General features: G+C 37.2%; 1 protein-coding gene across 1 annotated transcript; it reads right to left on the bottom strand.

The window, feature by feature from the left end:
• Nucleotides 1–15,794: 15,794 nt before the first annotated feature.
• On the bottom strand, nt 15,795–69,213 carry IFT57 (intraflagellar transport 57). Its single transcript, XM_072812240.1, has 11 exons — nt 68,935–69,213; nt 66,120–66,282; nt 65,209–65,327; nt 62,878–62,968; nt 58,508–58,576; nt 41,726–41,848; nt 21,404–21,475; nt 20,349–20,480; nt 18,942–19,004; nt 17,003–17,069; nt 15,795–15,989 (listed from the first exon to the last, which is right to left on the bottom strand). Exons 1-11 carry the CDS (start codon nt 69,144–69,146, stop codon nt 15,811–15,813), a joined length of 1,290 nt encoding a protein of 429 aa, XP_072668341.1. The 5' UTR covers nt 69,147–69,213; the 3' UTR covers nt 15,795–15,810.
• Nucleotides 69,214–72,089: the final 2,876 nt, after the last annotated feature.

Here is a 72,089-nt window from a genome sequence, read left to right as displayed (position 1 = left end):
AATTGTGAGATAATCAAATGGTTGTTTTAACCATAACATTTTGGGGTGGTTTACCACACAGTGATAGATGACAAAATATTTGGGCTCCCTAGAAACAAACTGTGAGACAAGGAAGTGTTCCCAGGAAACAAATGGCAGTGGCCTGGGCAAGTGGGGCAGTAAAGGGAAGATAACCAAGAAAGGATGTGATACCAAGCAAAGGCCCATGGAGGAAAAGTATGACCTAATCCTGCAAGGAGCTCTGGAGACCATGTAATTCGTAACTCAGTATTGTCTCCACCAAGGGCATAGATACTGGTGTGCCAAAACTCTCTCACCCTTTGGTCACTGACTAAGAGATCCCTCAGGGGTATGTAAACTGTCAGTCACTTCTGGCTCTTGAGGGGAGTAGGTTAGGGGGTGTTAGCAGCCTGCGGGGTGCGGGTTAGGAGATGTTAGCAGCCTGAGGGCAGCCCTCCAACAGGCATACCCAGTGCTGGCCTTTGGGAGTGAAGATGCACACAGAAGCAGTGTGTGTGGAGTGGTACAAGTAGGGGGACCAGTTTGTCTCAGTTTGCTAGGGACTGTCTGCATTTAAAGTGGAAAGGCCCACATCTTAGGGACCCCCTCAATCCTAGGCAAACCTAAATAGTTGGTGACTCTAGAAAGGGATTACAGGATCCGTGGGTTAGAGCCTGATGCTTCTACTCTAGTAGATGCGTGAATATCCCCAAGTTGGGGTAAGTGGGGTACACAGGGCCCTCCAGAAGCATCTTTGCTAGGGGCTAGGGATGCTGGAGGTCAACTAGCTGCTGAGGACCCTTTTAGTGTTAAGAGCCTGTGACCTGTAACAGGTATAAATGGTTTCAAACACTGTGAAGGGGCTGAGGATGATCAGAATGGGGACCATCTCCTAGTTTGGTAGTGAAAGGCGTGAGTGAGACGAGGGGCAGAAAGTGCATTGGTATGACTAGGAGCTGGGCTGGAATGTGAAACTCAACACAGAGCACACCGACACAGCATCTTCTACGGTTCTAAAGGGAATGAGAGGCAGACTGAAGACTAGGAGTTAGAGGAAGGCTGCAGACAGGCAGAGATGAATTTACTGTTAGCTGGGATTTAAAAAAAAAAAAAGATTTTTTGTCCAGAATCATCATTTTTTTAGATGTTTTCTAAAGCAAAGGAGTTGATGGATAAAAATAAAGGTGAAGGGTAGTCGTGGGAATGGTGAGGCTGGTGACTCTTGTGGCGGAAGAAATGAGTCCCAGTCACCTCAATTATAAGAAGAGAAGCTGATGCATGTAATAGAGTTGAAAAAAGGAGGTTATTAGCAAGAATGAGAAGTCTTCAATGAGAGAAGGCAAGATAATGGGGGAGACTTCATTAAGTCTTATAGATTAATGAATGGTTTGAGGACAATAAACATAAATATGTTCATTTAATCTCAGAATATTAGATAAAAGGGATGTTTTGAAACCAAGAAAGAAATGCCTATAGGATAAACAAAGGGAATGATATTTTATTTAAATTCCACAAGTAAATGTATGGAAGAGGCTTACAAGAGGGGGTATTACTTAGCCTATATTGATAAAGAGGTTTGAGACAGGTTTAGGATAGTTTAGTGAGTGCAAATTCACCTCTGATCAATAGGGAAAGGTGCGTAAGATTTTCCTGCTTATTATTTCATTTTTACTTTATTTTGATTTAATATTTAGAAAATAGAAAAGACCATATGGTGAAAACTTGCTCTCTTGCACCTGTTCCATATCTGCCCAGTCCCTGCCTCTCCCAACAGACATGGGTTTCTTATGTGTCTTTAAACATATTTTGTAAAGTGCACATAAAAGCAAATAAGTTCGTTGAAGGCAAGGACTTTGGTCTGTTTTTTTCACTGACATACAGATATATGTCACGCCTAGAAAAGTACCTGGAATACCAGAGGTGTTCCCTAAATGATCAAATATATTCACTTTCACAATTTCTAAACAAATGGTGGTAGTGGCATCGTATACTCACTTGTATGCATCTTGCTTTATTTATTTGATACTATGTCCTCAAGATTTTTCCATATCAGTACATAAGGACCTCTTTCATCCTGTTTTTTTAGAGCCAAGATCTGTTCCATTGTATGGATATACCATAATTTATTCGACCAGTCTCTTATTAATGGCCACTTAGTTTGTTTCCAAGTTTTTGTTATTAAAACATCATGGCAACAGATAATCTTGTGTGATTTTAACATTTGTAGGATAAGCTACCCAGAAGTGTAACACCAGTTTTTAAGAAGTCATGTTCTCCCCAAAATGTCTCAGATATTGGTGATAAAATTCTCAATCAAATAGAGCACTGATCTACCTGGCATGACATTTCTTGTGTTCTTTTCAGTGTCATTGGAGTTGCTAATACCAGGTGTTGTTAGCCTGCTTTTTTGAAAAAAACAAACACAGATTTGCAGAAAGAGAAACAGTGAGCAGTGTCAGGAGCAGTGAAATTGACACATGGATGCTCAAGATCGAAAGATCATAGGGGGATCAAATCTAAAATCCCCCAAATCCCACACAAATCTTGTGTGGCCACTGCTTGGGTCTCTAAGCTGGCTGTCTCCACTGCAGGTATAGGCTTTAATTGCAATTGTCTGATAATACACATCTTTGTGGCTTCAGTATTTTTCTAGGGATATTTGAGAACCCAGGCCAATACATAATGGCTTCTTGCCAATCTTGCTTCATCATTGCCTTTCGTTTTCCTCATAGCCTTGGGGCTTTGATTTTATTATTTTGGTCAGACTGTGACACTGGGGACATCGGGCTGAAATGACAGCTGCCCACTTGCTTTATCTCAGTGTTGCTTCTTACAGGGGAATCGGACATGGATGAGAGTGCTGTAAGAAAACAGTTTCTGAATCCTTAACCCAAGCACACGTGGCTATGCTTCTTTTCACTGCCATATTTCCATCTGAGACGTGAAGATAATGATACATGCCCCGCACCCTGTGAGGATGTGGTGGAGAATATTAATGAGATAAGCTTCAGAGTGCAGTTTGAGCTCTTCAGGCCTGAGGTCCTTGATAAAAATTGGGTTATAGAATTAGGGAGATAAAGGAGCACAGTCCAACCATGACCATTTTTCATTATAGAGTACCTTGACAACGGCTGTGCCTCTGACTCCAGTACAATACCTAGGAACTGTCAGTACAGTGCATATGTATTTTTAATATTTTCCCTTATCTTCTCATGTCCTAACTGCCAGGGACTGTGGGTAGTTTATTCAATCAGCAGATATGTGTTAAATATCCACTGGATTCTGATGGAGGGAGGCGTCAGTCTCAGGAAGAACTCTGGGCTGTGGGCCAGGAGGGCTGCTTTGCTCAGACCCCACCCCATCCACCTGGATGCTGTGAGCAGCCCACCTCACCTGAGCCTCTGCTACCTTTTCATTAGACCAGAGTGATGATCTCTGCCCTGTGCCTCTCTGTGTATGAACGGGAATATTCAGTGAGAATAGAAGTACAAGTGTGTTCAGTAGAATAAGGCCCATTAAAGATGAATATTAATCTCCATACTGGGTACTTCCTCAAGTTGGAAAGAAAACTGAGATGTCAGGAAACAAAGATGACATACTCTAAGCCAGGGCTTCCCACCCACAACTGAGCTATAAAACAGGAACACATCTACATTTTCTAGTGTGATATGTCAAAATCATATATGTCTATATATGTATAAAATCTGTACATAGGATATTTGTAAAATATGCATATACAGATTATAAAATATAGAGATATCATTGCTTGAGTGACAACAACAAAAAGAATCTTCCTTTCAGTTAGTTCACACTGAACTGGCCAATGAGGGGAGTTGGTTTTCTGTCTCCTGAAAAAACTAGGAAATGTCGAAAGGCGCAATGCCAAACTCAGAGCCCTGCCAGCATGCATTCCAGTCCTGGCAACAGTCCTGTGGCCTTGGGATGGCCTTAGGAGCCTGGTACAGATTCTATTCCAAGAGCTCTAAGGGCTCAGTGAGAGGAAAAATAGATGTTGATGTTGTTTTTCTTTCCTGAAAGTGGATGGCTAACCAGGGGCTGGCGACTCTGGTGGATGTGGTGGTGATTAGAGCCTAGAGGCACCAAAAATGTATTGCTTCCACTTCTGGGCTGGGTGGGGGGTGGAGGCAAGGGGTGGGGGTGCAGGGGCGGGTATGGGCAATGCAGACGAGAGGGGCAGGCAAAGTAAGAATTCTGATAATCCAGTAGTGTTATATCTCACATTCAGAACTACCTCATTTCAGGAACACAGTTGGGACTGGTGAGGACTGAGGTACTATAGAGAACATTACTCCACTTGATTGTCATAGGTACCAATTCAGGCTTCGAGTTGGGACATCTTCTAATCTTCAGTTAAAGTCTGCAGTTGATCATTATGCGAAATTCTCATTTTTGAATGTTGGTGTGTGTACAGACAAGCTCAGACATACATCCACGGATAATTATGTGAGAGGAACTGGAGTGGTCTCCATGGGGATCCTTGGACCTCCTGGTGTTGGAGAGGAGAGAATAGTGCCAGCGAAGAGGAGCAGATGTGATTAGAAACTAGCCCTGGGGCAACATTATGATGTTCTCTCCTTCTGGAGCTCAGCCTGGCCACCAAGGAGGGGCTCAAGAGGCTTCTGGGCCACAGTGTAAACATCTGTCTCCTTCCTAGGGACTGGTGGCAAAGGAAGGCCACTTTAGCACTGTTTTGGATTCCCCATTTGGTTCATCAAAGTTCATGGGTCCTCCAGGCCATAAGGGAGTTAACAGGGGGATCACGGAACTGTTCTCTGAAAGCCATGTGAGTTTCTCAGATCAATTACAGGAGCCATATTACAAGAAAGGTGGACCCATGAAGTGGAACTAATGGTGACCCCTATAATCATAAACCTAGCTACTTCACATAAGGGGAAAAGGTAACAGGCTGATGATTTCCGTCTTTGCATGTGTAAAATGGCAGTGCTGAGATCCAATAGCTAAGCAACAGACTTCCTATAAGTGAAGATTCTTCCTGTAGGACTGAGTCACCTTCCTATAAGGTGATTCTGAGGAACTTATTTGCTCCAGAATTGGAAGGATAGGGATGAATAATACCAAATAATTCGTGGTATTGCCTCTTTGGACTCCCTGGAATTTCCCAAACACTAACAGGCAAGAAAGTGTCTGCCAGGGCACAGGCTACAACTATGAATTTGGAGAGAGCACTTCTGTTCAGCTATTTCAGTTTTCTCACCCATAAAAGGATATGGCCAAACAACACTTCTCCCATACTCTGCAAAAGCCAATTTGGAAACCAAAGGCTTAATTCTTTTCTTTTCTTTCACCGTTAAGCCTATATGTAGAAATCAACCACATCTAATGTAATCACACCTGCTTCTATTTTGATGATAAGATCAAAGGATTCATAAGCTAAAGAATATAGGCCCAGGGAAGGAAGGAGGTGGGCCAGACGTGGTGAGTATGAGCACACGCTGAGCACCTAATAGATGCAATTGCGAACATTATCCTATTTAATACTCAGAACCTCCCCGGAGGGAGGCCATATTACCCATCCTTTTATGATGAAGTGAGTTTTCTTCTTGAAGGTTTGTTCCAATTACAAATAAGTGTATAAAATAAAAATCATACACAGGAAATGAAGGAGAAAGACAAAAAGGCAAACATTAGAAACTACATTCTCTTCTCTTGCCTTTAATTTATCTGACTAATCCTTAGTTTCCTTCCTCTGGCCAGTTCTTACAGGTAAGCATTTCTAATCCTTGGTCCTTTCCCCAGCCTCAGCTTCTGCAAGCTCCTACCCACTCCAGACATAGAATAGTGTAGTTGCCAACCACAGCTGCCAAACCTCCTTGCTTTTCTCCACTGATACCTCTCTAGAAAGTCATGACTGGCATCCTCTCTCCTTCCTCTCCTCAACTCCCTCTGCACATTTTGTGTGGCGAGAATTTCTAAGTTTGCCACTAGTTAGGTGATTTGGGTCAATATTCTCTTCAAGGTATTGTGATAATATAATACATATGCCATTTATTGAGCTTGTGACACAGTAACTGCTCAATAAATGGTAATTATGATTTAAAAATTACGCTATAACCAACTTGATTTACTCTTGTCCTTCCGTGTCATACCATATATCTTTATATTTCTCAGATTGAAGGTTTATGGTATAATGAGTTCAAATCCTGAGGCCACTATTATGTGGTTTTGGGCCTTTTACTTTGCTTCTCTGGACCTCAGTTTCATATCTGCAAAAGGGAAATAATACCTCCCCTACTGAGGTGCAAAATAAAACATGGTATTATATTGATGCTTAGCACAGTGCTTGGCATAACATAGTGATTATAACGATCATTATTATCTGTGCCTTTTGCTCATGTTAGTCCCTCTTTCTGGAATGCTGCCTCTCCTCTTTCCATTTTGCAAAATTCTGAAAGACCTGCCTGGAACATCCTTTCCTCCCAGTGGATTCATGTCTCCTCAGCTGTGTTCTACTGTATCTGAGTCCGCTATTATATTTTATTGTATTATGTCTGATTTACCACCTCTCCTTCTTGACTCCTTATCTTGGCATTCACAATCTTCCATTTGATCTTCTGTTTTATCCTCCCAGTTTACCTCAATTTCTTCCTCTCCACCATCTGATCCCTTAATGCCTCTCTCCACTCCAATGACTTCGTATCTTTCCCTCTGCCTGGAGTGGCCATTCCTGTTTTTCTTTGCTACCAGAATCTTACTCATCCATCAAGGACCGACTCTAGGAATTCTTTTCTATTTCCTCTGAGTCAGAATAACTTGTTCACCCAACTCATTACTCTTCAGTTTATTTCTCTATTATGAAACCATTATAATGTTTTAATTAAGGCACATGTCTTTGCTGTTAGACTCTGAGCTCTTGAAGGGAGAGATTATATCTGATTATTTATTTCCTTCAGCACCTACTACTGTGCTCAAAATATAGTAGTTATCCATTACATTTTTGCTGTATTTGTACTACATAAGTGTACTAAATGGCGTCTGCCTAAACCAAGAGGTCAGAAATATGAATGAAGATGGTACTTCTAAATCAGCAGCAACTTCTATAAAGCTCGTGGATTGCTGGATGGTTTCCAAGAGTCAAATGAACAGGGAGTTTAAAATCTGTCACAATCTCTATCTGAAATAAAATATCCAGTCATGAGCATGAGTATAGGCTAACATTTAATGACTAACGAAGCCCAGGAAGCGTAAGAGAAATTGGGTCATATTCAAGGGAAATATGTCAGAAAAAGTAAGAAAAATGTAATAAACTCTGGCTACGGTTTTTAGTCCCTGTGTATTATATAGACTCATTATTGAAATTTATGGTTGTGGAAAACTGGCCAGTTTCAGTTTCAGCATGGTTGAGTCAGGGACATTTCCTGTTATCAATAGGAAGCTGCTATACAATTAAATGGATCAATGATGCAGTGAACTGAATTAGTTGTTTTTTTTATAGCAAGTAATTGGACTAGTTGTGCATTCTACATTTTTTCAGTTGTACAAGCATGATGATCTTTGAATCTATCGTGAGGGAAGATGCTTGGGCTGCTTTAGCCTATTGATTTGAGAGGCAGTAAAAGGAACTGGGTTTAGTTAGAAAGGCAGTAAAGTTACATCAATAAAATGGTACAGGGGATGCACATTTGACACACTGAGTGGCTTTATGGAGACTTAATGATTTTTTAGAACAATTTGCAAATCTGATCTAATTCAATTAGTACTATAATAATCTACCTTAAAATATGGTGAAACATTCTGTTATATATTTGCTGCATTTGGTTCTGCTCTACAGAACATAATAATACTTCTTATCAGTGGTGTGCTGGTTAACTGACTTTTTGTTTTGTTTTTGTTTTCTTAAAGCCCTAATTTTTAGTGTTTTCCTATTTCCATGGTATAAATACTCCCATTATGTGCCAGCTTAAAGCGACCAACAGTTTAACAAGTGCTCTCAAAGTTTCTAAATATCTGACAATCAACTCTTAGGAACTGGTACACCATTGCAAATTATTTAAATAGTGTAGGAGAGCCTGCTAAAGATTTTAAATCATGCAATTTTAGAATGAGAAGAATTCAGAATATTCTAGTCCTACTCCTAACTTTCCAGAAAAAGAAATATTGACACTGAGGATAAGTGATGCCCTAAACGTCATGCAGAAACTTACTAGCAGACTTGGAATCACAACCACAGGCCAAACTTTAAGAAACACTAGTTGAGATCTTTTTAAAGAGCTCTTCTGATCAAGGTGCTTTATCTGTTTGGTGGTAGGCAGGGATTCTAGAGTGGTAACTTCCCAAAGTGATTCTTTGATTAGCTGCATCAGGGTCATCTGAGCAGCTTTTTGGTATTTCTGACTTCTCAGTCACACCCAAGAACTATCAAGTAAGAATTGAGGGGTTAGAGGGCTGGGAAATTGTCATGTTATTGTTAAAGTCACCTATTTGATTTTGATGTCCAAGCAGAGGTAGGAACTTCAGATGTTGCTAGCCTGGAGAATGTTTTTCAGGGTAAGAAAATGGTAACTAGTTGAGAACTGCTGACCCACAGAGAAGGGGCTATGCACAGGAGCTTTAAGCCTATGCCATAGCATCTCAAGTGGGGGATGGGAAAGAAAGGTGATGGGTTCTAGGGCACTGCCTGATGGTGAGCTGGAAAGTGTCCTTGTAGTACTTAGCAGTACAAGGACAAAGTATGGAGGGGTCCACACTTTGTGGAGGGGTCCATGCTTTGTGGAGGGGTCCACGCTTTGTGGAGGGATGAAATAAGGCACTGATGATCAATCAGCGAATCACAAGCTTGAATTTTGCATGTCTGTATCAAATACACACAATTATGTAAATCTAACACTTGAGAACTGTTATTTAGGACACATTTAGATGAGCATGGTTCTTGTCTTCCTCTATTTTAAAAAAGTCTTGTCAAAAAAAAAAGACTAGTGAATGAAAACTTGTTTTCACTCTTTAAAATGCTATTTCTCCTTCTAAAATATAAAGTTTTAGGATTTATGCCTGTGTTGTTAGGCACACTAAGTTTTGGAAAAGGTAAAGCTATGACAGTGGTTGCTATTTGACCACAAAATAGGGCAGTGCATTCTAACTACTATAATTACATTATTATTAAAGACTGCCTTAAAGGAAAAATAAAAAGCCTTTTTGGCAGGCATAGAAGAAAGAGTTTTAAGAAGAGAAGCATTTGGCCATGTCATCCTAGGTTCTCTACAAAGTCTCCCAAATCCTCAAAGTCTACGGACAAAGAGCATTGCATGCATGTTAATTATCCATGCAGGAGAGTTATGAACCAGAGTGACACATGTCTCCTCATCTTCCTCCACAGATCCCTGGTTCTAATAAAAGGTTGAAAATAATCTCAAATTTGTACACTGATTTTCACATGTGCATTCCTAAACCTAAATCTATATTCTCTGAGTGTGGTCTTGGATGGAAGGAATCTGTGATTACATATTTGTAAAAAAAAAAAAAAAAAAAAAAATAAGGAACTATATTCACTATTTGCAGATTCACAATGGAGAGATGAGAAATCCTCAAAAAAATGAATCTTGAACTCATGGTTTTGCTGACCTAGATAAGCTAGAGGGCAGTAGAAAAAAAACCTCCTTTAGAATTGTTAGAAATTTTGTTCCTATTTGGTCAATGAATCGATGATTATAAGAATAGAAGATGTGTTCAGTGGGTCATATAATTTTATTGAGGAGGTCATATTATTTGAACAAGTTGATTTCCTGTTTGATTCAGAGGGAGGATGACTTCTATTTAGAGCATATAATTTCCAAGAACCATCATTTCTTAAACTTTGTATTTTGAGATAATTTCAGTGTTACAGAATAATTAGTAAAAAATATAATGGAAAAGGGTTAATATCCAAAATATATAAAGAACTTAAATAATTCAATACCAAAAAAAAGCCCTAAAAGTGGGCAGAGGACCTGATTAGATATTTTTCCAGAGAAGACATACAGATGACCAACAGATACATGAAAAGATGTTCAACATCACTAATCACCAAAGAAATGAAAATGAGATACCACCTTCAACCTGTCAGAATGGCTAAAATAAAAAACATATGAAATAACAAGTATTAGTGAGGATACGGAGAAAAAAAGAACACTTGTGCACTGTTGGTGAGAATGTAAATTGGTACAGCCACTGTGCAGAACAGTACAGAGGTTCCTCAAAAAGTAAAAAAAATTGAATTACCACATGATCCAGTAATTCTAGCACTGGGTATTTTCCCAAAGAATACAAAGACATTAATTTAAAAAGATTGTGCACGTTTATGTTTATTGCAGCAGTATTTATAATAGGCAAGATATGGAAGCAATCCAAGTATCCACAGATAGATGACTGGACAAAGAAGATGTGATATATATATATATATATATATATATATATATATATATATGTATATAACTTTGGAATATTACTCAGCCATAAAAATGAATGAGATCTTGTTGTTTGCAGCAATATGGATGGACCTAGAGGGTATCATGCTAAATGAAATAAGTCAGGTAGGAAAGACAAATACCTAGGATTTCACTCATATGTGGAATTTGAGAAACAACAAAAAACCAAGCACAGAAAATAGGAGACAAACTAAAGAACATACTCTCAAATATAGAGAACAAACTGGTATTTGCCAGTGGAGAGGCAGAGAGAAGGGCTGGGTGAAATACATAAACGGGATTAAGAGTACACTTATTTTGATTAGCACTGAGTAATGTATAGAACCACTGAATCATTATATTGTATACCTATAACTAATGTAACACTATATGTTAATTATACTGCAATAAAAAAAGCTGCACCTCCTTAAAAAAATACAATGGATTTCTACATGACCTTCCTTCAGATTTCCAAAATATTAACAATTCACCAAATTTTATTATCATTATTCTCTTTACATATATGTAAATATACAAACACATACACATTCACATATTTCTCCCCCAAATCATTTGAGAGCAAGTTACTGATAGGATACTCCTCCAAATACTCATGTGTATTGGTAAAAACAAGGATATTCCTCTATATAACTATAGTATAAATAGTTTAAAAATTAACATTAATACTATTATTCAGTCTACAGAATTTATTCAAATTTTACCTGTCTCAATAATGTCCTTTTCTAACAACAACAAAAAGTCTTTCTTGCTCCAGGATCCAAACTGGAATCACTTGTTGCATGTGATTGTCTCCTTAGTCTCTAATTTGGAGGAGTTCCTCACTGTTTCTTGTTTTTCATGCTCTTACCATTTTTGCAGAATATAGGCCATTTTGTACAATGCCCCTCTACTGGATTCGTCTGATGTTTCCTCATGATAGATTCAAATTATGCACTTTCAGAAGGAACCCCATAGATGTTTGCCTTCTCAGGAGACACATGATGTCTATTTGTTCCATTACTAGTGACGTTAACTCTTGATCATTTAAAGTGTCTGCCAGGTTTTTCTTCTGTAATCATTTTTTTCTCTTCATGGAATAGTTTACTTAGTTTGAGACGATGTAAATATTCAGATTTTCATTAAATTTTCACCTAGTGGTTTTAGCATTTGTCAACCTAAATAAAGAAGTAAACTGAGGCAAACTTGAATTACTGGAAATTGAGTTTATTCAGAGGAATAAATCTTGGTCTTCTATAAATCAGGCATTTATGAAAAATCAGTCTCTCAGTTCTCAAATTCTGTTCTGAGAGCTACATGGATGGGAGTCCCCATTTCATAGCCTCCGGTTCCATTTTGGATTGAAATCCTTTCATATATCTTTTGATGACTCTTGCCCCAAACAATTACTACTATGGTTAATTGCCAGATGGCAATTTCTAAATGCAATATTCTTTTTACATTAGCTGTCATTCTATTGTAAGGAAGACCTCTCTCTTCGTCCATTGATTCACTTATTTTGTCAACATTAAAAATAAAATACTAAGTTATTTTTACTAGCAAGATGAGTTTATTTAGAAATAGCAGAGGAATTGCAATATGGGACAGGCAAGCTATTGTGAACCATAGTCAAGTCTGAAGAGACAAAAGGAAAGTTAGCTTTTACTAGGTTTTAGGAGGAAATTGGGGAGGGTTGTTTTTTATAGAAGTTCACGGGAGAAGAGCAAGAGTTGAAGGTTGTGGCAGTTTCTCATTGGCTGCGAGTGATGGTTAGTGCTTTGTTGCTGGGGCAAGAAGGGAATCTTCCTTTTTTTTCTTAAAAGCAGAAAATGAAATTCCTATGTGAAAAATGTCTTTCCTTGTCAAGATAATTCTTATCTTCCTTCTCTCTGCTGGTTATGCAGGCTGCAACAAGTGGTTTGTGCATGAGAGCTCCCCCTCAGGGCTTTCTGACTCCATTTTTTTTTTTTTTTAATTTATTTATGATAGTCACAGAGAGAGAGAGAGAGAGAGAGAGGCAGAGACAAGAGACATAGGCAGAGGGAGAAGCAGGCTCCAGGCACCGGGAGCCCGACGTGGGATTCGATCCCGGGTCTCCAGGATCGCGCCCTGGGCCAAAGGCAGGCGCCAAACTGCTGCGCCACCCAGGGATCCCTGACTCCATTTTTTAAAGTGAGGGTTCCTTCATTAATTTTAACAATTTCTACCTGTATGGACTCATGGTTTCTTGTTTTATTCTGTAGGTTATAATTCATTACTATCATTATTTATTTTAATGTTCAATTGTTCCAGATTGGCTGGTTGGGACGTCCCTCAGTCTGTGTCCTTTAACGAGTTTCCCATCATTCTTTGAGTACTTCTTCGCTTTCTGGCGGAACAAGATATTCCGGCTCATATTGTGCTTTCCCTGTCCCAGCCCAGGAATCATTCTCCTAAGAAACCTGTTTTTTTGTTTTTAAGTAGAAGATTTAAAAACCAAGATCTGAGTGTGAGGCATTCTCACTGTCCCTGAGGTGTCACTGCTCTAGGCCCTCTTAGAGGACAGAAATAGTAAATACGTGCACATATGTATGCATGTATTTCTATATGTTTATTTCTATTAATCTGAATATATTGAAGAACCGTGTGCCCATACTGATGCTTCCAATTCCAAAGCAATACCACAGGGGGAAAAACATAATTTACAATTACTGTCTCGAAACTGTGTCAAAACTCGAACTTGAAGTCATTAAGTCCGCCATGCTGAAGAATAGGAACTATGAGACATTCTGGAACTGGGTAATGCCAGTCATCCAAACATCCTCTTAGAAACTCATGCTCTGTGTGCTAGGTACTTGGCTAGAAATATGGAGATGAAAAAAACTTTTTCCCTATTCTCAAGCAGCTTAGTCTATGAAAGAGGGTAGAAGAAAATAGATAATTACAATGCAATATATTCTGTATTAGAGGTATTCAGTGTTCTGTGGAAACAGAGAAGAGGGGTACCAAGCCCAAACTGAGTAAATTGATTACTTCGGAGAAGAAAATAAAAATAGGTTGCCCATACTACTCTCTAGAAGAGTTGTTAGATTAGTGCATGTTTCCACAAAGTAAAGAGTGTACTTTGCTTCTGAGCAAAAGTACATTTTATGGAAAGCTCTGATTTATTTAGAAGGATTCTCTGCATTGATGGAATTCATCAAAAAACTGTGCGGCCGGGATCCCTGGGTGGCGCAGCGGTTTAGCGCCTGTCTTTGGCCCAGGGCGTGATCCTGGAGACCCAGGATCGAATCCCACATCCGGCTCCTGGTGCATGGAGCCTGCTTCTCCCTCTGCCTGTGTCTTTGCCTCTCTCTCTCTTTCTCTGTGACTATCATAAATAAATGAAAATTAAAAAAAAATTAAAAAAAAAAAAAAACTGTGCGGCCATGACAACACCTATGCAAGTAAGTTCCAAGAGAATCAGTGTTCGCTTGTGGGACCCAAGTTTGGGTTTCCCTCTTCTAGGCCCCAATCAATGGACATAAAATAAAGGAAAGAAAATATTGGATTTTTTTCAAACTATTATCCCAAACTAAATGAAATGACTTGTTTGCCATTGCATTTATTGTCATCCTCTTGAGCCACAGAATAGTTTATGCATACTGATTTTATCTGAGCTTAAACTCAAGAAGAGTATAAAGGAGGGAAAAAATTTGTGTGTGTGTGTGTGTGTGTGTGTGTGTGTGTCATCTACAAAGGAAAGACTAAGGCAAAAAATTGGGGGGAGAAAATATTAGGATAAAATTTGAGAAAGGGATTTTATTATTTTTGTTGTCCTATGTATATATAGTATTCTCATAAAAAGCTACTACTAGGGATCCCTGGGTGGTGCAGCGGTTTGGCGCCTGCCTTTGGCCCAGGGCGTGATCCTGGAGACCCGGGATCGAATCCCATGTTGGGCTCCCGGTGCATGGAGCCTGCTTCTCCCTCTGCCTGTGTCTCTACCTCTCTCTCTCTCTCTCTGTGACTATCATAAATAAATAAAAATAAAAAAAAAAATAAAAAAAAAAGCTACTACTAGATTTCTTTTTCTTCTTCTTTTTAAAGATTTTACTTGAGAGAGAGCAACGAGTGCATGAGTGGGAGGAGGGGCAGAGGCAGTGGTAGAAGCAGACTCTCCATTGAGCAGGGAACTCGACTTGGGGCTCGATCCCAGAGTTCTGAGCTGAAGGCAGATGCTTAACTGGCTGAGCCACCTAGGCACCCCTTTTTTCTTCTTTTTAAAGCATAAATGTGGGCTATCTTCTGGTTTGTGCTCTCCTTACCAGTCTCCCCCAGTGTTTAAGTCTGGTCACTCTAATATTGCTTATTTCACCAGTTTAAAGTCCCAGACTAGGGGATCCTTGGGTGGCTCAGTGGTTCAACGCCTGCCTTTGGCCCAGAGTGTAATCCTGGAGTCCCGGGATCGAGTCCCGTCCGGCTCCCAGCATGGAGCCGCCTGCTTCTCCCTCTGCCTGTGTCTCTGCCTCTGTGTGTGTGTGTGTGTGTCTATCATGAATAAATAAATAAAATCTTTAAAAAAAAAAAAAGTCCCAGACTAGAAGGTTGTTCAGTAAGATGTGTAAGTAAAGATTATCAGCACTGGGAAGCTGATCTTCACTTGTCTTGCTGTCTCCTGTTGTGCTGCAAAATGATTCTTCAGTACAGCCGATACAACAGAAAAAAATAGAACTGAGACATGTATGTGCCTTTTTTGTCACTACAGAGTCAAACATGACTGAAATGTTTGTTTGTTTGTTTATTTATTTATTTATTTATTTATTTATTTATTTGGTGGCCTTAGAGAAAAAAATAAAATTTTAGTCATGAAATACAATAGTTAATAAACTTCAAATGTTAGTAAAGACACTAGAGTTTTTCATATTTTTTCTAAAGAAATATAATTCTAGGTAATAAAGCTGAGGCAAGGGTAATTCGGATTCTTAAAAGGATCCTCATCCCTCATTAGCTGCCTCTGGGCACAGAAGCACTTGAGATCACTGCAGAGGTGGACCAAACTGAAGGAGCCAGGCTGGTGCAAAGGTCCATGTGGTGACAGCAACAGCAGCCCCTACAGACAGCATGGGTCATGAACACTGACTTACACAAGAACAATAAGAAAAATATGCCACCAGGTGGGGGTTTTAACATCTGTAATGATAGGTGAAAGCTTCTTTGAAAGTGAGAATTTTTAATTACTTTATTAAATATTATATTCAATTTAAAGGCTTTAACTATCCATAATCACCATGATACAATATGTATGCATATATATGTAAAAAAATACCCACTGAACATGCTTTAGGAGGTATAATTGTGTTTTGAAATCTATGTGACATGAAATACACTTTGATATAAAAAAACAACTAATCAAAAGCATGAAAATCAGTATGTTTTAATAAGAGCCTACTGAAGATTCTGGAATGATTGTTGCATGCATGTCCCTAGTCATGTTGGACTTCTCCTTGAGTTTTGATTGGAGTAATGTGTGTTCCACAACACCAATTCTGATGTCCATCTGAACGGTTTCTTGCTTCAGCTTTGTTAAGCTCTGTTTAATCTTTACCAAGGGAGCTGCAGAATGAAAATAAGATGCAATAAAAATGTTCATTTGGAGTATCAGTGTATTACAGAATTGCATGACATTTTCCTCACTTTGTCTTAAGCCAAAAATAGGGTTAAAAACACAGCCAACAACACACTGACATTCACACAATTTTGCTGTGGTATTTTAAACACCTGAGATTTTTAGGATGGGAAATGATGCAGAGTTTGATGTACTGAGGTTGAATTTCTTTCCTTTTCTCAGGGAAGAGCTGCTAGCTAAAGGGATATTTAAGGATGTCTTTAATAACTTTTGTGGGCTAGAATATTTGTCTGAAGGAAGGGGACATGATGGGAAAAAAAGGAAGAAAAAATTACCTGCAAGATATAGATAATGGGCTCATTTAAACATACTGCAAAACCTCTATATGTTCCCTTTTGAAGGAGCATTCAGTATGTATCATCAGAACTCTGGAAAATCTTTCTAGAACACAGAAGGGCCTTAGGCAATCACCCAAGGCCATGTCAAAGTAAGTAGCTCACAACGGACCATGAATACTAGAGGGTTATTAATTCTTCTCTATTTGACCCCTCTGCCCAGTCAGGTCCACTGCAGGGAGAGGAAAAAAACAAAGGTCGTCCCATCGCTGCCTTCGTGCCATTGGGGCACACACTTAGTGCTCTTCTGCACATAAAATGGAATAATGAAGCTCATTTGATGAAAACAGAAAATATCATTTTTTAAAAATTTGAATAACAAAGTATATATTTAAGTATTTCCTACTCTATCTCTGAATCAATGCAGTCCAAATCAAAAAATCCTAAATAAGGGTAAAAAAAAAAAAAAAAAAAGTAGGACTCGTCTCAGCTGATTGATAAGGAAAATAGTACATGGATTATCAGACATCATTTTGCACCACTTTCCTACCTCTCCTCAAATTCATTTTAAAAAGCAGATTCCTTGTTTATAATAGCACTTTGTTAAATAGATTTCTTAAGAAATACTCTCACTAGTTTTCCCCTTAGGATGGGTGTGTACTCACCACCATCAGTCATGCTGCTGCCTTTTTCTTCCATTTCTTGCTTTACCTTTTCTAGTTCTTCTGTCACCTTTAATTGAAAAAAAATTTTTTTTCATGAGCTCTAGATTTTAATAAGCTTTCAAAATTATTGAATGGTATATTAAAAAAATATAGATCTAATACATCCATAAAGGGACATAAACATATTAGGAGTGTTCTGGACATAATTTGAATAATAAAAGAGACAGAGAGACAAAGCTTTTTATCTTCTGAGAGTGCTCCTAACATTAAACTTCACCAAATGATGTTTTCAGGTTGTCACATGACAATAAAAACTGATCTAAGTTGTTGTTTTAGGCATCAGACATGCAAACCTTGTAGTTATCTCCTAGCATCTACCATGCCAATCCTTTTTTTTTTTTTTTCTTTTTAGAGAGAAAAAGAGAGCAGGGAGGTGGGGTGGGATAGAGAGGGGCAGAGGGAGAGTGAGAGAATCTCCACGCCTGACTTGGAGCTCTGTCTCACAACCTTAAGATCATGACCTGAGCTGAAATCAAGTCAGACACTCAATGGACTGAGCCATCCAGGCATCCCAACCTTGCCAGTCTTTAATAATGAGTTATTAATTAAAACAGTATATACATTCTGAGAAGATTTTGGATTTCTAAGGCTTAGTAGGTATCTTTCTTAATATTATAGTTTTATAAGAGAAGATGCCATCTTTTCCTGTATAGGATGCTAAAAATAACGTTTATACCATATGGCTGTATATAAAAATATTCCAACTGCTCTATCCAAACCGTGAACTCCAAGAGGCATATTGTGCTGTCATATTGGCTCTTAGCTGTATTCTACGTCATATTCAAAATTATACTACTATAGCCTCTATTAGTAAAATTCCAACCTAGAATATTAGCTTTAAAAGTTTTTTTAAAAAATTATATGACCTAGAACTAAGCCATAATTATTGTAACTTACTAGGCTTTATTTTTATCATACTGGTGAGTAAAAACTTCCTTGGGAATAAAGTGCTCATCCAAGTAAAGCAAATTAATTTTTTTTTAGGCACCTGCAATGTTACAACTGGGGATAACTACCTCCTCCAAAAGAACTAAATGGGTCCCTGGACTCCCTTCAAGTGTTAATTTACCTAACGTAAGTGAGCACTTTACTTCTACATAATGTTCTATTTGCCTAGAAGCACCACAGGATTAGAGTCTAAATATTTCTAAAGTTACACTTTTAGTATTCTAAAATAACTATTTATGCCTCAAATAATCTCTATAAAAGAAGCTTAATTCTATTATATTGAAAATGTCTGTGACAATTACACTGGATTATAACCAAAGACACTCTTGTACATTAGCTATTGACCTTGTAAGAATTTTTTTTCTCCCGGCCCTTCAGTAAAAAATTGGAATATATATTAGATTGTACCCCCTTGTGTGATGATGAAAATCAATGCAACAATATATGCAAATATTTCAGAAGTTCTCAGAAGGATAGCCACTTCCAGTTTGTAGACAGAAATACTTAGGATCACATACATCAGCAGCAATCACTAAAAACAGATCTTATATCTTACAGACTAACATTAAAATTAATTATAAGACATTTAAGCCAGTGCTTTACCTACTCTTCTATGTATTAATCATGACTACTCTGCTTTTAAAAAGATTAAGGAAGGTTATAAATGTGCTAATATTATCAACAGGTTCTATGTTGAATTTAATAAAACAACTTCAGGCATTTTATGGGAATAAGAAGTATATAAATACATAATTGATTCATTGATAAGAAAACTAGGGATTTTCTCCTAAAGAAAAGGACTCAGAGCCACGGGAAGCAGTTGCTGAAATAAAGAGCGCCCGGTTGGAGCAGTATTAAACCACAATGACTCTGCATGGCTGGGGCCAGGGTGCAGCTGAGGGTGAGGAGAGGGCGAGAGCGTGGTGTGCACCTCAGACAGGAGCTTGGTCCTTTCCGTTACTCCGCCATTACCCTGCTGGTATCGCTCCCGTGCCTAAGGGAGAAAACATTTTGTTTAATGACAAATTCACAACAGAAGCAGATTACTTAAATGTGACCTCTTTGTGTTTGCGATTTCTGCATATCATTTTATGACAGCCCCCCCCATTTGTGAATACATTTGTGAAAGTGACATTTAACTGTAGCTTTTTTATGTCCCTAATAGGCGCGATGTATTTAAACTAAGGCACTATAAAATGATAAACTACCTTAACCTTCATATACTGACTGTGTAACTCACACGGGCATGGTTCACAATAAAAACTGTCCTCAGCTATTCCTACACAGTTTAGGAGAGCAGCTCTTGGTCGATGTAATTTGCATGCTATGCAGAGAAAACCAGTTCAAAAAATCAATCATAACAGAGCATCAGGATGAGCAATTAATAAGGATTAACAAATGGTATGACAGTACGGAATATGTTCTTGGGAACTAATCTAACAATTATTTAGTATCAGTGTTTGACAGTGGTTTTAATCAGACTTTTTACAGCATTTTGAAAGTAAAAACATCCATGAGTATATATGTATATGAGGGAATAATTTGTTAAATAAATAACATAATAAAACAGTGAAGATTGTTTTCTGTTTGGTCTTTGAGAACTTCTGAAAGTACAGAAGTATCTTAAGTTGATTTCCATTTTTTCCCTTCTTCTAACCTTATTTACTGAAAGAAAAATAAAAAACTCTTCAACTAGCATTTCTAAGTGTTCTTACTAGCCTTCCTCAACATCAGGAAAGAGGGGGCATAACTCCCAAGGAAAGCCTTTAGATCCCTACTGGGGTACAAAGAACCACTGCTTCCAAAGGCTGAAGGTTTTATTTTTTTGGTTGAAATTCTAAAACCTTGAAAGGATTAAAAAATTTGCTCATTAAATTAATTAAACTGCTTGTCTCTGAACGTGTCTTGCTTTCATATTCTTTATTATGTGGCTGTAAGCCATTAAGGCAATGATGTCTTTTCCCTCTGACACATGTAAATGCATACTATTCTTTTTCCTCCTACTCACAGGGTAAATTAACGGCAGACTAAGAAACAAAACCAGGTGTCCTGACACTCTGTTCCTGTTCTAAGCAATGTTCCCCAACAATACATGTCTTCATTTATTTAAATCAAAAGAAGAAATGCATTTAAAGACTTCTAGGAGATAATTTCTATTGCATGTAACATGGAGATGACAAGTTCTACTGCCTCACGTGGCTTCCTAAAGTGGGCAGAGTATCCATGTGTTGCTGTTTGGGAGAAGCATTTCATGATTCTCAAATGAAAAGTGCTGTGTCAAGTTTGGGAATTAAGGTCATTAACTGAAATAAATCCCTGAATATCATTCCTAAGTTACCTCACTCAGTTGGGCTTGGGCTGCACGATATTCTTGAACCAAATGCTCAAGCTGGTTGTTGATGTACTTTTCTCGGCTGCCGATCTTTTCCAGAGTTCTACTAATTTCATTATGAAGTTTATCCAAAAATCCCTAGAAATTCCATAGGATTTTAGTAGATAAAAGAACTCACAAATACATTTTTCAAAAATAGTACAAAATGGGCTAAATTTCCTTCAATCCATCCCACAAATTCCCAACCACTTGTGAAAAAGAAGATAGCTTGAAATTTTCAATAGCAAAAGAAGTCTGTAATGAGAAATATTTTAGTCACACTTGGCAGAATGTTAAAATAAAAAAGCACCTGGAAGTGTTAGTCAATTCATTAGTCCTTATGCATATCTAAATTGTACGTGAGTGGAATTTACTTTTATATAAAGTTTGCAATCAAAGTAGGTAACAGAATAACACGACTTTCTTGTAGCACAGTTCAAAGATGACTAGAATGTTCCAGTTGGAGGTAAGTCATTAAATTTCTAGCTCTAGCCTGGGACCCATAACTTCTCTTTCCACCTTTGCTTCCTTGTGGCATCCTCCAAAAAGTCCTTATTTCTGGCAGAGCAGCAAGCCTGGGGAAGTTGTAGGTTCTAAGCATGCTGGCCTGATGCTCTATTATCCCTTGGGATTCAGAAGGAAAGAATGATGCAATGTTTCTCTAATATATATATATATTTGCATATAGTATAACTGTATGTATATAGTATATATATTATACAGTATACATGTTTTATATAGATAATTGTATAATTTGTACACATATTGTATAATTGTAAAATATATACATATTAGAGATATGTGTCTCTCTCTATATCAGATATATATTATACTGCTTTGATATAAAATTATCTTTCTTTAGTTAGTTAAGTGTTAGAGCTGTTGAAATTTAATATGGTACATTCAATCTGTAAGCTCCTCAAAAGCAAGGACTGTCTCATTTTTTTCTTTCATGTTCTCCTTTAACAGGTGTTCAATAGATGAGTAAATGTACATTGATCCACCTGAAGTAATTCACATACCTTGGTCTCCTTTAGAGCAGATTCTATTCCACTTTTGTGTTGGTGCATTTGGTCAACATGGATTCTCCAATCCTATAGGCATAAAAGCATAGAGGAACAAGTAAAATATACATTTCCTTCTTTCCTCTACTTTTTTGAAGCTGTATCCTTTATTTTAACTACTTTGGTTGCTGTCCTATTTCAGGTAGGAAAGTACTATATATAGCTTGCAATCAGATTATAAAGAAATATATGTAGAGCACTTTAGGATAAAAGGTTCTAAATAAATGTAAATTATTTTATGTGTTCACAGAGCGATGTCTGACAATTTGAATATAAATTATTTCCTGCACTGCTGGTGGTTAATATTTATGACTACCCATCAAAATGAAAAAAAAAATCTAATTACTAGAAAAGAAATACTTGTTTAAATAGTAACAATTGCCAGAAGCAACTCTGGAATCAAGTATCATATATCAAGTATTAGTTTGTCCTCTGAAAATTAAAATGAGGCCCTCTTCTTCAGGAAGAATTCTCTTAAAAAGAAGAAAAAAAGAAATCTATAATGATTATTAAAGTTCAGATATTTTAAGATAAATCGTATTACTAGTAGGCTAACTCAAATCAGTGTGGATATTTGAAACCTATGCCAACATTTTAATTTCTGAAAAAGATATCCTCAAATTTTTTTGGTTTACATTATTAAAGTTAACAATTTTAAGACTGGAGACATATACATGATGACAGAAAATATTATGGTAAGTTGAAGTGATGGAACCAGGATAATCCTCAATTATACCTATCTGTTTGCATACCGTGACGCTCTGCTTTACTATCTATACTATTCTATGAAGAGAAAAATATATTGGGAATTGTCCTATTCTACTGATTTCTTAACTTTGAAACATGAGCTATTGATTACAGGAGGGAAAATCCTTGGGTACTTCACACATACCAATTATCAAATTACAATATATTAAAGAACCTTAAAGAGCTTCTAGCCTCACCTTTATCATTTTACAGATAAGCAAAAAGAGGCCCAGTGACAGAAAGGGGCACACCCAAAGCCACACAGGTAGTGGTGCACCTGGATCAGAAGCTAAATGCATTAATTCCCACAGGATATATTTTGGCAGTTCAGAGTTAATAAAAGGAGCAATTGGCTACTTGACACCAGTGAAGGTGCTAGAGCAGAGAACAAATCAGCACTTTGTCCTTTAGCATTTTTCTGTCTCATGAGCAAAAAATATCTCAGAATGAGAGCTGAGAAGGACCTTAAAGATCATCTACTCATCCATTTAACAGTCATCTGGTGCAACGTTTTCATTTTACAGTTGAGGGGACTGTTCATCACCCGTGACTATGACTAGACAGATTGGCAAAGGAAACCGGCCTCTCCAACTCAGTCGGTCAACACTGGACCGGGGAGGAGAGGCGGCTGGCTGGCTGCTGCAACTGGACCATATATGGTTCAGCCTCAAAATGGAAACCTGTTTAAGCCCAAGCAAGCATCCTTATGGAAGAAAATGAACCTGAGAAGTATCATTATATTAGTAATTTTTCCAAAAAAGTACTCATCCTACCTGGTTCCCAAAATAATTTCATAAGCTTAATAAATAACAAGTGTATTTCTACAGTCTCTGTGTCTGTAGATATACACATGTAGAAGCATATACATATATACATACATTTACTTTATATACATAATTTATAGTAATTGATCTGTTTAATATGGTCTGTGTTCTGCTTTTTCTATTCAGCATTATTTTCTACCCAGCAAATGTAAAAACTCTTTTTTTCAAGTTCTGACAAAATATTTCAACAGAAGCAAACATGCCTGACTCATCTATGTATAACTATGATAACTTACATTGATGTTAAACTCCATGGAGGAGCTGGCATTTCAGTGGAAGCTTGAAGCATGAGTAGCATTTCAACAGGCTGGAAAGGAGTGGGAGAGGAAGGGTATTTTAGGCTGAGGGAGTAACAAGAACAAGGAAAAACAGGAAAATATATAGGGAACAAGTAGCCCAGGCTGGCTAGAATATAAACACAAAGTTCTTGGGTGGGGTGGGCTGGGGTGGGGAGGATGAATCATGAGGAAGCAAAGTTGGAGAGGTAGATTAAGTTAGATTGGGAGTTTAACTGAGGACCATGGATTTTATTACATGGACAAATGGAGAGCTATTAAAGATTTTTGGTTTCAGTTTTAAGATATATTTGTGTTTTGAGAAAGTAACAGAGGAAAGGACTAGAAGGCAAGGAAGGATTAGAAAGGCAAGAGACTGAAGGTGGGTAGGCAACCAGTTAAAAGGCTCTGTAATGGGCCACGTAATACATGAGCAGGGTTCACAGTAGAGCAGTGCCTGTGAGAATGAAAGGGAAGGGATGGATTGAAGGGACATCGCAGAGATAGAACCAGCAGGACCTGAGGACTAAGGGCAAATGTGGGGTGGCTGAAATGGAAGTGGGGTAGTAGAGAGAAGGTGTCTTTAAGGTTTCTAGCCTTAGGAACTAAGATATTAGTAATATCACAGTGTGACAAGAACAGAATAGATTTCAGGGAGTCAGAAATATTGAGGAATTTAGTTTGGGGCTTTTAAATGCAATAAACCACTGGGACATATTTGTGCATTCTTATTGCTTTTTAAAGTGGAAAGCTAGGGTAGCCCTGGTGGTGCAGCGGTTTGGCGCCGCCTGCAGCCCAGGGTGTAATCCTGGAGACCCGGGATCGAGTTCCACGTCGGGCTCCCTGTGTGGAGCCTGCTTCTCCCTCTGCCTGTGTCTCTGCCTCTCTCTCTGTCTCTCATGAATAAATAAATAAAATCTTAAAAAAAAATAAGTAAAGTCGAAAGCTAGAAATGATTTATAATTATCTGCCACATAATTCTGAATATTTATTAAAATCTAGATGGACACATTTCCTGATGTACAGTTATTTTAAAAAAGCCTCAAAACTGTTCTAACCTTTTAACCCAGCAATTTCACCTCTAGAAATTATTCCCAAAGAAATACCTGGGGATACACACGAAGATGAATGTACAAGTTCTTTGTAAAACAGCTCTCTAAATATTTAACTCTTTAAATATTTAACAGTAAAGTTTAAACTAATTTTGTGATATCCATTTCACCACTAAACATAATGCAGTATGATACCATTTTTATAATGCTCAAAATGAAGCAAAGCTCCACAATACATTATTTGGAGACAGACACAAAGATACACTGTTTGGAGATAGACACATACGTGAAAACACTGCAAAAAAAAAAAAAAAAAAAAGGAAAAGGAAAAGGAAGAGGAAGAGGAAGAAGAGGTAGAGGAAAAAGAGGAAGCAGCAGCTAATGACAATATATAGCATACAAACTTGAGGAGAGGGGTTACCCATGGGAGGGAAAAAGCAGCAGAGGAGCAGAGGAGAGTTACACAGGTAACTTCAAGGGCATGTAAGAATCTAGTTCTTAAGTTGAGTCGTGGGCTCATGAGTGTTTGTTTTATTATTGGGCTTCATGATTATATATGTACTGCATATCAAAATGTTAGATTAAAAAAAATTTACTTGGCAAAAATGCACACAAACATCATATAGTAAAGTGGAAAAACATTCCCCAAAGAATATACTATTAAGTGTCCAATTTAGTAAAGATTAGTATTTGTAGGTCTAGGTGTATATTAAGGAATTTGAATGCTGATGTTTAAAATGTCTTCTTTATCCTTCCAAAATTCTCCAAATTTCCTACAAGAGAATTTTTAACTATCACTTTAATCATCAGGGAAAAAAAAGTAAAAAATCCTCTGGATGCCCAAGTAGTTCTTGAAAGGGGTTTAATACAGTTACAGCAGAAAATATAAGTGATCATACTTGTAACATTTTAAAAACATGAAAAAGGCAAGATATGGAACTCTTAAAAAACTGTAACTGAAATGGTTAAAAAGTTTACAGAAGTTTGTGGTAAGAATGAAGAAGCAATGGGTTTTAATGGTATGTAAGGACTTTATCCCCAAAGTAAAACAGTCTGTCCAACAATGCTAGCAATCCTTACATTGGTAGAGACTCCGTTAGGTTACAACCTTTCCTTTTTGAGGCTCACAAAGGTTTGGAATGCTAACTAGATCTCTCCTCTCTTCTTTTTCACTTCTCCCCTTCTCTGTAAGAGGGTTATGCGATTTGCAGGCTGGTTGGGGAGGAGTATATACTTTCCTGGTCCATGGATGCTGGCCTTGGCCATGGGATTCTCTTTGGCCAGTGGAATAGTGGTGGGCATGGCCTATGCCAGGACTGTGCAGATGCTGTAAGAGGCATCCCTCAGCCCCTTTGCCCTTTCTTTCAGCCATGACAATAGACATGCCCAGCACAGGGGTGATCCTTTCAGCCTTGGTCTGGGAATAAGAAATATGGGACACTGCAGTAGAGCCATCGCTGCTGCACCATCAGCAGACATGTATCTTGAGTGAGAGTAAATGTGTTGTTATTATTATTATAAGCCACTGTGATTTGGGCTTGTTTTTGATACAGAAAAACGGACTATCCATACATATTATATAGGAGAAAAACCAAGAATCAGGTAGGTTAAATGACCTTTCCAGAGTTTCATGTCTGAAAAATGGAAAGCACTCCAAACCAGTACATTTTCCACATACTATACACTACTTTTCTTTATGATAAAATGAACTACTGAAGAGTATCTAAGGTAAACCCATTTTTTTTTCTTTTATATGAAGTGAGACCATATGGGCCTCTGGAGTTTACTGGTCACCTGTTCCAAAGTGCTCTGCGTTCATTAAGCTCATTTTTCCTCTCTATTGAAGTTGAGTTTTTCACTAATCCAGCACATTTCCTCTCTCTGAGGAAATGAAAAGACTAATAATGGTGCAGTATATTACTTCTTTAGATTTTCAATTTTTAAAAATCCTTTCATACAAAATCTTTTATAATTCTGTCACTTTTGAGGTAGACAGCAAAGGTACTGTTGTAACCATAACCTATTCCCCACTCCAAATTCTTTAGTGCCAAATAAGATCTCTCCTTTTATAAAAAACCAGAGAATTGCAATGACATGTCTACAGATGGTGAGTCACAGCATACCACAAAATCAAAATGTAGGAGATCGAGCTGCAGCCGTTAAGGTGACCAGCAAGAATACATGGATCTCTGGGTTTGACTTCAACAGCACAACCCTTGAAATGATTTCCTTTGCATATGCACAGACATTTGGTTATTTTGTCTGGATCTCCAACTCAATGCTTCAAGCTCCTCTCTGAAACTGCTGTAGAGAGAGAGATGGAAACATGAGCTAGGGATGGCAAATGGAAATTTTATCTGTGTATATGTTTCACTAATTTACGACTTGTAAAATGTCAAACTCTCAGTTTTCCCCCCAAGTTTGAGCTTCCCCCCATAGAGAGGCAGGGTGCCAAAGGACTCTTAGAACAAAGCTAAGGAAGGCACCTTGGTGTATCCTGGGATATTTTTTCATGGGCTCAGGAAAAGTCCATGCCAGAGCACAACTGAGCCTCATGGTCCATGGATGTAGTAGCACCTTTGCTCTAGCCTGATGGAGCAGGAGCAGGGCCCCAAGGCTCAGATGTATTTTGAATTGCTCTCCATCACAAAAATGTTACTTCTGCCATCTAACCTCCCTTTTCCCTCTATTCTTACAGGTTCTTCCTCAATTGTGTTATGAGTAATTACCAATAGAATTTTAATTTAATGTTCTGTTTTTGCAGTTGTATTTTAGATGATGATATTTATGAGGTAGTTTTTACGGGCTTCCTGCATTTAAGGGGTCTCACCATATTTTTCTCATTAGGCCTCTGTTTCACCCCTGAATTGCCCTGTGGATTTTTGAGATCACTCTGGGGAGGAAATCCTGTACCTCCATTTCACAGATTGGGCAACAAATTGAGGTGGTATGATTTTTACCATGTCAATTACAAAATGAATAGGAAACCAAATGTCCTTTCTCTCACTCACAGATTTTTCCATTACACTGAGCTGCTTCTTTCATTTCCTTGCTTTGTCACCCAATTTCAATAAGGAGCACAAGAAACTGACAACTTTCAATTCAGGCTTGCACATAATAAATGTTTCTTAGCTCGATTGTTTTGCTAAAGCTTAGATGCTACAGGAGGTTTGCTGCTTCTAATCTGCTGTGGATGAACAATCTGTTTAACCAACCTTGTTAGAATAATCTCTGAAACAACTATATGTTGGTTTCAAAGAAAGATTTATCAGACTCTCCTATAAATAAAACGCATGAGCTTCAGTACATAGTTTTTTGTGATTTCTATTTTGGCTACTTAGAATACTTTTCTATTTTCTTCCTTGAGTATAGAGTAGATCCCCAATAGTCACATCCATTCCGAGATCCTTTTACATCTAATAATAGCTTCAATGTTAACATTCAAGGAATGTCTAGTATGTGTCAGGCACTATGTTAAGCACTATCCATACATCATCACATACAATTCTTTTAAAAACACTCATAAGATGAGGAAATTGAGACATAGCTACTTTAAAGTAGACCGCTCAATCTTACAGGCAAGTCAACAGTACAGAGCAAACTTGCAGAGACCATATCATTACTTCTCATTTGCCTGATGAAATGTAGTAAAATATAACTAAAAATTTTAAGGGGGTAATGGTTAAAGGAGACTTCAGTTTTACCTGTACTATTTGAATATTTCCAAACTGGTATTTATATATCAATCGTATCATAAAAAAATGAATTTAAAACAGTTTTAGCATAAACGTATGCAATTAAAAACTTTCTCACAAAGAAATATCCAGACCCAGATGGCTTCATTGGTGAATTTTCTCAAACATTTAAGGAATAACAACAACTTTATACAAATACCAGAGAACAACAACAAAAAAAGCAATTGCCAACTTATTTTATGAGGCCTGCATAGCATTACATTAAAACCTGACAAAGACACCTAAAAAAACAGGAAAAATTACAGATCAGTATCTTTTATAAACATTGATATAAAAATTCTCAACAAAATACCAGCAAGTCGAATCCAGTAATATGCAAAAAGGATAATATATCATGATTAAGTTGCATTTATTCCAAAATGCAAGGTTAGTCTAATACCCCAAAATCAATCAATATAATCCATTGTAGTAAGAGAAAAAAAAAAGGAAATAAATCATATGATCCTCTTAATAGATGAAGAAAAACATCATTTGAAAAAATGTAACATCCATTCATAATAACTCTTAGCAAACTAGGAACAAAAGGGAGACTCCTTACTCTAGTAAAGGGTGTTCATAAAAGTCATAAAGTTGGGGAAGCACTGGGAGCCTTTCCCCTAAGATCAGAAACAAGACAGGGATGGCCCTCTCACCACTGCTATTCAACATAGTACTGGAAGTCCTAGCCTCAGCAATCAGACAACAAAAAGACATGAAAGGCATTCAAATTGGCAAAGAAGAGGTCAAACTCTCTCTCTTCACCGATGACATGATACTCTACATAGAAAACCCAAAAGCCTCCACCCCAAGATTGCTAGAACTCATACAGCAATTTGGTAGCGTGGCAGGATACAAAATCAATGCCCAGAAATCAGTGGCATTTCTATACACTAACAATGAGACTGAAGAAAGAGAAATTAAGGAGTCACTCCCATTTACAATTGCACCCAAAAGCATAAGATACCTAGGAATAAACCTAACCAAAGAGATAAAGGATCTATACCCTAAAAACTACAGAACACTTCTGAAAGAAATTGAGGAAGACACAAAGAGATGGAAAAATATTCCATGCTCATGGATTGGCAGAATTAATATTGTGAAAATGTCAATGTTACCCAGGGCAATTTACACGTTTAATGCAATCCCTATCAAAATACCATGGACTTTCTTCAGAGAGTTAGAACAAATTATTTTAAGATTTGTGTGGAATCAGAAAAGACCCCGAATAGCCAGGGGAATTTTAAAAAAGAAAACCATAGCTGGGGGCATCACAATGCCAGATTTCAGGTTGTACTACAAAGCTGTGGTCATCAAGACAGTGTGGTACTGGCACAAAAACAGACACATAGATCAATGGAACACAATAGAGAACCCAGAAGTGGACCCTGAACTTTATGGTCAACTAATATTCGATAAAGGAGGAAAGACTATCCATTGGAAGAAAGACAGTCTCTTCAATAAATGGTGCTGGGAAAATTGGACATCCACATGCAGAAGAATGAAACTAGATCACTCTCTTTCACCATACACAAAGATAAACTCAAAATGGATGAAAGATCTAAATGTAAGACAAGATTCCATCAAAATCCTAGAGGAGAACACAGGCAACACCCTTTTTGAACTTGGCCACAGTAACTTCTTGCAAGACACATCCACGAAGGCAAAAGAAACAAAAGCAAAAATGAACTATTGGGACTTCATCAAGATAAGAAGCTTTTGCACAGCAAAGGATACAGTCAACAAAACTAAAAGACAACCTACAGAATGGGAGAAGATATTTGCAAATGACGTATCAGATAAAGGGCTAGTTTCCAAGATCTATAAAGAACTTCTTAAACTCAACACCAAAGAAACAAACAATCCAATCATGAAATGGGCAAAAGACATGAAGAGAAATCTCACAGAGGAAGACATAGACATGGCCAACATGCACATGAGAAAATGCTCCGCATCACTTGCCATCAGGGAAATACAAATCAAAACCACAATGAGATACCACCTCACACCAGTGAGAATGGGGAAAATTAACAAGGCAGGAAACAACAAATGTTGGAGAGGATGCAGAGAAAAGGGAACCCTCTTACACTGTTGGTGGGAATGGGAACTGGTGCAGCCACTCTGGAAAACTGTGTGGAGGTTCCTCAAAGAGTTAAAAATAGACCGGCCCTACGACCCAGCAATTGCACTGCTGGGGATTTACCCCAAAGATTCAGATGCAATGAAACACCGGGACACCTGCACCCCGATGTTTATAGCAGCAATGTCCACAATAGCCAACTGTGGAAGGAGCCTCGGTGTCCATCGAAAGATGAATGGATAAAGAAGATGTGGTCTATGTATACAATGGAATATTCCTCAGCCATTAGAAACGACAAATACCCACCATTTGCTTCAACGTGGATGGAACTGGAGGGTATTATGCTGAGTGAAGTAAGTCAATCGGAGAAGGACAAACAGTGTATGTTCTCATTCATTTGGGGAATATAAATAATAGTGAAAGGGAATTTAAGGGAAGGGAGAAGAAATGTGTGGGAAATATCAGAAAGGGAGACAGAACATAAAGACTCCTAACTCTGGGAAAGGAACTAGGGGTGGTGGAAGGGGAGGAGGGCGGGGGGTGGGGGTGAGTGGGTGACGGGCACTGAGGGGGACACTTGACGGGATAAGCACTGGGTGTTATTCTGTATGTTGGCAAATTGAACACCAATTAAAAATTATTTTTTTTAAAAAAAAGCCATAAAGTTAACATCATACTTAATGGCAAAACTGAAATATTGAAAGCTTTCTCCCTGCTAATACCACCTATATCCACCATAGACTAGAGTTCTTAACTGCTATACAAGGAAAGATAAAAGAAATAAAAGGGTAAGGCTTGTAAAGAAAAAAATAAAACTGATGTTATTTGCAGATGATATATACACTGAGGATGCAAAATAACCCTTAGGCCTATCGTTAAAATGAATAAGTGAATTTAGCCTGTTTGCTACAGATGTGTCTGTATATACACACACAGAACAGTATTTTTTAAAGATTTTGTTTGTTTGTTTGTTTGTTTGTTTGTTTATTTGTTGGGGAGGTGCGGAGGGAGAAAGAAAGAATCTCCAGTAGACTCCACACTGAGCACAGAACCCAACACAGAGTTTGATTCCATGACCCTAAGATCATGACCTGAGCTGAAATCAAGAGTTGGCCACTCAGCTGACTAAGCCATTCAGGTGCCCCCATAATTATTTTTATATACCAGCAATAAACAGAAAATAAAAATCTAAAAAGATACCATTTTCAGTAGTATGAAAGAATAGGCTAGTGCAATAAAATATATATATATATTTTATATATTAAATACATATATGAAACATACATATATGAAAACCAAATAAATCTTGGGTTCTACCTCACACCAGACATCAGGATAATGCTAGATGAATCACAGAACTCAATGCAAAAAGTAAAGCAATAAAGCTTCAAAAAGAAAACATAGGAGAATAACTTCATAGCATTGGGGTAAGCAAAGATTCTTAAATAAAACATAAATATTAGCCATACTCCTTTCTCCTAAAAAAGATCACTTTGAGTATATTAAAATAGGCCACTGTTTATCATAACATACCAGTAAGAGTGAAAAGAAAAGTTAAAGAGTATATATTTGCAATACATATATCTGACAAAGGACTCATATCCAGAGTATAAAAATAATTTCTATAAATCTAAAGAAAAAGCAGATAACCCAATAGCAAAAGACAAGATAGCCAAAGGTCACATAAACATATGGAAAGGGGCCCAACCTCAGCAGTCATCAGGGAAATGCCAATTAAAATGGCAATAAGACCACAGCATATCTATTATGATGACAAAATGTGAAAAAGACTCGATATTTAATGTTGATAAAGACGTGGAGCAACTGGTGCTTTCACACACCTGCTGGGAGGAGTATACATCTGTACAAGCATCTTCAAATATTATTTGGCAGGATCTGCTAAAGCTGAACATACACATACAGTATGACCTAGCAATTCCACGCCTAGTAGAAATGCCAGTAGAAATGTGTACAGATGTTTACAAAAAGACATGTGCCAGAATTTTCAAAGTAGTATTATTTATAATACTATCAACAATTCACATAAGCCCAGACGTGGGCTAGCCTGGAAGGGCATGAGCTGGGCTAGGAAGTTCTCTGCCATCAAGGGAGCAGACAGCCACAGGTTATCTGTGGACCACACTCTCTGTGGCTAGGCACCAAGTCCTTACTTGTAAAGGGGATCTGGACATTTCATCTCTGTTTCAGCCACAGGGAGAGAGATTCAGTTATTAAAACTGTAACTGTAGCTGCAGCAGTAGAGAGGGAGGGCCATGTGTGAGCGGCAGTCCAAAAGTGATCAGTCTCAAGATTTCAATGTGGAATACTGCTGTTCCTGACATGTTTAATACCCCATCCATGGTCAATGATAAAATTCTTTGGAAATCTGATGGCAGGGAATCAGGTTAAGTGAAAAAAGCAGAGAAGACAGCTTGATAGAAGTGGTTGCATATGTCTTAAGTTCACTGTAGCAAATGTTGCTGGGACAGGTCGATAATCCATCATGTTTGCAGTGCAAGGAAAAGAGCAGCAGATTTCCCTCCTCCACCCAGAACACTCCCTTCTCTAATAACAGAATATTATCTATATTCTCTTTATGCCACTTTGCACAAGCAGTTTTGCAATCTCTTCTTCTTGTTCTAATTGTTAGATTAATTTTCAGCTTCGTCATGGCTCATGTTTGTGCACCTATTTGTGTATGTGTGTGAGAGAGAAAGAGAGACATTGTCCATAATATTTTTTTACATGAGACTGAATTTCTTTCTTAATGAAAAATGCCTGTCAGGTTGTAAGATGATTACAGAATGTGGCTTTTCTGAAATTTTTAATGTGACATTTTTCTTTCATCACCAGCAGCTTAAAGTCTTCTGTGATAAACATTTGTGGTGTGAAAACATGATTTTTCTTTGTAAGTGTTCAAAGAACTAAACATATGACTTAAGAGAAGTTGAGTACGTATGTGTGGTATATGTTGTACGTATATATTTGTTGCAGGGAATACAGAAATCCACTAGTGCTGGAAATACGAGTTTCCTCAGGAAAGTTCCTGCTTTCTAGATATCCTCTTGATGTAGAGAAGAATAAGACAGTGTGCATAGAGGGTAAGCTAAAGCTAACAATCACTAGTATTCTCACACCTGCCTGTAGTTGAACTGAAACTAGAGACCTATAATCTCTAAATAAAATACCTTGTTAGTTAAATAATTACATTTCTAATGTGTGCTCAGAGATTATCTTTACTGACTACCATCTGTTACTAAAGTGTTTTCGTATGTTGACTCTGACTTATTATTCATGCTTACTCCATCCACACCCCTTCTATATGGCCATAGAAATCTCCCAAGTGAGGGTTTCTAGACTTTAGGAGTTACAAGCTCAGAGAAGAGATCTGGCAAGGCAGACAGGGAGTGAGTGGGGCCTTTCTGCCAATGCAGGAGCACTCAAGTCAAATCAGAACATAATTACTTCACAGGGTGCTGAGTAACCACAATGCATAGCCAGAAGAGACAACCTTGACAATCCCTCAAGAATATACTAACCAGGGATCCCTGGGTGGCGCAGTGGTTTGGCGCCTGCCTTTGGCCCAGGGCGCGATCTTGGAGACCTGGGATCGAATCCCACATCGGGCTCCCGGTGCATGGGGCCTGCTTCTCCCTCTGCCTATGTCTCTCCCCCCCCCTCTCTCTCTCTGTGACTATCATAAATAAATAAAAAAAATAACTATTAAAAAAAAAAAAGAATCTACTAACCAAAACCTTGATCTCATATGATACTAAAAAAATAAGTAGAGCCATCTGCATATTTGAAGAACCAAGAAACAAATCATTATCTTCGCATAAGGAAACAGAGTAAAATATAATGGGATAAAGGCTATGGAAGTAAATTTTGACCACATAATAAGAAATTTAATAATAAAACAGTGATAGTGAGAACTACTCTAATATCATTGATTGGAACAATGAATCAAACCTATTAAAAAGTACATTTCATAGGGAGGCCCATATGACAAATGGTTTCTGTTTCAATTCATATTTTTACATTAAGTAATTTAAAGGAAACATTAAATCATACTTTGCAATAATGAAATATTTAGGCAGTCTAGAAATTTTAATTATAATCAATATATATTAATTCACTGCTCTCAATCACAAAGGTCTATTTGAGGTATCTCTGCTGTGAGGCCTTAGTAATGTCCCTCTGCAGTGTTTATATAACATGCAGTCTTTATTGGTTATTTCCTTAAAATCTGCTACCACTGCTGATGCTCTTTAGTTAGAGCTGATGGTAATCTCTAAAGCAAAAACACTTGTTCTCCTATTTCGACTTGTGATAAATGAAACCTTTCCTTGATCCAGTTGAAACATTTATCATAGTCAGGGTAAATAGGAAGGAAGGCATCATCAACTATCTTTAAACAAAATATCCTGAATGTTCAACAAGACTGTGACAGAAGCAGCTAAAAATCGTTTTCAGTTGCTTAAGGATGGCTGGATTTTTCTCCACCCCTTTGCAGTAGCTTTACATATATAATTTTAAGCACAGTATTCTTTTCCACAATCCAGATATTTGCACATGACCCATATGCTAAAAGAAAAAAAAAAATAGTTGACCAGCTTAAGAAAAAGAAAGAAACAGTGAATAAAACTTTAAGTCCACAAAATAACACCATGCTTTAAAAATAACACAATCCAAAGCAATACTGTTTTTTGTTGTCTCCTTTAAAGAAAGCTTGCTTGTAAACGTCCATCAGTGAATATTTCCCCTCATTCTTTGAGACAACGTGGCAGTTGAGTAATCATGCAGGCTGCTCTAAAAATGTATGTGTGTCTAGTTAATTTAGGCAGTTTATTTTGATAGCATTCACCTCTTTTTGATTATAGCAGGTGTTTCAAGGATAAATTTGCTGAAAATTGTATTTTGTTTAAACAACAGCAGCATGTACATTTATGGCCTTACTATATTAAAAAGCATTTATTGTCTGGCAGCAATAGATACAATTACAAACATTTGTGACAGTAATTGGAGCTATTACTCCTGCATGGAGCCTCATGGAGACCAACTTATTGCCACCTGTATTTACATTTGTTACTGGTAATTGTAAAAAAGCTGATTTTTTTTTATTTGGTGCCTTATTTTTTTTTAATTATGTGAGTATTTCTCAGCAAAAGGTCTGTCTACCAGAAAAATCTTTAAGAATTATAAATGTAGTATCTCCATTATTCAAAGAGGCAGAATCACATTTTAATGACTACTATATACATAAACTGTATTCTTGTATCCTAGCCCACAGAATATATTATACCTTTTTGCTCATGGATGCAAGAATCCTATCAATATAGCCTGTCTAACAACCAGAACACAAGTCTTAAGAAACGCTCCTTATTTCCAAACTATAACAATTCATAAATCCTTGCAGGTCAGAAACATTTAGAAAGCTCAATTTTATTAACATTCTTCTTATACCGCATCAAAACACAGCAATGGCAGAAGGTCAAAGCAAGTTACTCTCTGCATTGCTTTGGAATGAGAAAAATACCCTCTTCTCTTGCTTCCAGATACAGATGTGTCTATAATAGTAAAAAGAGAAAGCCTACTATTGTACATTTTCTGCAGGATTTGGCTTCCAATTTGAAGAGACTTAAATCTAATATAGTAATTCTGTGGTTCCTCTAGGTTCATTTAAATGGAATTCCACCTGCTGATTAATAAAGGCCTCTCTCCTCCCTCTTAGGTTTTAGCTCTTACAGTGACTAGAAAGCCCAAGGGCTCAAGACTATTGCAATGATTCTGTCCTTAGCACAATGACTCTTCCAGAAAGGTTTCTTGCTGTGAATTACCCAAGGCAACACCTGTATGGTTTATTTACGTTAATACAAAATCCAGTTGTTTGGAGTTGAAATTTAAAGTTTAAAGTCCTTTTTACAACTGCACCCTAAGAAAGCCAGACACTGATAAACAGGTAAGGATGTAAAAAAGCAGTTCAGTGAATCAAAGGCTTGAAATAATTAGAAACACATGCTGTAATACTTCCAAAGCCTTTAAAAAAATATATAATCTCTTTATCTAAATTCTTGTAATGAACCTGAAGATTTACATAATGAGTAGGAGACATTTTGGAGGAATGAAGGGGGGTACTTAGCCAACTATCTTTTAAAACAACAAAGCAGGAAATATTTAATTATAATTTGGAAAAAAATCAATTTAAGTCATTAATCAAAATTTTAATTACAATATCCACAGGGCATTAAAGCATGATAGAACATTTGTTCATTGCATTAAACACCTCATATTAAATCATTATAATATACAATTGTTTAGGAATAAATACTGTATAATTGAAGAAAAGGGCCTATGTAAGGTTTAGTTGAAAACTGATTTCACACTTTCTGCTCTTCCTTATTTCTGGGAACAGGAATAAATATTATTAATGTTTACTTGGTTTCCATTTTGGTAAAAACCCTTGTCTTGAAAAAAAAGTCATTCTACTGATAAAGACTGGTAAGACTGATCATTTTAAGAAGCCACTTTCCTTTGGTTAGATGGATGAAGCTGAGAGACTGAATATATGAATGGACAGCAGACAATGCCCAGGCCATTATATAAAATAGAATTCTGACCCACAATCTGAAGCAACTAGTCCAGGAAGTCAAACCATAACTTCTGAGAGAAATTGGCTGAAAATGGTAAGGATTTAGTAACTGCTGGTTTCCTCAGTTTTTCTCCTCACCAACCTGCTTCCAATGTAGGACCAACCAGACAAAGCCACATATCCTCCCCTAACCAGTCACATAGAAAGCCCTGCTTCTAGTTAGCCTGCCTCCAAATCTCCAGTCTTATCTGAACATTTCTGAAGGCTTCCCCTTTTTCTCACAATAAATCTTTCATATACTCCTGCCTGCCCTATGTCTGCCAAATGCAGGTGATGGTGACTAACTCCTTTGTTACAGCAAGCTGTGAATACATAGTCTTTGTTCTCATGTAGATGGTCTCTTTTTTTCCACAAAGTCAAATATGGCTTGTTTTTTATTTAAAAAAAAGAAAAAGAAAACTAAAAAAGAATAATTTTCTTCAAGAAACATTAGTTAGTGATTCAAAATTAATAAAAAATACAGAAAGTGAAATCTATATGAATAGGCAACCACATCTTTTATTTCCCCAGAAATTATGGAACATGTAGAATTCTTTGGCAGCTCAGTCTCAACTACCATTATTATTCTAGGCAGCAACTGTCAACTGATTCACTTTAAAGTTTTTAAAAAATTACTATTATGGAATTAAAAATATTTCAGTCATGATGGAAAATATTATTTTTCAATGAATTTCACAAAGTACCTCCACCTTCAACAACCACTTGTTTCTCTAAAATGACTCACTGGTGGGCTTCCCTTCTTGCTATTGGTCTATATTCTCAGATCTTCTGGTCCTTATGCTTGCCCATATTCTAACCATCCACTGTTACATGACTCTGGCTGGCTGGCCATTCCCCCAGCAAGATCTTAGACCTCCTGGTTTCACCCCAACCTGCTAAGCTTGGCCAAGCCATCTCTGCCCCCTGCCACTCAGCTAAAGTTATGGCTTATCAGTGCTAAGGATGTGTGGAACTGCTCATGATGTACTATCATGTTTTTTTTTAAAAAAAGAGGTGTAATCTCAACTGTATGCACATAAAACTACGCAGAAATGGTGATCAATATATATTAAGTGATTCTCCTGACAGCATTCTAAGTGTTTAAGATATGTGAATTCATTTAATCCCTTTAATAACTCTTTGAGATCAGTTTTATAAGGCACTCCATTGTGCAGATGAGGAAACTGAGACAGAGTGGTTGGAACTTGCCCACAGGGTCCAACGGCTAGTAAGTATTAGAGCCAGGATTTGGACTCAAGTAACCTGGATTTAGAATTCATGCAATATTGTCACTAATCAAATAGGTAAGGGCTTGGGTTGTAGGCTCAAATCTTATCTGTCACTAGGCAAAAGCAAATTGCTTCATTTCACTGTGGTTCAGTTTCTTCTCCTGCAGTAAAAGGTACCTGTAGCTAATAGGGCAGTGGAAAGGATTAAATGAATTAATATAAGTGAAGTGTTAAGAACTGTACTTGGGGGATCCCTGGGTGGCGCAGCGGTTTGGCGCCTGCCTTTGGCCCAGGGTGCGATCCTGGAGACCCGGGATCGAATCCCACGTCGGGCTCCCGGTGCATGGAGCCTGCTTCTCCCTCTGTCTGTGTCCCTGCGCCACCCAGGGATCCCCAAAAGTGTATTTTAAAAAGACTCAGATTACGATAATTCTTGACCAGTTGTAGATTTAAGTCTAGTCTGATTATAATCACAGATGTTTGCTCTTAGTTCTAAATTTCACCAGACAACTTTTGTAACACTTGTGGGCACCACTGATGGTCTAACAAAAAAAAAAAAACAATAAAAAAAGAGATAAAAACACACAAGAAGACAGGGAAAGAGCTATAAAGAGAAAAAATGAGGAGGTAAAGAACAAAAGTATAAGATACATAGTCACAGTGTACAAATAATACGCACAGATAATTTGATTAGATGGCACTGACGTCTACTCTAGTTTAGCTGTCCTCAGACTGCCCTTCTAAGGAATTGACTCCAGAGCCTTACTCACTTGGTCATAACTGAAAAATTAACTAGAAAGCAGTAACCCAGGATTTGGCTGAATTTATTCACTCTTGGCAGAACTTCTGACTATGTGTTTAGACACATTATTCCAAGTTAGGGCAGATCTGAGTTGGTCACTGGGTATATAACACTCTAGAATTAATCATCAGGAGCATTCTCTATAACCAGCTCTAAAAAGGGAACTACTAATATGGTCCATTCAAGCTATGACAAAAGTCCTTCATCTTCAGTTGTGGAACATATTATTTTTGGCAACATATGTATTTTCCCAATTGTAATTTGCTTAAGCTAATATTAAAATTTGTTTGCATTCTTTGAAAACTGTCAACAGTAACAAATGGTGCCAGAAAAAAAGGATAAGCTAGCCTACTAATAAAAACCTAATTACAACATTATGGAGGATATAAAATAAAATATTAGTATATGAGAGGATCTCATCAAAGCATATATACTATAATATACAAAAACAACAGAAAAGGAGAGTTACTTTTTTCTTTTTCTTTTGGTAATTACCTGGCAAGAAGCATACAAGGAATATACTTTTGTGGGAAAAGAAAGCAAAACAAACATTTGATCCAGTGCTAAATAAAGATGGGACTTATTTACAACTAACACAAGTTTCTCTTCAGATCGTATAAATCTTTCTCCTTTTACAACTAACACAAGGTCATTTTCAAGAACTTTATAATGGATTTAAATAATTGAGGCCCTGTATTACTTATTTCCCACATCTCTATGCTACTTAAAAATTAATCTAACAGTGATCAGTAAAGCACATTGATCTGAAAAAAAACTCATTTTCCCTCAGACACAAAGCTAAATTCTCTAAATGTCCTAAATAGCCTGTGTTGAGTGAAAGATAATTGTTTTGGCCAAAAGAAAGTAGAGGGCTTGTTTTTCGTAGAGTCAGGAGTTAAGGAAGAATGGGATCTATCATGATGCAGGAGTCAACTTCTTCAGATGGAGGAGGATAGTGAGCCCTTGAGAAACCTCATCCATGACCAGATTATTTTTATTTCTGAGGCATGAAAAACATTTTTTTTATTCATTAGCCCCTTATTTTCTCAAGTCAGTGTATAATTTTGTTTTTCTTAAGTAAAGCTGAGTAAAGAATTGACCCCAAACCTGTATTTCCCATTTGATACCTCTGAAATACTTAGAGTTTGTGAAATACTAGATATAAAGACCACATGACATAGAGAAGAATTCTGAAAAAGCACTCAAATATTATTTAGGTCAGTATATTTTACCACAAAAATCTAAATTCAAAATGATATTCATATAAAGAAAAAAACCTCAAAATTTTATCTGGTATTTCAGAATGTTGCTTATAAAATTTAGCTATATAATTAATTTGGCACAGTATATCCTCATAAGATCAAGGCTGGTCATATATGGCATGAGACTAAGAGGCCAACTTTCACCTCGTTAATTCTTCCCCAGATAAGGAAATCATCGACCCTGTAAGAACCCAGGATTCTGATTACTATAATACAGGTTTGTAGTAGAATTTGACTTGTACTCAGTTTTGTAAAACTGTATGTTAGAAGTTACATTTGTATTCTTTCTTTACTCAGTTACTCCCATTATGTAGAAATCAATGGCCATACTTTAAAAAACACTCCTGTGTGAACCTATTAGGTTCTAAATGAGATGCTGAATTTCCAGTTTACTTAGCTTGAAAGTAAACTAAACTTGCTTCCTTGTGGGATTAAGATGTACCTGAGAATTCCTAACTACATGGTTATTTTAACATGTCATTCTAACTAGAATCACAATAATACTGATTTTTAATTTTACCAGATTTCTTATAAAATTAAAGAATTAGAAATTGCATTTTTACCAAAAAATCATATATTTGCAAATTATGACTTCCAGCAGGAATTGAATCAATGAAGAAATCCGTATTAATATATATCTACATATAAGATATATGCAAACAAAGAATTCACTCCTACCTAATGTAGTCAAATAATGGAGATCCATTATGTTTAGGTAAATAAATAGGCTGCAGGATCTGCCCACTTACCTTTAAGCTTATTCCACAGCTGCTCAGTCTAGTAAGATCTTTGCTGCCTTTACCCTATTGTAGGACTGCCCTAGGAGTCTAGGCTACTTCGTACCCTCTCTAGGACACAGTTTTACAAGCTCAAGTTCAGACATCCTGAGAATGAATTTGTTTCCAAGGCACTCTGAAAACAGCAATCTTTGGGGATAGATAAGGACCATATTTTTCCTAGAACCTTGATCCATAACACTGGTGCTTTTCTCCAGCCTCAAGGATAAAAACCCTTTAGTTTCTTTACTAGACGTCTCTCAAGTCCCTTCTGTAGACATTATTATAGTATCAATGAGAATAGTATTGACCAGTTTGTTCTAAAGTTCTTGTAAATTCTAAGTAAAAAGGAAGCAGGAACTTGATTAAATGGGTCAGTTCATCTGGCCCAATCTGCAAATCTTAATGCAAATGCTTTGATTACTTGCTTACTATTTGACTTTTAATCATATGTACCAAATAGATTATGTAAGGCAACTTCCAGAATATCTTCCATTCTACCATCCAGCAGGATTCCAAAACCATTTTCTAACTATATTCTGTTGGTATACAGTCATGAAATTCCAATTTTGTTCATTATTCATCTAAACAAGATACAATTTCTAAGAAAATACATCAAAATGTATTGAGAAAATGCTCCTCAAGCCCAGGGAAACATGACAAGTGTTCCAAAACACTTTAAAGATCTATTCCTTTCTTTTTCCTTCTTTACATTGTGGATTCACTCAACAACAATTTACTAAATCTTAGTTAAGACAAAACAATGGAAACTGAATCCCACCACCTTAAATCATTCATATAATCAGGAGTACCCCTGACCCTGAAATTGCCTTATGAAGCTCGATTTGAACAAAATGTGTTGTATCCTCTCTACCTTATTGTCAGTCCTAATCGTGACTTTCAGTTGTGGTAGTACACGTTCCACTTCGAGACTCCATTCTGCAGCATCTGTTGTGGATTCCAAAATATCTTCTTGTTTGGCAGACTCGTTCATATCCTAAGAAAGGAAAGATATCACAAGATTGAGAGTTTATAAAAAGAAACAGTAAAATTTTGAGGCATTTTAGCAGGACTGCACAATTTATATCAAGCATGGTAGTGTTAAAATTACAGTGGCAGAAGTTCTTATCTGTCCTTCTATCCACATTGAAGGAAAACAATGCACAAACCTGCTAGGATAGCAAAATTAGCATTTTTAAAAAGAAGCAAATATATGATTTCAACCATTCTGACAAAAAAAAAAAAAAACACACAATGCTTTTGAGATATCAGAGTGAACTCAATGGGAATACTATCAAGTGAACAAGTCATTTCGTTATGTTAATTGGTAACAGTAAAGGAGTACAAACATTCACACATTTGGTAAGAAAACATTGTCTCAGTTTGAGTTTTCTATACTGAAACACAGACCTCCAATCTGAAAGACAAAAAAGACAAGATCCCAGAAGCCAAGAAGTCACTACTTACAAATTTTTTATCCATAATTAAAGTGATATTTGTTAGGTCAAACTATAACATAGCTTTAAAATGTGGTTTAACACAGACCTATTTGAACTCAGATAGGGTGGAGGCCACATTTCTGCATTTGATTTCCACTGTTGAGAAATAAAATCAATTCAAGCCTGTTTTTGAATTACAAAAGGAAAATTTTTTCTCTCTTCTTTTTCATTTTCCCAGCCTTTCAGCATTAAGTATATCTAGATCTGAAAATGTGAAGAATATACAAATTAATGATTTAACAATATAGCCTAACACATTAATTTTAGTAGCAATTTTTTCTTTAAGCTTCCTTGATAAAAGAAAATGTACAGAAAACATGTAAAAATTTATTAATATAGAAAAAAAGAGACCTGAGAAACATAAACAGCCAGATACAACGTAGACGGAGTCTAGTTTGAACAATCCATAAAAAGATGTTTTTGAGACAATCAGGGAAATTTGAATGTGGAAGAGTATTAGATGATATAAGGAATTATTACTAATTTTGTAGGTATTATAATGGCATGATGGGTTATCATGCCAAGGCCTTCTAGAGACAAATGCTGAAATATTTACAGGTAAATGGACATGATGTCTTAAATTTACTTTAAGATTCTACAAGGCAAAGGAAAAAAGAGATTGCATAAATAAGCTCATGGTGAAATTTCATTCTCAGTGTGAATTTATGTCACTAAAAGACATTTCTGAAACAGAAGTTCATTAGACTAGTCTTTCCAATCCAGTCTAACGCTAAGAAAAACCTTATATTGAGATTTGTATTTTGGTGGGAGATTGAGGTGTTTAGGGGCTTTAAACTCCCAACTGAGTCTCTAGAGCACCACTGGCATGAGAAAGCCTCTCTCTCCTACCTCCTAGCTCATATTAGCAAGTCCTGAACAGACTCAGAACCTTAAAAGGAGCATATGTTGCTTTCTGTTCAGAAATTCATGGAGCTGTATAGTTCTAACCATGCAATTAGAGGATGGATAAGTAATACAATGCTTTCACATTCTACAATATGTGATCTGAATTTTTTCAGGTATATTCTACTTAAAAAAACAGAAGCATAAAAAATATAAGCATTAATATAAGTAAAATGTGGAAATTCTAAGTGGAAAATGTTTAAGATTCCGCTTTAAGCATTAAGGTGCTCACTTTAATATAGAAACATTGTATTATTTTGAGTACTAACAGAATACACTACGTACATCTATGTGAACTGAATCAGGGTAGCACAAGAGCACCATGGCTGGAGAGAGGTGGCAAGTGGCAGTATGCACAAGACAGACATGGGTGAAGTTTTATGAGACATGTGACAGCAGGAGAAGAGATACTGAGTCTCCCAGTTGAAACCTAAAGACATGGGGAAAGTTTTCTCTCATGTCACCCCACCCTGGCACCCACAGCATGCATATACTTGGAAGAACTAGGTGCTTGCTCACTCATTGGCACATCCCAGTACCTGTCCCTAGTTCGAGGAGGCCCAATTCTGACTGGCTTATTTTCTGTACCAAACAGAGTAGACTGATGGGGATGGGGTGGGGTGGAGTGGGAAGAGGTATGCACTGCTAGTGGTACGTAAGTCCCGACATTTGGGGGCTGTGTGTGTGGCTTGCTCCTGCCATGGTGATGGGCCCCCACACCCCAATCCCACAGAGCCAGGCTGAACCAAAGGGGCATGTCCTTTGTCCTCTCAGCAGCAGTTTTGAATGATTCTTAATAGAATGCAGATGTTCTGGTCACTGATTTAAAAATAAGTTTGGTTTATGGAACCACCATTTGAGTGAACTGCAGTTAGGTACTGCTGATTAAATCCTGGAGCCAATTCTCAACTCCATTCCCCTCATTCCCATTCCTTCTTCTTCCCTTTCCCTACAGGAAGGTGGAGTCCAGAATCACCAAACAAGGCTGGTGAGGGTACTCGTCCGAAGTCCCACTTTCTTCAGGGCTGAATTCATTGGATTGTTCAAGTTGTGCAGAACATACTCAAAAATTTTCCTCAAGGAAGGGCACATTTTTCTAGTTTTCCCAAAGGAATACAGGTTAGCAGTGGCCCTATCTGAATCAGATCAGAATCAAAGAGTTACTAAAGTACATGGAAATCACACACTGCATTAAGACATCCCAGGGCAAAAGCTACTGTTTGCCTTATATTGGGCCCTTTAGTAAGTTGCATTTACTCTTCTTAAGTTCTTATTTGGTTCCCTTAAGCAATGATTTGCAAATTCCTATTCCCAATATCCTAAAGTGATTTAATATAGCAGCTTAAATGTTTTCACTCACTCCTAGGCCACAGTTAATATATTGGGGGGAAATGGCCCAATTACTAAATGAGGAAGGGCAAAAAGAGATCATTAGGCTTGGTAGAGCAGCATTAACTTATTCAAACTATACAGTCTCTTTCTGTTTCTATGTTTGCACATCTATTTCCTAACCTTGTTCCTCAGTCAAAATTTCCTAATGCCTAATAACTGGATACATTAACTGAGCAAGCCCTACATATGAAGTAGAAATCACTTTAAAATTATATCATGTCTTAGTTATAATAACTTGAGAAAACCTTTCCTTCCCAATTGTATCTCCATTTAACAAATGGTACTTTATGTGGATATATTAGAAAACAGAAATAAACTGCTGTTTTCTCTTAATCAAAATTTTATATCAGCATGACAAAGTCCCAGTCCTTCTCTAAAAACACATTAACTAAGTAAGATAAAACATAGCTCCTGGGAAATTGTGTTTTCTAGCTAATGCTGCTGAAGAAACAATTAGAAGCTCAATAAGACACAGGCTATCCAGAAGTCTTTACTTATACTTAATTAATTTACCAGTAAGCCATTTGTAAAGCTTCTATAACATGCAAGGTAAGAATCCAGGCACTGTGTTTGGTGTGGGAAGATAAAAGGATTTAATCCCTGCCTGCAGAGTTTATAGCCTGTTAGGGAGAGTCTTGGGCTAGTTTATGGAGGTAATAAAAGGACCCAAGGGAAAAAAAAATATGAAAACTGACCCTAAGACTGCCAAAGGAAGAACTAAAGACAACAGTCTAAACCATCCTATAATATAAACCTGGGCAAAAAGAGTGAGGATCAAACATGCAATGTTAAAAGCCTGCTTAGAATCCTGTTGCAAGTAGTAATCTCTTTTCCCAAGAAATATTAATGGGAGAGTTAAGCATCTGAATACTATATTCTGTATATGTTTAAACATATAAACACATACAGTTGGATGTCTGTGTGTGTGTATCTGTGTATATATGTGTGTGTGTGTGTGTGTGTGTGTGTATAAAATTGGATGTGGCTAGTCTTATGGTTACAGGATTAGAATAAGGGAAGGCTTCACATATCAGCAGGGGAGGGTAAATAAAGCCCTTTGCAGTCTCTGAGCTGTTGGATAACCTACATAGTGCTGTGAAGCTGTCACTCTAGGTTAAATGCAATACAAAATTTGATACAACCTCAAAATATTTTCACCTCTTAACACTGAAGATTCCAGGTAGGCCATGACTACCAGTAGGGGAAGTAATAGATCTGACACTAACAGAAGGAGACTAGCCCATTAATAAGTATTTTTTTAACTTAAATTCAATTAACATATAATGTATTATTAGTTTCAGAGGTAGATTCAGTGATTCACCAGTCTTATTTAACACTCACTGCTCATTACATCATGTGCCCTCCTTGATGTCCATCACTCAGTTACCCCATCCCCCCACTTCCCTCCTTTCCAGCAACCCTCAGTTTGTTTCCTATGGTTAAGAGTCTCTTACAAAAAAAAAAAAAAAGAGTCTCTTACAATTTGTCTCCCTCTCTGATTTTGTCTTGTTTTATTTTTCCCTCCCTTCCCCTATGATCCTCTGTTTTGTTTCTTAAATTCCACATGAGTAAAATGTTATAATTGAATGAATAAAGATGTGCTATATATATATGTATATATGTGTGTATACACACACACATATATAATGGAATATTACACAGCCATCAAAAACGAAATCTTGCCATTTGCATTGATGTGGATGGAAATAGAGGGTATTATACTAAGCAAAATAAGTCAATCAGAGAAAGACAATTACCATTAACAAGTATTAATACAGAAAACTGTTACAAGTGATACAGTAGAAACACTGATCACATTTTTGTATACCTGACGAATTACCATCTTAAAGAATTAAAAAAAAATCTCTTTGGACTGAAACTATTTCTAGTATGTAGTACATACTCATTATTGGGAAACCCCATAAGGGAAAGGGGACTAAACATTATTGGACAAAGCAAAGTTGACTATGACTTCCTGATACCAGCAACAGTTACGCATTCATTTCAGTTCTGCTATAATAACAAAAATTTAGTACCAGAGGATCTTTTGATCCCAAGAGTCCAAATCAGGTTGGACAGTTAGCTCTAGTTAAGACATTCCATTGGGAATGAAGAAGGAAGAAAGCTAGAAGTAGGGTAAAGTAGACTTTTAAAAACCTGACTAATCATGGATACCCTACAGTACTTCCCCTTATTATTTTTTTTAAAGATTTATTTATTTATTCATTCAGAGAGAGCGAGAGAGAGGCAGAGACACAGGCAGAGGGAGAAGCAGGCCCCATGCAGGAAGCCCAATGTGGGACTCGATCCCGGGTCTCCAGGATCACACCCCAGGCTGCAGGCGGCACTAAACCACTGCGCCACCGGGGCTGCCCACTTCCCCTTATTATTATTTTATTTTTTTTAATTTTTTATTTGTTTATGATAGTCACAGAGAGAGAGAGAGGCAGAGACACAGGCAGAGGGAGAAGCAGGCTCCATGCACCGGGAGCCCGACGTGGGATTCGATCCCGGGTCTCCAGGATCGCGCCCTGGGCCAAAGGCAGGCGCCAAACCACTGCGCCACCCAGGGATCCCCTACTTCCCCTTATTATTGATGGAGAAATACCTTGTCTGGTAAAGGGAACACATATGGATACATGGGCATACCCAAGAGTGAAGCTCAAGAGTCAGGGATCCGTGAGAAGATATTTCCTTGGGAATGGAGACCTTGCATCAAAAGTTGCAGAGAGATCTTAAGTTCAGATAGGAGGCTGGCCAAGAAAACCTAGATTGCATGAGGGCCTGGGGAGAAACTGGATTCACAGACCTCCAGGTGAAAGTGAGAGATAAAGGAAGCTTCAGAAGATCCTAACACTGAACTAATGAAGCAAGAGCAAGCAGAGGTTCTTGAATCTTCAATTACCAAGCCCAAATCCCTATGTCTTGTAAGAATGAGATACCACTGTTAGAATGGATTCTGGAAACTGGTAAATGCTGACATTTACTGACCATAAATTAATCTTTTTATGATGTGCCTTATTATACTAGTTCTCTAATACAGTGATGCTCTCAGGACTGAGAAACCTGGGTATTGATTAAATGTTCCCAGGTAGCTATAATTTTTGCATTTTTATGTCTGCTTTTAAAGTTTTCCTGTAGCCTCCTGGTATCAAATGCCAATGATCACCTCTGGCTGTCTACTTGACTGCCTGTAATACCTCTTCCTCCTCCTAAACTTCTGTGGGCTTAGAAACCTAATATCTAAGTTTGTTAGAATTTGGGCAAAGTAAGAATACAGGAGAAATATGTGAGAGCTGCTAAGAGTGGTGGTGGTGGTGATGGTGGTGATGAGGTTGGGATCCTTCAGAGGTTTTTTTTTTTTTTAAATTTTTTTTGTTTATTTGAGAGAGAGAGACAGAGAGGCACATGTGAGTAGGGGAGAGGGGCCAAGGGGGAAGGAGAGGGACAGACTCCAAACTGAGTGCAGAGCCCTACACTGGGGCTCTATCTCACCACCCTGAGATCAAGACCTGAGCCTAAACCAAGAGACTGATGCTCAGTGGACTGAGCCACCCAGGTGCCCCTTCATAGATATTTTTTTTAATGGAAGTAGTTATACTTATTTTGGCTGCTCAGAGGCCTTTTTTGCAATCTTCCTAATTTGATGTTTTGTTGCAGATAGGTAATAGGACAGGTGGCCAACAAGCTAAGTACTGCATTTATATGGTATTGCTATTATTTTTTTAAAGATTTATTTCATTGTGAGAGAGAGTGCGATTGTGAGGGGGAAGGGTAGAGGGAGAGGATCTCAAGCAGACTCTGTGCTGAGCAAGGAGCCCATCTTGGGGCTCAACCCCAGGACCCTGAGATCATGACCTGAGCTGAAATCAAGAGTTGGAAGCTTAACCAACAGAGCCACCCAAGTAGACCTAGAATTTCTGTGTATTAAACAGGGTTTTCTAGTGTCCCTCTTTCTTTATCATCGATCAATAAAAAGCTAGAGGGATAAAGACATTTCAATCAAGAAAAGTGTTCCCTTAAAATCCAGTGATTTTTTAACAAATCATATTTAAAGCACAGAGTTAAAACTTTTCATGTTCCTACAAGTCAATTCTTCTTCATGATTAAAGAAGCATAAATCATGAGTCTGATTCACTATTTTCTTTTCAAATTAGGTTTTAAATGATTTAACACTGTATTACGATGAAGAAAAATGTTTAATATGATATAAAACGTATTTTCAGATTTGTTCAGAATAACAAAATTAAACCCTGGCTATAACCCATCAAAAGGAATAGATAGATGGTAGCCTCTGTCTTTAAATATATGGAGTTCATAAAAGTTTTCAATTCAATTTTAAAACTATCAAAAGAAATTTTATTCTGTTATAATGTGGACTAGGATTTCAATAAATTATGCTCACAAATCAAAAAAGTTAAAAAGCTTCCTAAACACAAAATCAATTTAATTTTCTAATAAGAAATCTGAAATTATTTTTGAATGAGAATATAACTTCCAGTAATTATTTCTGTTTAATATCTCAAACACCTGTCTTTGCTACTGCTTTAAGCTACTTTAATGTGCATAAGTGCTAAGGTAAAATCATCCCTGATTTTTTATTTTCTCAAGATAAAAACCAAAAGAAAGTACTCCAAGAAGTTTGTGTGGAAAAACTACCATAGATATGAGAGTTGGTGTTATAGAGTATGCCAAAGTAAGTTTAATTCTTTATGTAATGAAAAAAAAATGAAAAAAAATTCTTTATGTAATGAATTTCTATAAGGCTTTTTTTTTCTCTGAAATGGCAACCTTATGGATATACCAGTAACCAAATACATTTGGAGAGTTCAATTCATATATCTACTAAGAGGGACATGAAAATCCAATTAACTGTCAAGATTACATAGTCCCAATACTCAAGGAAAAGGGAACTAAATTGTCTTGAGAACTGCCATAGTTTGGTGTAAATGTCAAGACAATGGATCTGGAATCCCATCTCTCTTCAAATCCTCTCTCTATCATTTATTAGCTATTGGTCAAATTACATAATCTCTCTAAATCTCAGGGTTCCCATCTGTAAGATGGGGAGAATAGTACCCTCCTTATTGGGAGGGTTGTGGTGAGGATTAAATCATATAACGTATTTAAAGGCATAGTTCCTGGCACATAATTAAGCCCCAATATATTTTAACAGTTACTATTACTATTTTTATATGCCAAGCATGGTATTAGATGCTTTGCTATGTTAAATGCCTATAATAGCACCATGAATCAAGAAGTCTTATCCCCATTTTGCAAATGAAAAAAGTGATGTATAGAGCAGTTAGCTAATTTTCCCTATGTCACATCATTAGTAGAGTCACAAGGCCCAAGGAATGTTCCTCTAGAAACAAGCTTTTAGATACTTTACCAAGTGCCTATCAATCCTTTGTCATATAGGTTACAACTATGTTCCCCCCAGTTTATTACCCATCTTTTTAACTTTATAGTGTTCCCCATTCCAACCTTTGATATATATAGGCTTTAATTTTTATGCATTCAGATTTATCAGTGCTTTTCTTTTGTGATTTTTAGTTTTCTTCCCAGGCTTTATCATGCCAATTTCAACCCGTGAGTATAACGCTTATCACTCATGTTTTTGTTTTTGAACCTCATCATTTTCTAATTTGTTGATCCACGAGGAGTTTATTTGGGTGTATGATATGAGGGAAGAGCCCATCTTTTGTTGCCTATTGGACAGCCTGTTATTCCATCATCCTTTAACTGAACAGTCCTGTTTTCCCCACCTATTTGCATTACTTCCTATATTATTAATATCACTATATATTTGGGCTATTTTATGAATTCTGTACTACTTCATCAATCTATTTCTGTGTCAGTATAATTTCAGACTTACAAAAGAATTACACAAATAGTACAAAGAATTCCCATATACCCTTCATCCAGATTCACCAAACCTTAGCATCTAAATTATGCTGGTAAATTATGCATAAAGTGATCTAGTGTTTACAGTATAGTGCTGAGATTTAGGGTGTTTTCAAATTTTTTTTGTACCTTTGTGCCTTCATTAAAAAAAAAACAAGGAATATATTTCACTTTTAAAAAGAATAAGGTATTTTTAATAAAAGCAGGTAAAAATAATAAGTTTGATTAACTTCCAGAAGTTAATCATCATAGCTGGTATGGGTGTATACTTTAGGAATTTGAATGAGGGACAGAAGTGTGTTTTAATGGAGATGGTGAGATCCAAGTTTAACCTTATAAGGATGTATGGAATGCAAATAGGCAGAAAAGAGACAAGCCAAGTGTTTATAGTCAGGAAAGCACCATAAGCTAAGATACTGAAATAGAAAGGCACATGGCTTGTGAAGATCATATTAAGAGCGACTAGGGGCTTAGAAAGGCGAATGCTGGGGAGCTAAAAAAGAGTTAACTACTTTATGAAAGACCTCAGAAGCTAAGCTGAGGAATATGAATTTTGTCCTCTCAGCCAGAAGGGAAATCAGAAGAGTTACAAGCAAGGTCAAATGACTTTTAGAAATCTTTATTTAGCACCTACTGTATGCCAGGTACTATTCTATATCAGGTACAGTTAATAAAATGATAAAAATCCTCCTGAAAGAACATTCTAATTATGTTTTATGAAGAGTTATGGATTATAGATTTGTGGGTCATAGAATTGAATGAGGCTGGCATAGTTGGAAAGCTGTCACTAAAAAGGCAGAATTTGAGCTCAACTTTGAAGGCTTAAGAGTAAGGTAGAGAGATGATGAGAAGGCATTTCAGGTAGGAGACAAAGATGAGAGATCTGCTCATAAGGTGTTTGAAAACCTATGAGAGGATCCATTTATCTAAAATAAAGTTATTCCAGCAGAATAAAATAGGGTTGGCTATATGGACAGTTGTCAAATTGCTAAGAGTCTGGACATCCGACCAAAACATTGTTTTATAATCTACATAAATTGGCCTGTAGTCAGTGAAAAGCCATCAAAAGTTACTGAGCTCAGAATGACCTTATAAAAGTCATTTTGGTAAGTACGATAAAAGCTTATGGTGAAAAACATTGTGCAAAAGAGTGAGGGTGGGATTGAAGGATGAGGATCAAAGACCATTCACGCCATTATTTTACATAATCCAGACAGGAGATGAAGAGGAAGTAACCTTGAAAGATAGCTGAAGGGATACAAATAAGAGATATTTCAAAAGCATCATTTGCGGGTCTTAGTGACCAACTAGATGTCTAGATTAAAATGAATCATTAGACAAATATTCAGAGTACGAACACAGCTAGAGTGGATGGGTGGGGTTGGGTGGATTTAAAGAATATAGGTTTATACAGGACAGAGAGAAACACACATTCTGGGTACCCATATAACATACTAAATTACATAATAAATATCTGCTATTGGCATTGATTCCGGAAATATAATCTATCCACTTATAAAATGACAGCTCTCAAATGAATCTTAAAAAATATATATTACTTTTCATCAAATTCTCCTTAGTCATCTCTATAGGGGAGACCTTATGTGATAGCAGATTTAGTTTAGTGGGCCTTCAATAGGAATCCATGTGACATATTATAAAAATAAAGATGTAACATCACCAAGCCTTCCTGATTTACATAAAAATGTAAGATTCTTGATAACTTATATCCTATCTAAGCTTCTTACTCAAAAATACAGCAATCTAGAAACTTACTTATATTGAAAGATTGGGGCTTTTCCTACTTTCCTACAGTACATAAGAATGTTGATAACATTCCAATCTCTTAGTTCCAAACTCTAGGAAAGGTGAAAAATTATATGAAATAAGAAATGCATCAAGCTACATGCTGTCCACAAGTTAGGTTATATTAACCTCAAAACAACCCAGGGAAGAATTGTGTCACCACTGTACAGATAAAGCAGAGTCACAGGTTAATTTACTAAGGCTAAGTGTCTAGTGACATGCAGTCACAATTTGATCCAAGGATTATTTTCCACCATGATGTCGATGCTGGAGATATGGACTCAGATCTGGAAAGGACCTTGAGAAGTCCTTACTTCCTACTTTTTAGGTTCACAATAAAAAACCAGGATGGAAATAAGGATCTTCCCTATTCCAAGTGTGGATTCAAAAGCTATGCTAAAGATCAAGCAAAACTCCCTTTTACACCCAGCAAGAACTGCCATTTGAGGTTCTTCTGAGCAGGGCAAAGTACGGCTTTTTTTCTCTAACCTACATTTTCTATTCACCTCCAGATGTAAAACTGATGAGGTGGTACAGGTTAGTTACCAGAGAAATAAAAGCATTTACTCAGTCATAATGTGTTCCATCAGGCTCAGACATGTGATACTGTGTTTCTCCTGTGAAATACCAACCACAGACTTCTCAGTTACAACACAGGAGGACAAACACTCAAATGTTTTAGGAAAGGAGAGGAAAAAACATTTTCCTCATGCAGGAATCAAAACCAATGGTGACTTAGGGGGCAAGTTATATTGCAGAACAGTACTATTCCCCCCTATGTTACCCAGAAAGGACATTTTGTCAAGAAGTGAAATGTAAATCAAAAGTAAAATGAAAATTTAAAGCATTTAAAATATTAACCAAAGTAGATCCATCTTCTTCCCTTTTTTGAAAACAATCTTGCAGACTTGCTACAATGACACTCTAAAACTGAGATGACATTTTTATTCTAAGCTCAGATTTTTGCTTCCTTACAGCTTTTGCTTTTTAAGCTAAAAATTCTCTCATTCTTGGTACAATGAATTTTTTGCTAAGTAATTAAAAACCAATTGTGTTTAAACCTTTTGAGATAGTTGGTTTTATGCTGTCTAACTCAGAATTTGGTTTCTAAAACCTCAAATTTAGCATCTCAAGGAAGAATGGTATCTATGGCATGTTTGAAAAAAATGTTTTGAAATGAAGTGATGGACATTTAAAAATAGAACTCAGAGCGCACAGCTTCCCTCCCATCTTTTTTCCACTGGGGGAGGAGAAGGACACATCTGCGTTATGCTGCCACAACAGTGCTGCTATGATTCTACTGAGCTTCAGAATGGAGGGGAGCTACAAAGACCACTTGTAATTACAGTGTATAGCTGCCACAACCATGCAGGCAGTTTCCAATTAACATTCTCGAGATAAAACTAGAAATGGTCTCAACCCCTGCCCCTAACACCTCACCACCAGAGCCCTCCTTTCCTGCTCCCACCTCTCACATCTCTGAAATTCTACTGTACCCCTCCATTAGGAGCTCTGCCCAATTGTGAGAGCTTTAATACAGCACCAGTGTCTTCCCTCATGACCACTCTCAAGGAGTCTCTGGCTAAATTTTGGATTTCAAGAATATTCAGGAATCAGAGGGACAGAGAGAATGTGGAATTGTGTGGGCTAGCCTCCATTATTTTTTTTCCTTCTAAGAAAAGCTCTATCAAAATTCAAATAACTAACCTACAAATAAAAATTCAGAAGATAAAACAATCCCCCACTAATTGCAAAGGTTATTTTCTTGACAATATTATATTTGGCAAAACTGTAATTGTGGTAAGAGAATTATAAAGGGCATCATACAATGGCAAGAAAACTAATGGCAAGAAAACATACTTTTAAACAGTTTCAGAGTATGTAATACATGTTCTGAAAAACAACTGCTTCCAAAATAAACTGATTTCTTCCCAGAAGCATTCAACCATTTTCTTAGAACACCATTTTCAGTGTTCATGAAACACTACTGCCATGTCATGGCCCTAGTAGGCAGACACTTCAAACTTTAGTCCAGAGGCACATGGTATCTCCTTATGAATTCTTCAGATTAGCAGTTACAGGATTCATATAGGTTGTGGTCATCAGGAAGATGGACCACCGGGTCTCCTTCCAAGGAAAGATGTGCTGCCTACCTGCAGGCAATGTGGCCAGCAGATAGCTTCCTGCTGTGGCTACCTCAGGCTGTCTTACCTACAGAGGGTCACCCCAACCTGGCAGTATGACCTTCCCAGGGCAGCCTGCCTCCAGTGACTGAGCCAAGCCGGCAACACTTGCTTCAGAGCTCTTCAGGAGGTTGCTCCAAGCTTTGTCAGGGCTGAGTCACAGCTACACTTCTCCCTTGGCCCAGTTTTTTAGCCCCTTCCTTTTACAATGAACATCCTGCACCCAAACTCTGGTGTCCATGTCCACTTCCAGAGAACATACTCTGCAGCACATCTTTTCCATTTATATTCTCTCTCACTCCATTTACCACAAATCTCAAGAAAATGCTGTGTATGCTCATCTTCTTGCATTATCATGATACTTAAGAGCAAGCCCACTTTTTAGGATCTAGACATCACTTTATTTAATCAAAGAAAGGAATATAAGTAGACTCTTCCTTGCATTATCCTACTCGGTACATAGAAGAGGACATAATTGTTGAGCCATCCTTTTCTCTATGAAGATTAAACTATACCTTGCTTATAAAATTAAAAATATAAAATAGTATTCATTCATGCATGTATTCATTCAATATTATTCAATACTTAGCACTTTCTACAGACCAGGCACAGGTGAAAAAATATTGAAGAAAGCTCCCACTCTAGAAGAGAATGCATTCTAGTGATTGAGTTGGATAATAGATAGAAATTAATACATTGCCAGGGTATGTAAGGAAAAATAAAGCCCAGTGAGAGAATAAAGAATGATTGGAGAAGCATCTCTTGTTTTAAAACCACAAGTAGAGAGGGACTGCTGTAATCCATAAATGGCTGGGGTAGCACAGTCACATCTACATATAGTATATCAATTTTCTAGATAGTACATATCATTTTTGTTCTAGTGAAAAACTCATTGCATGAAACTTTGCTAAAATAATATTTCCTCTGCATTGTGAGTCCACCTGCTGCATAAAACATAAAATCTTAAATCTCTATTACTAACCTATATAGCAGTTTTGTCTTGGGGATAGAGCAGCCTAAGCCATCATAAGCTAGAGTCAGATACAGCTGTCTCAGGCAGATGGCTTTAGTGGGCAACATCATAAGCTTGCCAGATTTTTTAAAATATGAAAGGGTTTTCTGCCTCATTAGTACTTCATGGCTGACCATCCACAAACACCTGGTGTTCAGACTTCTTCCTCTTGTGAAAATGCAACAATATATAGGCTTAGCTCAAAGGGGTTTATGTTATATAATCTTTGTCCAAAGGATATAATACCTAGATAATTTATAAAGGCACACAGGTAGGGGAAAACTTATATAGATCAATTAAGGTGAAAAATTGAAATCAGAACCAATAGGAACTTAGAGTAGTGGTAGAGGCAAATTAAATTACTTTAAATCCTTCCCAATTCTCAAACCATTGTGCAGAGGGAATCCCAGGTGGCCTTTAGAGGTCTCTATTTATACCATCAATGAAAGAATAAATAACATATATTGACAGTTTTGTTCTAAGAACAACTGTACATTCATTTTGTTTTCTTTTTTTTTTTTTTTTTCATTTTGTTTTCTTCTCTTATACTGCAGGAGAACTTTGCCGATATCTTCAACACATACAGGAACATAGAGTACCACAGTGGCCTTCCTTAACACAGGATTCAAACCATACCTATCCTGCTGAACTCTTATATAAGGGAAAGCAAAAAAAGCAATAGACTTAAGAGTTTAGAGAACACATAATTCAAATTCAGCTACTATAATTTTATTAGTTTTTAAAGAGTGTACTGTCCCAAGGTTACAAATTTAAGTTTTTGTATCTGTAAAAGGGAGATAACATCTACCCAAATACTTCACAAGGTCCATAAAGAATGTGTTTCAAAGTACAAATGACCCTTGAGCAATGCAAGTGTTAGGGGTGCTGACCCCCACAAAACCGAAAACCTGGGTATAACTTTTGACTCCCTTAAAACTTCTTTATTTTTTTAAATTACAAAAAAATTTCCTTGAAGAGAGAGTGTGCATGTGCAAGTAGGGGAGGAGGGTCAGAGGGAGAAGGAGAGAGAGAGAGAGAGAGAGACTCAAGAAGACTCCTCACTGAGCACGAGCCAAAGTGGGACTTGATCTCACGACCCTGAGATCATGTCCTGAGCCAATAATCAACAGTGGAATGCTCCACTAACTGAGCCACCCAGGCACCTCCCAAAAACTTAACTTCTAATAGCCTACTGTTGACTGGAAGCCTTACTGATTAATTAATACATATTTTGCATGCGATATATACCGTATTCTTACAATAAAGACAAAAGAAAATGTTATTGAAAAAATCATAAGAAAATATATTTACAGTATTGTGCTGTATTTATCAGAAAAAAATCCACGTGTAAGTGCACCTGTGCAGTTCAAACCCATATTGTTAAGGGCCAACTGTACTTTGAAAACTACAAAGCGATTTGCAAACGCACTGCTACAAATGGAGTTTGGATTAAAATGTCAACACATTATCCTGATAAACTGTATCAGATGATCTCAATTTCAATTGAGCAATAAGAATACATTCAATCTTTTAAGAATGAATGAATGAATTCATTTATTTGGCATCTTCTGTGTTACACTATGGAGAATATAAAAAAATGATAATTATCTCCTATAATCAAAGAACTTATACAAATCAGAATTGAGAAGGGGAATGTGGGAAGAAGGTGTGGTTTTGGTTTTTGCCAACACTTACTGAGCACTTTCTATGTGTCAGATATCATTATAAATACTTTATATGGAGTAACTCCTTTAATCTTTAAAAATTTAACATTTCTATCCTCATTTTACAGATGAAGAAGATAAGGCACAAGAATTTTGGAAACCTGTGCAAGATCAGACATCCAGTAAGTATTAAATGTATTAAAGTCAACTCACACATTCAAGCAGCTTAGCTACAATAATACTCATTATATTTTATTGCACTCAAGTTGAGCAGGAAACAACAAACATATCATTAACAATAACAAATAATGCTGACTAACAATTCTAATGCAGTAAATGATAAAAGAGGAGATCATCCTGGGATGGGATGGGATGGCCAACCAAGTCTTCATGATATGTGCCTAAAACTATATCTAAATTTGTTTATAGAATTTTCACAAGAAAGGGCAGCCCGGGTGGCTCAGCAGTTTAGCGCCGCCTTCGGCCTGGGGCGTGATCCTGGAGATCTGGATCTGGGATCGAGTCCCATGTCGGGCTCCCTGCATGGAGCCTGCTTCTCCCTCTGCCTGTCTCTCTCTCTCTCTCTCTCTCTCTCTCTCTCTCTCTCTCTATGTGTCTCATGAATAAATAAATAAAATCTTAAAATAAAAGAAAAAAGAATTTTCACAAGAAAAATCAAATTAAGGGCAAATGAGAATATTATATTCCATATATATACCTTTTTGAGCAAGCAATAGTTATCACTTTATTGAAATATACATACAGGAAAACATAAAAATCCCTTATGTACTTTTGAAATATCTCACTGAGTTGGTTCTCATTTATAGAGTAGATTTATTTCCTAATTATAACAGAGCAAACACTGACTTAAAGCAATGTCTGACTACTTATCCATGTATCAGTCTTAAAAGAGTCTAATTTATTTCAAAGAATTACCATTGAAGTATTTTCCTATAATCAAGACCATTCAATACTACCCAATTATAATGGAAAATAACTTGAAATCAAATAATGTCTTTCTATAATAAAAAATGACAAGTTATTTTCGGTTTACATGAGGAGCACTGTGTTGATTTTCCATGGTACAGACAGGAGGCTGACCCACTTGGCCCTCTGGATTTTAATATTTGCTGTAATTATAACATTTTATATATAGGAAACAATTTTTAAGAGCTACTTTTCACATGATGCACAAAACTATGGCAAACAATGGTTTCTATTTGTTTCAATTCCCAGTGGCACCAGTGTACTGATTGCTTGTTTGTCCTATGCGTATCCCATGTTACTTACCAAGCGATATGTCTGGGCCTTTAAAACGTTGAGATCAATAAAGTTTTCTTCATTGTCTGTCTCCTCTTCCTTAGAAAAATAAGGATTTTAAAAGTTAATAATTATAAAAAGTTATTATTTTAAAAATGTATTTATAGTTTTTACATACATAATATACTAAGCTCGATACAAAGACTAATGCAGGAAAGAGTATTTAAAAGCCCAGTGGTGTGCATAAAGTAGGGCATAATGTTATTAGCAGCTCATCTGTTTTTTTGAGGTTTTGATGATACCTTTTAAAATAGGGCCTTTTTATAGTCACTGAAAAAAAGAAAAAAAAAAAGATGGAAGAACTATTGCTATAAAACTAGGGCTAAATAAACAGAAGAAGACAAAAGAAACAGTGCACAGTGGCAAATCTGAAATAGGAGAGATAATGGAAGGAGTTAATGGCAATTTTGAGAAAACAATGAAAATGGACAACAATGAGGTTGACAGAATATTTTCACCTGCTCCAGGGACCAATCCCATTAATGCATATTTTTGACATCTCGTCTTTTATATGCTCAAGTTTAATAAATTAATAAGGTTAGTCATTAGTACTGCTTGGCCCATGGCCCCTAAAACTATTTAAAGATATTAAGGGCAGCCCGGGTGGCTCAGCGGTTTAGTGCTGCCTTTAGCCCAGGGCGTGATCCTGGAGACCGGGGATCGAGTCCCACGTCGGGCTCCCTGCATGGAGCCTGCTTCTCCCTCTGCCTGTGTCTCTGCCTCTCTCCCTCTCTCTCTCTCTCTCTGTCTCTCATGGATAAATAAATCTTTAAAAAAAGCAAAGATATTAAAATATTAAATCTATTTAAAGATATGGAATATATATTTTAGATACTAACCTTGTATCTCAGATATTAACTATCTTAAAACATACTTCAGGTAGATTCCAAGCTGGTCCTGATCTCTGAACCAATTGGAGTGGGGGGTAGGGTCAAAAGTGACCCTTTGAGAGGCAATCCCTTTCCCAAAATACAGCAAAAAATGGAGTCTGAGCAGGTTTTAAAGCATGTAGAACAAAAAATATCTCCCCTTTCTCTTCAAATGTCTTCATGGTGACAAGTGACAAAGTGGGTAAAAAACTGAACAAGAGGTTTAACCACATGCTAAGACAGTGAATGGACTGTAGGCCTCAAAGGAAAAAAACAAAACAACATAGTAAGTGTGTGTTATTTAGTGGACACTTCCACATATCCAGTTCTACAAAGCTGCAGTGAGAGAGTTCAAAAATAATCTTTATCTTCAAGGACTCAGAAGATGTAAGACAGTGGTTCCCAAAATGTGGTTCTAAGACAGTCAGCGTCAGCATCACCTGGGAGCTTGTTAGGGTGCAGATTCTAAGGGTCCCTCCCAGAACTACTCTGATACTCAGGGTGGGCCCACTAAGTAAGCTATGAGAACTATGTTAATCTTTGGGAAATTGGAAAGATTTTTTTATATATATAAAATATGAAGCAATATAAATGCAGAGCATAAATATACTCAAGTGACATTTACTTTTTTTATGTTTACATTTTTTTACATTTACTTTTTAGGGAAGATGGGCAGTGGAGCACAGACATATAGACAAAATTGATGTAACTGTTTACATTTTAAATCTTAACCATAAATGCAGATACACACCTTTGAGATGAAGCTCAGTTTATTCTGTGTTTGCACTGACAATGACCTACTTAACAACCAGAGTAAATGATTTAAATGCCAATGACAATGCCCATGGGAGAAGAGACAAGTTTATTATGCTTTTACAATAACCTAATCAGTACTGTTTACATAGGGAATCAATAAATACTTGTTGAATTAGTACTGGATTAAATGCTAATAGGTAAAAAGCTTTAATAGTAGGCAGTCAAAAAAAAAAAAGGATTTAACTTACTACGTATTAGTAAGAGAGCATTCAAAAGGAATCCAAATATAAACAGACTTAGAAAAAAGTTTTAAAATAAACTAAAAGGATTCTGATTTCAGTAATTCAGAAGACACTCAACAATTTCCTACCATTTCTTTGTCTAATATGTACTATGTACCCTCTTAATTCTGTGCCAATTAATAAGTATATGATTATATAGAGCAGGTGAAAATATTGTTTTGTGACCAATAAATTTTTTTTAAGTTATCAATGTGTCCTATCTTGATTTGACAAGTTTAAAACTGAAGGATTCTAGTTTCTAGACGATTATAGCAGAACTTTGTCAGAAATTATCTTTTCCACCGTTGAGCCAACCTGCAATCTCTGGCAACAAAATAATGTAACATCCCACTACCCAAACACTTTTTGGCACTCATCTCCTTACTAAAAGGAATGGGAGAGGTAATGGGAGGGCTCCTTAAAATGACAGTAAGAAAGAAAAGGAAAAAATTCAAGAGACTTGACATAAGGGAACCAGCAGCCTCAGAAGCAACCTTTGAGTAAGTCCTTCAGGAGGTCTTTACCTTACAGTTGGGAAGAAATGTGAAAAGAGGCTACTTTCTAGTTTGTTTCTCTAATTTACACACCTAATGATGCTGCTTTGGACTTTAAAAGGTTCTCAGAAAAAACTAGCTATATTTCTAAAAGTTATATAACAATTTGCTGACAGCTGATTGTGTAGTCAAATAGTTAATGAACGCCCACTTTGCACCAGACACTGCACAATAACGTGGAGATATTAAAAAAAGTGCAAAATTATAGTCTGACTAGTAGGTTTTTGTACTTTTTTTTTCCTGACTGACAGTTTTGAGTTATGTCTCTGAAGCTAAATGTTGATGCACTAGGGCCAGGTGTCTGTCTATAAACCGTTAACTAATAAATAGTTACTAAAGAGAGAAGATGAGGAAAATACCTGAGTAAAATAAATGAGATGAACAAATGGGAATATATGAGAACTTAGCATTTCCTGAGCCTGAATGGAAAGATCTATTACACAAAGATAAGTCAAAACTCCTTAAAATGGCCAAAATGATCTGGACCTGGTCTATCTTTCCTATCAATCCTAAACCACACACATGCACATACCCGCCTCACTGAGGAAATCTGGCCCCAATGGTCTTCTCTCAGTTCCTGGATCAAGCTAAGCTCTTTCCTGCTTCAGAGCTTTTGTACATGTAGTTCCACCAGGGTCTTGCCCAACAGGTGCTCAATAAAATGCATGCAGAATGAATGAATATATATTTACCTTAACTTTTAAAATGTACATTTTTAAAAGGTATTTTTTAAGTTGATTAGTTTTACAATGGTGTTTTTCCTTCTATAAATAACAGTCTTCTTTTTTCTATTTATGGTTTAAAATATTTACACTACTGATACATGTTAAAAAAACTTTGACAATACAAAGCAGCATAAAAAAGGAAATAATCATCCATGATCTTTCTACCCATATATAACTAATGTTAACATTATTATTTTTCCTTTTTTGTATATTTTATATACTTGGGTTTATGTGTACAGCATAAGTTATCATCCCTATGTCACTAACATTTCTTTGTAAACAATTTTAATGGCTATATAATATTCTACTATTTGAATATAGTCTAATTTATTTAATGGTTAGTTTTAGCATTTGCTATAAAACAATGCAGTGATTTTTAAGCATATAATAGCTTAATAAATTAAGATGAAATACATAATATACTTATTATCTATTGATTTAAAAATTCACTTGGAAAATGTAATTGGTCTATGACAATAAAATACACTTCAAAAAAGGGTCTTTTTCCTGCTATTTCAGTTCCAGATCATAGGTATACTTCCTAAAACACCAGGGTCATTCCATCTCTGGATCTGAGAAAGTGTTCTTTTTCTCTATTAGTTTAATCTGTTATACACACTTGATCATTTACTTTCACAATATGAATAGAATGTTAAGAATTGTAAAGGCCCAGATGCTGCCAAAAAATTTAAATAATGTTGGTATTTATAACTATTTTTAAAAATTCCTAAAGGGTAGCATTTACCCTAATTTTAGAAGCATACAGGAGTTCCTGAGAAATGAATAGTGTTCTTACGAAGTAGAATATATTAATCCTAAATCTTATTATTCTTTTTCAAGTTCTTTATTATTTATGGCCCATTTCAAATCATGAATGGTGCTAATAAAATATTTACTCATATAACCAGTAGTCCACAATTTCCTGTCTACAGTTTAAGAACCTCTGCTATAATTCAGACCTCAATCATTAGAAAACATGAGCATTAACTTAACCAAAGGTCTAAACAACTGATGTGTGGTGCTCTATTTAAAAGCTTTTTTACTCTAGAAACAATGAAATGAAATATATTACTAAAAATAGAAGTCTGGGGGAATTAAGAGAAGGGAAACGAATTCAAAGGTAGAAAGAAACAAAATGTTCAGCAATACACATACCACAAATTCTTCATCCACTTTATTTAATGTTAATTCTGCATCATCTTCTGGGACAGTTTCTTCTTCTAATTCTTCCACTGGGTATGTTGGTCTAAAATAATAAGGCTTAGTATGAGATGAGAGTTAAAAACAAAACATTTTAACAAGATAAAAGGGCATAATGTGAATATCAAGAATTTCCTCTACACTGGATCTTGTCCTTTCTTAGCCCCCTTCCATAATCACTATTACATGTCTACCAATATTGTAAACAAACATTAATCTTTGCCAACCATATAAGTGAAAAATCTCTTGTTTTAATTGCATTTCCTTCAGAGAGTGGGTGAATACTTTTTCATGTTTTAATTGGTTATTTTGTATCTTAAGAAGTTTAATGCTTTGCCTAACTTGTGTTAGAAACAATTTTCCTAGTTTATCACTTACAATTTTGGCTATTAAGGACTGTTACAATTCTTATTACACACACTTGGCAACCTTTTCTTGCATGGATCCTAGTAGCTTTAACATCATATACAAGGCTTTTCCCTCATATGACACGTCCCACCCTTCTTTCACCTTTTAGTATGCCTATGGTTTCATTTTTTACATTTACATTTTTGACAGATCTGAAATTTATTTTGATAAAATAAGAAGGGTCCCAGCTTTCTAGCTTCCAAAAGCTACTCAATGGTCCTAAGTATTGAATGACCATTTCCCCAGCAAGATTAATGACATATATTTTCCATATTAAAAATACCTGAAAGTATTTAAGTTTATTTCTAGAAACCTATTGAAAAATCCATACCTCAGAGAGATTAACAAAATACAAAAATCAACATTTAATATTAAGGAAAGAAAGTACTGAGAACCAAATCAATCTTCTTAAGGAATAAATTTTCTATTTTATTAATTAGAATTAGATAATATCTCAAAAGCAGTGTTCTTCTAGGATTTGCTTTGACATATTTAATATGTAAAATAATCATCTATAAATATGTAATTTCTATGTAATTTACATGTTATGTAGCTGACATATTATCTGATGCCTACTTTTAATATTTTCCCCCCTTTTCTCCCCATGTATTCACAATCCTTATAAATTATCCAAATCACAATACATGGTCAAGAATTAAATATGCCTAGAAACAAAGGAGGTACAAAATTGAATAGTGGTTGAGATACCAATCACTTCAGGTGAATTTAGAACACATTGTGCAATAAATTTAATGATATTTAAAAAATCCCAAATGGGGTAGCACATCTCATAACTTTTCTTGGAGTCTAATAAAGAAGTAATGTGAATCATGTAGTTTATTCCTTATATTGCACTAACTGGTAATATTTAGGTTGAAGCATATGAAACTGACATTTTTTAGTTCAGTGATAGGTTAATATCAGTAATTTCATATGGTTCAAGTTGATGATGACCTAAGTCAAGTACATTTTTTAAGTACTTATTAATAAGGGAATAGATTATTTACATGAGAATATAATTAAATATACATTAAAATATTAACAGGGAACAATATATACACCTTTCCAAAGAAATTTTTTCTCATCCCAAAGCACTGCTTGCTCATGTCTTACCTGAATAATGATTTTCACAATCTCTAACCTGTCAATAATTCCAATCTTCAAAGAACCAAATTTATGTATTTCCTAACTATACCTTATATAAATTGATAGTTTCTGAATATTTTATTCTCTTACCCACAAGATCGACATTTATTGAGTATCTATGATATACAAAGTGCTATGCTAACTGCCATACAGTACATATGAAGAGTTCATAGTTTCTGGCAAGAAATCCACACCTGTAAACAAATGTCTTTAATACCAAGGGATAAATACAATATTAGAAGCATAAACAAATCACTATCAGGATAGAGAAAGAAGCAATGAACAATGTCTAAGAGAGTGTCACATGGCTTTTTCAGGTGGCTATTATTTTTGCCAGTATCTATAAGCAAAAGAGAAAATTCCACTTAAAGTACTATATTAATTTCCATTTTTTCCTTAAATCTACAGCTATCAGTTACCCCCACGAATATACTATCCTTGTGTGTATAAATAAAGAGACCCTGAAAAAATTTCCTACATTGATGAAGATATTCAGTTACAGTTAAACCTTTAATAATTTATATATTTGAACTGGGAAGGGACATGATAAAATCAGAACTGGTGTGAATATACTAGATATTCCAATTTTGTCTATGCAGACATTTCTATGCATTTTCAGCTTAGAATAGTCAAGAGGAAATACTTTTTGTCAGTTCAATTAAATAGCTCTGAACCCACAGAGGAAAAAGCTATCCACATAAAATTACTATTGCCAGATTGGGTAATTTTTACCTTTTCCAAGTGAAACCAATATATTTTAATGCTTCTTCTGCTAGACAGTCAAGAACATAGCATACGTGTTCTCCATAACCTGACTTTAATTTTGAAGGAGGAAAATCTGCAGTTCTGCCCTGAAATACAAAAGATAAACAGGGTATTATTTGTTATTTATATTCCAAATGTCAAAATATTTTAAGCAAAGTACTGCTGAATAAATGTATCACTTCTCTACTTTTCAGATATGATTTAGAATAACTGTAATTATGTTGCTTCTCAGAAATCCATCTTTCAATCCATTGATACATAAAAAACTAAAGGAAAATGAAGATGTTTTATTGTCAAAGGTGTCAAATTGAAAGGCAATAACCTCATGACAGAACAAGTAATTGATCCTGGTAGGGTGAAAAAACAGTAAACCTACTAGCTTGGTATCCCATCATTAAGCAACCATAGGAAAGACAGGGTGAATCAGTTGTCAAAAATTAATAACATGTGTGCCAAAAATTCTTACTGCCTGTCCCCCAGGAAAAGTCAGAAATGAAAAGTACAACTGCTATCATGGTCTATTAAATCAAAGCTCCCTTTCAAAATACAGTGTTTCAGCTTCCTACTATCATTTTTTAGAAGGAGAACTAAGTATCCATAAATTTACCTCTGAGACATAACAAGATTAAGAAAAATATTATTACTTTGGGCTATAAAGAATACACTGAACATTTTTAGAAGTAGCATCAATATTGTAATATCAACCATTCTGAGGTTTTATCTGAAAAAAATCCAGACATAATTTTATATATGTATGTATGGGTGTGTATAGGCATATTCATAGAAAATTCATCTAAAAGGGTTACATCTACATTGAATTATCAGTATTAAAATTTATAACTTGATAACATTCTGAAAAAAGAGTTATTTACACTTACAAATAATCGAAGCTCAGACAATATGTTAGATATAGTTGCATTGGGGTCATCATATTCTTGATGTTGCTCAAAAGGGCGTCCTGCTTTGTTAATCAACCAAGCAGCAAGAGTGCAAAACATGTAGAACTGTTCACCAGGGTTGGTAGGCAGTGCAAAATAATGTCTGTTTCAAAACAAGGCAGGGAGGATGAAATATGAAGTATTGCAAACAACTTTATGGTAACTAAAGAGACTAAGCCCAAAATTGCTAAAGAACTATTTTTTAACGGCTTTAAAATCAAAAGACATTTATAAATCACTCTGAAGTTTCCAGTAATCCACAATACTCATATTAAAGTTTTTAACCAATAGGACTAGGGCAACTACTACTATACACAAAACATTAGATCAAATATCTTAGACCCAGTAAATTCAGGGCATGTTAAAAAACTGATCATGTACAACTTTTGCCAAAATCATTTACATGTCAGGAATAATGAATAAGAGAGTATCTCTTGAAAATGGTAATTGGGAATTAAGAGAATTTCAGAGTTAAAAAAAGACTTTAATGATTATTCGCTATGCATTTTTACAGTTTTTACAATGTCACTGGTATCTTTACATACTGTTCCCAACCTATCAGGTATGTTAAACAGTTGTCCTCATCTTAGCTGCATATTTGAAGCACCTGAGGAGCTCATCGAACTATTGCTACCAGACCAAACCTTGCTTCTTCCCTTATGAATTATATCAGAACTTCTGGGAATAAAGCCCCAGTACAAGTATGTTTCAAAAACTTCCTAGATGGTTTTAAGGTGGCAGGATTAAGAACCATGGAGTATCACATCCACAGTCTAACAAACATTTGCTGACTTTTGCTAAATACTCTAGCTTACTAAAAACAGTCCTATGAAGATCAATATGATTTATACTTAAATAGGTTAAGAATAAACTTGCTCACAACATTCAAGTCAGTTTGATCAAAGTTCTTAGTTTGTCTTCGCAGTTACTAATTTTATGTGCAGCTTTAATTGTATTTGTGGCTATTACAACTGTTTTTCCTTAGAATCATCAGTCTGCTCTTTCATGCTTCCCAAACTTTTTCCTGCAGGTACATGCAAATGTTCTGATGACAGCTGAGAAGAAAAAGGTCAGGAGGTCCTTCCAGGTGTACGTTCACAACACTTTCAAGGTGAGATTTTTCTTACAGATTGATGATAACTCCAGGACAGAGGACTGGATATTGATAAATCCTCCAGACTAGGACAGTGTTTCTCAAACTTAAGCATGTATCAGAATCACTGGAAAGGCTTGTTAAACAGACCTGTAGGCTCCACCCCTAGAATTTCTGATGCAGTAGACCTGGGAAAGGGCTTGTGGAATTGCATTTCTAACAAGTTCCAAAGTGATGCTGCTGCTTGGTCTGATGACCACACTCTGGGAACCATTAAATTGGGATATTGCCACGCAAATCCATGATTCACAATATCCTGCAGAACTCCTTAGGAAGTTGTACAGAGGGTTATATCACTAGAACCTTAAAACCATTTTCTTTTGAAAAATATACTTGGGAACAAAAATGCATTTTTATCATAGAAAATGTTGGTTGTTTAGATTATCCTGATTCATTGAAGCAGTAATTCCCAATCCCAGAATTTCTTTTTTTTTTTTTTTTAAAGATTTTATTTATTTATTCATGAGAGACACAGAAAAAGAAGCAGAGACACAGAGGGAGAAGTAGGCTCCATGCAGGGAGCCCAACGTAGGACCTGATCCTGAGTCTCCAGGATCACACCCTGGGCCGAAGGCAGGCACTAAACTGCTGAGCCACCCGGGGCTGCCCCCAATTCCCAAAACTTCTATCATGGATCAAGCAACACCAGTTTTCCCTCTAACTTTTCTCCTATTATGGACGGCCTTGATCATATGGGCAGTTTACACAGAGCCTATGTATATCTTAAAATTCAAGTCCTTGGAAGAGAGCAAGGAATGAGATCAAAACTGTCCAGGGAAATTACCTTCGGCCAGGTATAGCCATTAAAAGCAAGCATTACAGATTCTCCATCTAAATTGCATTTTAGACCATAAACAAATGTTAAGTACTAACTTATTTATCCGGCCGTCACTAAGCTGTGGATTGAAAGATGGAGTGCTAGCCATGCATCACCCTCAACAACTCCTGGCCCTGACTTCAGGATGCGATGGGCTTTTCCCCACCAGGAGCAAGGGCAGAATTCTCGGTCGTCTGCTACACACGGTTCTAACAGTCGTTGGGGTCACTGGCCTTTCCCACGGCCTAGTTTCTGGGAGCACGGTTATTGCCAAGGCTTTTCAACCAGAGCAGCGAGTCAACAAGTTTCCTGACTGCATGTAGAGTCAGGGGAGGCCCTGGGTACTCACAGTTACCAGTCGCAGAGGAAACACCAAAACTAGAGCTGGAGCCAAGACGGTGACGGGGCTCACCTGTGGGCCGAGGGAGCTTAGGGGTGAGGTCAGTATTCCCCCCCACACACACACTTTCTTGTGTTTTTCTGAGTCCTCTACACTAGGTACTTTTATGACTTTTATAAACAGAAAAAAACAAACAGTTTTGTGGAGGTGCGTGTGTGCTTTCAGGACCAGGAGAGCCAGGCCGTCTTCTGAAACTTTCCTCTACCAACCAACCAAGGCTAACCCGGGGGCTCCGCGGCCTCTGCCGCCAGGTTCGGGGAGAGGTGCCCCTCCTGGCTAGCAGGTGGCGGCAGGTGCTACCTGGCGCTCCAGGCTCCCGGAGGCCGGAGGCGGCCTGTCCCGGGGGCCCGGCCGGCACCCGGCGCTGGAGGACGGGGGCACCCACCTGGACGGGGGCTTCAGGTTGTGCTTCCGGAGGAGGTCCTCCTCGTAGTGGAGCAGCTTCAGCTTCTCCACCAGGTCCTCCATCACCACGAACATGTGGTAGGCCGCGCCGGGCCCCCGCTCCACGACCGCCTCCCCTGCCCCTTCGCCGCGGGACCGAGGCACTCCATCCTCCACACCTGCCGGCGCGGCCACCGCCGCCGCGGCCGCCATCACGGAGCCGGCAGGAAGCGCCCGGCGTGGGCTCGGGCCCACACACCTCGGCGGCCGCCGCCGCCGGGACCGCCGCGACCCGTTACCAGGGAAACTAGACCCCGCCCCCTTCCCGCCCTGGTTTCTTCTGAAGTCCCTCCAACCAGGGCGGGCCTTGCGGGTGACGTCACGCCGGGCCCGCCTCCGAGGAGGAGGTGGCTGGGGGGTAGCCCCGCCCCCGGGGGGAGGCGGGGCGGATGGTTCGCCTCCGCGTCAGGCCACGCCTCCTGGCGCCGGGGGGCGGAGCGCGTTTGTGCTGAGCGCTCCGGTTGGCTGTGGACGGGCGGGGGCGGGGCCGGGGGCGGGGCCGGGGGCGGGGCCGGGGCTGCGGTTACGGACCGCCCGGAGCGGGTTAGGGTAGCGCGCGGACAAAATTAAAGGGGAAGGAGGACGCGGAATGTGGCAGGCTAAGCCGGCGCGCTGCTGTGTTTTCGTTTCTTGTCTCAAAATTGGAAGTTTTCACGGTTGCACCAATAGTCGACGTCGTAGGTTTCCCTTTACCTCAGGAACTTTCCAACAAGAGGTTTCTGTATTTCAAAGACTATTATAAACCTTGAAGTCTCCTAATTCCCCCGTTACTCGGGCGCTGGGAAAGGGAAGGGGTGAGGAAAGGAAAGGCAGAGGGGCCCCCGGGAAGGATTGGTTCTGCCTCGGGAACAAGAATTCTAAGTTCACATCCTGTCGATTCATTGGTTTCGAGCCCGTTACATGGAGCCTAAAAGTTGGGGGTTCCTAGTTAAGAATAAAAAAAAGGGGGGGGGGAGTTATCCTGAATTTCTCTGCACGACAGCTCTCAGGGGGCCAAGGGGGGTACTGCTGCATCTGCAGCTCTTGACTTAGGAAGTCAGGAAAGGTCACGTAACTGACCACCGCTTTACAGTTCTCAAAAGGGTCTTGCGTGTCAAGCAGCTTTCCAAAAAGCTGCATAAAATACTAGATAAGCGGTAGATGTGTGTAGGTTTCCTGGGAGAAGAAACGTGTGGGAAGAGGTGGAAAATGTGTTTGTGTTTATAATGTGGTTTGGGGGAGATCTCTGATGTTTTATACCTGCTCCTAGAGAATACAGAAGTCACTTTTTTTTTTTTTTTGACATAACTGGAGTTTTGAAATTTACCTAATATATTTTTGTTTTTGTTAGAAAATGAGTGGAGGAGCACTTTTTCATTTTAATATCAGTTTAGACCTAACTTTCAGGCATTAAGAAAGTTATTAAAGTGGGATATCAGGAAGGCAAATACCTTTTTCCATTCACCAGAGAAATACATAAAATAATTTAGAAAATAACCAAAAGGGAAGGGCCATAGAGAATTGCTTTTTAAATAAATAACATTCCTTTCCTACTGCAAGTCATTAACCAGCTGCTTTTAATAAAGGTAGGTTGGAAAATTGGATTTGGCTGTACCCCACTGTAGATTTGTTTTTTGGGTTTTTTGTTTTGTTTTGTTTGCTTCCTTAGAAAAGTGTTTCTCATCCATACATCCCCACCGCAGCTACCATATTTGTGGGTGAGGGATATTGTGGTATGTCTGTATAACTTTCAGAGTACAAAAAGGATGTATAGCTTTTTACAATTGGAAAAGAAAAATGAAAGTTCAGACACATGCTTTGAGATGCTTGGTTAGTCAACAAGCAACCTGTGGCTGTTTATATGACACTCAAAAAGGTTTCAGACTTTACAGGTAAATTGGTTCCACCCAAGGACGTAGATGTTCTCTGCTGTCTGCATAAGATGTTCTGACATTTTCAGAAAGTTATATATAGCACTCAAGATGAAATAGCCAAACATTGTATTTGGCAGAGAAATACCTCCAACAACATATGTATTTTCACTAGGGGGAAAAAAAATCCCACCTGTCCCAGAACCTAGCCATTTTCTTCCCAGGTACAATACTGCTGCATCCTGGCTTGAAAGCAGTATGAAGAATTATTTTTCCTCTTCATTGTTGTGAAGAAAAAAGACTAAACTATAAAGTGTACCACAGTAACTGTGGCACAGAGAGAATGAAAGAAACAAAAAGCCAACTGTTCAACATTGTGTGATTTCCCATAGGAAAAAAAAAAAAAAAAAGATGAGAACGCTGAAATGTCATTTCATTCTTATAAGGTCCAGGGAAGAGTTTGCTGAATCTTTGTTTACCCATCGTGGCTGAGAACACTTCTCTTTCCCTGCTGGAAGTAGTTTCCTTCACATGTCTGAGAATGCGTACTTAAATCCTCTTCCAGCTGTTTCAGCCACTTGGAAGCTTTAGGGTACGTTTTTGTTAGTAATTTTGCAGGACTAGCTCCTATATTGACCAAGGAGTTAGAGAAGAGCTTGAAGGGGAAGGAATATTGAGGCATGTGCTTACTTCCTTTTGAGAATCTTAAGGGATTTATCCCTGGCTCTATATGTTGACTGCAATTAATAGCCAGGCTTTTCCCTTGGACTTTTATCTCTTGCAAACCATGAAATGATTGGAGGTAATTTTTAAGGCCCTTAAGATCTTTTTGTGAGTAAATGGGCTAATCTCTGGAAACTGAACAGTATTCTGATCAAAGAGGGATTTAAACTAAATGGATTTCCCTGAAAGATGCTGCGCAAGGCCGGTGATGAAAAGGAGGCAGGTTCAAAGATGGAGGAAGGCTTTCCAGCTGCATCTCTAACTGGAAGACAAGACTGGGCATACTTAAAGAACCAACCTGCTTTGTGTTATAAATGGCTTAGTACCACCCATTCAAGATGTTAAAAACTTAGAAAGCGACTAATTGAATAAAACTTTCTTAGGCTAATAGAAAGTACCTGCCAGAAATCTAAAAAGAAAAAAGTCATGTTTAAATGTGAAGCATTGGAGGCAATGCCTTTTATTTTTATTTTATCTTTTTAAAGATGTTATTTATTTATTCATCAGAGACACAGAAAGAAGC

This window comes from Canis lupus, chromosome 35 (assembly GCF_048164855.1).
Source record: "Canis lupus baileyi chromosome 35, mCanLup2.hap1, whole genome shotgun sequence".
In the NCBI taxonomy this organism is placed as follows: Eukaryota; Metazoa; Chordata; class Mammalia; order Carnivora; family Canidae; genus Canis; species Canis lupus.
Note: the sequence above shows the minus strand (reverse complement) of the source record. Positions and strands in the feature narration are given on the sequence as shown.

What these genes read in the sequence shown, in the direction of transcription:
- IFT57 (XM_072812240.1), bottom strand. Translation starts at nt 69,146, where the DNA reads ATGGCGGCCGCGGCGGCGGTGGCCGCGCCGGCAGGTGTGGAGGATGGA. An exon ending in AAGTGGATGAAGAATTTGTG is followed by an intron (nt 58,577 to 62,877) that starts GTATGTGTATTG and finishes TATTTTTCTAAG; the next exon opens with GAAGAGGAGACAGACAATGA. An exon ending in CCCAAGCCCAACTGAGTGAG is followed by an intron (nt 19,005 to 20,348) that starts GTAACTTAGGAA and finishes TTTCTCCCTTAG; the next exon opens with GCACGGGAGCGATACCAGCA.